The following is a 72089-nucleotide window of genomic DNA, read 5'->3' on the forward strand; positions in this document are numbered from 1 at the left end:
AGCCTTGAAATTTGTAAAATATGGTAGCATCTGCAATTATCTTACACTACCGCAGTAAATCAGTCCAATTGGCATACATGTATCCCATTTAGGTTCAAATACAGAGAGTTAGGTTCATTTGATAGCCAGCACTCCATGGTATTGTAGAACTGCGTAATTTTGGTCTTGTAATCTGATGCTTTGTAACATTTATCACTTTAAAAAAATGTCAAGCATCTGTAAATCTATATATTTAGAAATAGCTCTAGCCAAGGCCTTCAGGATGCAGTAGAAATTTTCTGGAAAAAAATTACCCACAGCATATTGGGTTACCATAGAAACCATGCAAAATATGCAAAAATTTGCAAAAAAGTTCAAAAATCAGGTTTAAAAATATCAAATTTCCCGCAAAATATCTGCAATTTTTATTTCATCCCCTGAAACTGTTCAAACTTTTTCCTTCGAAAACCCCTTCCTCATATGGGCATCGCCGGTTAGATTTTGAGCTATTTCACTTTGTAGTCCACTTATTAAATTTAGCATGGTGAAAAATTGACTTACTTTCACTTTCACAATGAAGTCAAATTGTCATTGAAAAACAGCCCCTTCAACATTGAAAATATATAAAACATTGCAAAATACTTTTAAAAGTCCCTTTTTTTTTCAGAAAATGTTTTATCAATAATAGACTCTTCATTTTTAATCACTATAGCAACCACCGGTTTCCATTTATGTCATTTTTCATTCCTAGCCAAAAGTGGGAAACTAAACTAAACTGTGGAGTGCTGGCATAGGCATTTTGATATACCAAACTCAATTCTGTGTTATTTACGACAAACAAACCGAATAAACATTTTTTACTATTAACTGAATATGCTGATCAATTACACTACTAAGTTATATGTAGCAAAAACATTGTCTACTATACATGACAAGTATGTTGTCGTACCAGCAGACAAAGCCCAAAATAACATTGTTTTTGTCTGCAAAACGTTTTATATCCAATGTTTATTATCAGAGTTAGACGTAGAAAACAATAGCAGTGATAGGACCTACACTGCTACCACTCTCTCCAAAGAAGAGATTGTGGAAAACCATAAACCTGTGCTATCCTCTTTTGGTCTCTCTACCAAGGACGATGATTGTGATTTACCGTCTATGTACTGGATTCCTAAACTTCACAAGAATCCATACAAACGACGTTTCATAGCTAGATCTGCAAAATGTACCACCAAACCTCTTTCAAAACGTTTAACTTCTATACTCACAACTGTCAAAGAGGGTCTACAGTCCTAACACAACACTTATTACTCGCGTAGTGGTATCAATTCAATGTGGATCCTGAAAAATTCGAAAGATCTTTTGGAGACAATCAGCTCAAGTCTAGTATCTGAATATAATAGCATTAAAACCTATGATTTGTCAACACTGTATACTTCTATTCCCCATACTCAGTTAAAATCCCGACTTAAAAACATTATTCACCGTTGTTTTTTTTTCCAAAAAAGATGGTACACCTAGATACAAATATATAGTTCTTGGTAGAGGTTCCTCATACTTTGTAAGAAATAATTTCAAATCATCTTCCAAATATACAGAGGAAGATGTTTACAAAATGCTGGAATTTTTAATGACAACATATTTGTCCAGTGTGGTGGACGTTTTTTTCAACAAACGGTCGGCATTCCAATGGGAACAAATTGTGCTCCTTTACATGCTGACCTATTCCTTCACTCTTATGAGGCTGACTTTATAGCTGATCTGATCAGAAAGAAAGAATATCGTTTGGCTAGATTCTTCAATCTCCCTTTCCGCTATAAAGATGACGTATTATCTTTAAACAATCCTAATTTCGGGGATTTGATACATCGCATGTACCCAAAAGAATTTGAGATAAAGAATACCACAGACACTGTGAAGTCAGCATCATATCTTGACCTACACTTAAGGAAAACTATTGACCACACTTTACGACAAACGTGATGATTTTTCATTCAGAATTATTAACTTTCCTTTCATCTGTTGCAACATCCCTTCGGCTCCTGCGTATGGAGTGTTCATATCAAAACACATACGTTATGCCAGAGCTTGCCGAAACTTCGCAGACTTTTTGTATCGCGCTAGAACTCTAACAAATAGGCTTCTGGAGCAGAGTTTTGTTGCTACAAGATTGAAGTCATCACTACAGATTTTTTATGGTCGTCATCATGAACTCTTATATCGTTATGGTGTATCCATCAGCACCATGAAAACTGATGTATTCAACGGGTCATAGTTTTCCTTTCCTCGTTTCTCTACCCCGGACTTGACTTTTTAGGAGCAACTCGACGGGTGTTTCTAGAAAAGCAGAGGACGCTTACCCTACCGGTGCATCTGGTCCATGCTTCCAGTTTTTAGTGGAGTCCGAGTTGCTCATTTACTTTTGTTACTTTGTACGTATGATTTTAGTTACTTTATGTTCTTTGTTGTATATGTCTGTTTTCCATGTTTGGTCTTTGTCCCTGGATTACGTTCTTTTGATTACCGCTATAACCTTGGTTCCCTTGATTACTCTTATACAAGTCTGAATAGGGTACTTTTTGTTTTAACTTGTGCTAACTCTGTCTTAACTTTTCTAAATATGTCTGAAAAATACTTGGATTGTCTCGACTGAGTCTCACCATGACCAATCAAGTCTCAAATAGTCATGACTGAGTCTCGACTTGTCTTGACCAGTCTCGACTTGTCTTGACCAGTCTCGACTTGTCTTATCTTGTCTTGACCAGTCTCGACCAAGTTTTCACAAGTCTCAACCTGTCTCGAAGAGTCTTGAACAGTCTTACCAGTCTTGAATAGTCGTCTTGAATAGTCTTAAAGTAATCTCGACTAGTCTCAAATGAATTTCAAACTGTCTCGATAACGTATATTTAACAATTTAGGACTGAAAACATTTCGAATTTAGGAATTCAAAGATAAAACCACTGTATCTCTTTTATGCATGAATTGCCTTTGCATAATGTTAATGGAGACTACTCCTTAATTATTCAGGTTATAGGAAAGAAGAAAGTCAAATACAATTAATTTAATTGAAAAAAATGATGTTTCAGCGCTGCCTGTGAAATAAAAAAATAATTAAATACAATTTACTCTGCCGAATTTAAATAAATGCTGCATACAAACATTTTCAAGTAGATAACAGATTCTACATACTCTTAGATTTAAACAGCAATATTGTGCTGAGAAATTGTGCAGATTATAGCTTGAAAACCCGTTCGTGGTAACCTTTGAAGCCCGTCTTTTTTTAAAATACTCCTGTTCAGCTCCGAAGTTATTTTTAAAAAGAATCTGAATCAATCGATTTTCGGTGCATCTTAATACCGCGCAGATGTTCTGGATACACACAGGACCGGATAAAAATTCTAAGTACCTGTAAGTGACGTTCATCATTATGCTAGAGAAAATTGTATACTAATATTTAGCCATTATACAATATACCATGCAACCGGTCCTGGCGCGTGGCATTTATTACGATCCTCGAAATCACAATACACATATTACTTTCATAAATTTTGAACAAAATTGTGCAGATTATAGCTTGAAAACCCGTTCATAATAACCTCAGAAGCCAGTTTTTTAAACACTCCTGTTCAGCCTCGAAGTTATTTTTAAAAAGAATCTGAATCGCTATTCGGTGCATCTTAACACCGACCATTAGTCCTGGGTACACACAGGACCAGATGAAAACACTAGATACCTGTATGGGACATTCATCATTATAACAGAGAAAATTGTATACTAGTATTTACACTATTCAGGCAATATATGACATACCGTACAATCGGCCCGGCACGTGGCATTTATTACGATCCTCGAAATCACAATACCTACATGATCTACTTGAATCACATAAGCGATAAACATGGTACCGTATAAAATGATAATATTGTATCATTATTATACAGATTTATGTTGATATATAATGTTCGTATGGTAGATTAATTAGTGTATTTCAATGAAATCATAACCCAATTTACCCGAAGTATATGGAAGACTAATCAAGGGAACTAATAATGAAGCGGAAATCAAAAGAATGTAATTCAGGGACAAAGACCAGACATGGAAAACATATGAACACAATAAAGAACATCTAGTAACTAAAACAATACACACAAAGTAACTAAAGTAAGTGAGCAACTCGGACTCCACTTACAACTGGGAGCATGGATCAGGTACACTGGTAGAATAACCATCCTCAGCTTTTCTAGAAACACCCGCCGAGTTGTTCATGCATAGTTAAGTCCGGGGTAGACGAAAGAGGAAAGGAAAACTATGACACGTTGAACAAATCAGTTTTCATGGTACAGATCGAGTTTATGACTGTAGTGATGACTTCAAACGTACATTTGTATGAGTTGTGATATGAAATTTAAATACGCAAGTTCTTTGGGGTAGATGCGATGTATCAAATTTGCGAAACTTGAATTGTTTAACTATTATACGTCATCTACATAGCGGCAACTGAGATTAAAGGATCTAGCGAAACGATGTTCTTTCTGTCGCATCAGATCAGCTACAAAGTCGGCCTATTATAAAAAAGAATGACGGAATAAGTTAGCAAGTAGACGGGCACAATTTGTTCCCATTTGAAGCCGACTGGTTTGTTGAGAAAAAATGACACGCCCACCACGCTGGGCAAATATGTTGTCGATAAAACATTACAACATTTTAAAAATAATCTTATTCTGTATATTTGGAAGATGATTTGGAATTATGTTTTACATAGTACGAGGAATCTCTACGGAGAGCTATATATCTGTATCTAGGTGTACCATCTTTTCTGGAGCAGCAACAATATATAATGTTTTTTTAGTCGGGAGTTTACTGCTTATATGTAATAGACGTATACAGTGTTGAAAAGTCATTGGTTTTAATGCTATTATGTTGTTTGATATATAGATTAATGACGGTATAAATGCAGAAATACGTTTCATGTCAACACTATTTTACTTAAAAAAGGTCTGAAATACTTCATATCAAAATGCTTTATTTCAAAAGTTAGATTTTGAACTGATTACAAATTTACTCAATTGCATACATAAATAAATGAAACATACACAGTTAACACATAAGGGAATGTCACAATCATGTTATAAGAAAGATATGTTTTAAACACACGAACTCAACAGCCATAAACAAAACTTAATATTTAGCAAACAAAACGAAGACGTTTATAGACTGTAAACGGTAAACGAAGACAGCTGAAAAACAGACATACACAACAAAGAACACAAAGTAACTAAAATCATACACACAAAGCAACAAAAGCAAATGAGAAACTCGGACTCCACTAAAAACTGAAATCGTGGAAAACAATTACGTTATTGTCAACCTTATTATGTATGTAGTAATTAAGAAATAAATCAAGGAAACTGCATTTTATCATTATTTTACCACAAGCTGGCACGTTATGTCGCATTGTTTTACAACAAATGACAGCGAGGGATACCATAACGACATAAATGCCCAGCCAGAGGTAGAACAATGCCAAAATTTAGTTCCCGTTAATAATGTCGATTCTAATCGTTTCTTCATGCAGCTTATGATTGCAAGAAACGTTGGTCGTGTGTTTACACTTTTTTACCATGATTGTGGTCTAAAGAGCTTTGTAGCACGTCATACATTGTATTAGAATAGGTATTTCTACCTGTGCACTTGTAAACGGGGTTTTGAATATCCATCAAATTGACAATAGTAAGTGTAAAGAGACTAAATCCATACATTGTCATGTTATTTTCCAATCGACCGATTGTTTTAAATCATGCAATATATCAACATTTATTATCTAATGCTTTTTTGCGGAATGAAGCGCTCGTTAATCCGCCAGCAATGTTTTCTCTTCCATTTATCTAATTGAAAATCTTACATTGGTAAAGCCTTAAATAGTTAAATATTAAATGTAGTGACCAAAAGATACGATTCAATAAAATACTTTATTGTCTTGTAGAAAATAATATTTAAGAGATAAAAACTCACTTTTTGGCGTTTATCGTGACATGGTATTAAAAATACGTCTCAGTCAATTCTGGGGAAAATATGGATATATAAAAGAAATCTCTGGACTTTTAATTTACATATTCAAATAACGAGATAACCGCACCTTGCACCTGAATCGATTTCTTTTTGATATTCCTCTGACCTTCTTTTCAATTTGCCGTTCCTGCATGCATGAAGGATATACTGCGTGGTAGTCAAATAACGATGCATAATGACATATTTCATTCATTTGTTGTGGCAATTTTCATAATATGAGTCAATGGTCTCTATATTTTTATTCTCACCACCTGCATATTATTCGCGACGTACGCGCTTCTTTCGGACTCTTCGTGCTCATTTTGGTGGCATCAAGTCTCAGTTTTTTAGTCATCGTTTCAATCGTTCACCCTATTACAATAGCCTAAAACTGACAACGTTTAATTTGAATTATTTTTCCTTATAATTCACGGTCGACTCGACAATTGGGTAGAGAGGTCATACTCTGGATTGTCATTGGGTCTGTTCCAGAATATTTTGGGAAAATTAATAACATGTGCGCTTTGGTGTCGTCAGTTACGCAGACATGTGCCTGACTAAGATGCTAACTTGATGTAAATTGAAAATATATTAAAATTGAAAATCTGTCAATGGATCAGAATACTGTTTTGATGAATAGTATATTGAATCCATCCAAACTTTCAAACAAATGAAATCTTCATATTCTTTCTATTATTCCGTTCAAGTTATTAAAATGAAAATCGAATGTCCAAAAACTATATATTATTCCATCGTGTGTCATTCCCATCCTCGCTGGCTGAGAAATGAAGGCGCAGTAATTATCCAATACATTTTTTTTCGCATTATCGATACAGTATGTCAGATACATTAATGTAGGGAAATATCTATGGACTGGAAGATACAAGGTGACCTTTCAAGTAAATTCAGTTTGTTAACGTCGGCAAACAAAATGAGACAATGCAAATACAGCAACAGCCAAGATGCTGGATACACACAAACATACACACACACATACTGGTTTTTATTACAAAGAGAGGTATAAGTTTCAGCACCAACGTAAGGATGTCTATGCTTTCTGGTGGAGATAATGATACATTAAATTGAAATTGTACTAATATGTAGGATTGGGATGTTAGAAAACGATCAATAAAACCTGTATATCGTTTATTTAAATGCTAGCACCTTACATACAACCAGAGGTACATCCATATAAGGACATTACATCTCGAGGTACTTCCTTATAAGGATATTACCTCGTCTTGCATGCAAAACATATTATATACACTTATGTATCCACTAGAAGAACGCCCTATGGGATACAAAAGCAAAGTGCATGTTTCGCTATGAAATTTAATCTAAATCCAAAATAGGTGCTCTATGGCGTTGTGTTATTAAGATTCTGTGAATGTTTAATTAAATTTAATTCATCTCATTAAAGAAGTACATTTGTGGCAAACAAAAATAGGAAAGGACACCGTGATCACTTTATACTTCTACTTCTCTTCAAATTCCTAAAATGAGGAACAATGTCATCTTGATGAGAGAAATATATACTGGGTCCGATTTAGGAAAGCACATTGAGTTGACATTTAATTTTTACTCACTTTGAAGCTAGTGAACAAACTTTTTTTGTATATCTTTATTATGGTTAAACCATGTTGTCAATAAAACTGAAACAAGAGAACATTTTCCTACAATGCACAATAATGTTAAATGTCCAAAAATGAAGACTCCAAGCCATATACAATCAACTGAAATATAGCAGCTTTATATTAAGATATTACAATATTGCAATACAAGTAAAATGATATATCATTAAAGGGTTTTCGTGGATTTTGTAAACCAAGGTATACACACATTTTGAACATTTTCAATTTAGGCGGATGTATAATAGTTGCCAGAAATTAAAGAATTGGAAAAAGATTATGTAGGGGCTGTGAAAAGGTAGAATGTCTCGAAATGCAAGATTATGCGAAAACTAATGTTATAATTGCAATATAGATCATTATTTTAAACATTATCACAAGCTTATTCAAATACCTAGTAAGAATGTGTTAAGATATCATATAAATCTGATAAGCTTTACTGAAGTTATCGTTATTAAACGAAAGATAAGGGACACCACACCAGAATGATACCATTACACCTCTTCAAATTTGTTTTGTAGTCCTATAAAAAACCATTTACCTAATAGTGCATCACCAATTGATCAAATAATCAATAGGAAATAATAAGTGTATCAAGAAAAAAAAATACTTGTACATGTAGACATATAAAACTAACGGGCTTTAACTACATGTATTAGCTTTTAAAAAGTCATTGATTTGCATTTTAGCAAAAAATTAATTTTGATCATTTCCACTTAACTGCTTTAATACACAGAAGTTTCAACCAATAACCAGCTAAACATTTAGTGCTAATAAGCACTAGGAGTAACTGAATATACATCAAATGAAAACGATGCAAATACAAAACAACATTTTTGAAAATCTTAATTAGACACCCCACATAGTGAAGTTATTACTGCAGAATAATGACTATATTTTGTACAAATGCAATTGGTTTTATCTAAACAGCTTACTTGTTTGGAAGAGGTTTATTTCTATCGATTATAGAATAATAGAATATTAAAACTAATTTAAATCTAATTATAAAAAAATATCTTTTTTTATAATCCGAGATGACTTATAATTTAATATAAAATTATATCTACATAAAAGAACGAGTTAAACAGACAAGTTTAAAAGTATGTATTTTAAACAGAGAAATGAGCTCCTTTTATTGTACATTGGATAAGAAAACTCCACTTACAAAAAAAGTAAAACAAAAATGGTTTATTTCGTAACCCAGTCATTATCTACTGTAAAATGAGTCTATGAAACAATGTATGTCAACAACACCATCAATCTCAACACATAGATCCAAACGTACAAACACAGATTATATTGACACCATACAGAGGTACAAACACAGATTATATTGACATCATCAAGAGGTACAAACACAGATTGCACATCCTATTCGCTAAATGAAATTAGACTGAGCAAATTTAAATTCGTTATTGTTAAGAGCTAATTCTAATATTAGAAGTAAATTTTCTTTGATCGAAAGTGGTATAGCATAGTCTTATCTTTCATTTAAAGGTAGACGTTTTCAGTCCCCTTGCATTGTAATTAGTTCATGAAATGAAATGAAAGTGTCTTGTTATATCAAAAGAAATTTGTAGTCATTAAGAAACTGTAAATGTTCCGAGCTTTTGCGTATTTAGTCCATTGGATGTTTACATGTAGGTAGCATAAAATATTCATGAAGTCTACCGAAGTACTTTTTTGGAGAACCACAATGAGAAATTATCGGACGGCCTGGTAATCTTATCTCTTCTCTGTTTGTGTTAAAATCTAAATTGGTTATAATGTATAGTGGTGGAGTAATCAAGATTCTGGAAATCCAGAAGCCTAATTGTAAGAGGTCTAGCGCGATACAAAAAATTCTGCGTAGCTACGACACGCTCTGGCATAACGCATAAGTTTGGTCAATAGTTTTCCTTTACCATCGATCTCTAAGTGTAGGTCAAGATATGGGGCTGATTTTATAGTTTATGTAGTATCCTTTATCGCAAGTTCTTTGGGGGTAGATATGATGTTTAACTTCCCTAATCTAAGATTGTTAAATGGTATTAATACGTCATCTCTATAGCTGAAAATGAGATCGTAGGATCTAGCTAACTGATGTTTTTTTTTCCTTTGGATCAGATCACCTATAAAATCGACCTCGTAAGAGTGCAAGAACTAGGTCAGTGATTAGAGGAGCACAATTAGTTCATGCATTTTTGGTAGAAATACAGTCTGTCTCATTTCATATTCGTACATCCTTGTTAAAACCCTGTTGAAACTTTGTCCTTTTCTTTATTATTCTAACCTTTTATCTACACGCCATTCCCCTCTTCTCCTTTTCGTTTTTCTCTTCTTATATTATTGTCTACCTTAATTGTTTTAAAGAAAAACAGATTACAAGATTATTATTTGTTTCTACCATTGTCGATTTCTTTTCTAAAAAAATACCATAGACCCACCCCCTCCCCCCACCCCCAATATGAAAATGGTGGGTGCCTAAGTACTACCAATAAGAATCTGGCAAAATGTTATTCATGGTTGAATACCGCCTACATATTTTTATTTTTGATATTTTGTTTAAAATGTTATAGAAAACAGTATTTAACATTCGGCTTTTCATATAACCTTTGCTCTTATAAGTTTACAATTATACAGAATGCATAGTAGAATTAAAAATTTAGGGAGATAACTCTGTAAATGACACTAAAATACAATAGAAACTGTTTGTGATTATAAATATGAATTATCTTCTAATAGCAGGCAGCTTGGAATGTATAAGCATCATTTCACCGGATTAACCAATAAACTACTTAATGTCAAACGAAAAAAAAATGTAGCCTTTATTAAATGCATCACATATTTCAGAATTTGCATGATTCTTACAAAGACTGCGGCTTAATAAACAAATATTAAACATAATAAGACATGTTTATCATAGATCAGTGTGCGGGATTCGCATGTATATGTTTCAAAACACGTCACATTACCGACAACAGCGACTTCTCATTTGCCATTCAAAAACTTTCTAATATGCTGAAAAAAATAATATAAAATTAAAGGGTTGTACCAGAAAAATATTGAGTAAAACGTTTATTATCCGATAGATTCATTAACTATCACATTTATGTAATATCAATGATCTATTTATTTGTTATGAAACACTACAAAATTTGATAAAGAAAATGAACTAAAAACCAAAACATAACAAAGAAACAAAAACAAAACGTAACTTTTCATGAGATTGAAACTGATTGAACTACATGGTTTACAAGCATAAATTCTATAAAGACATTGATAGATTTAGCTGTGTAAAAGCCTCAGTATCTCAATTGATTGTATATGTTTTTGTCATACCAAAAATGGGTGGGGGGAGTGCTTGCTATAGTTGAGGATATTGTTTCATAATATATATATATTCAAAATGTAAATTACATTTGTCTTCTGCCCAGAAATATTAAATAATTTAATAGGTTAGTATATAAGCCTGTTTTATAGCATCCGACTAAACTACTCGGAGCTCCCCATATTAACATGTAAGATCGTCCTTTTAGTAATAACGTATGTGACTTTTGACAAAAACCCTTACTGGCTCGTTATTATTAAGGGTGTCACTTTATGATATGTCGAGTGCATCAGTGACATCGGTGTTTTATAGAATAATGTACAATAATGAAGGTTAACAACAGCATAAAGAAGCCGAACAAAATCAAGAAGAATAACAAAAATCAGTGTTCATATAACAAATGGGAATATCAATGAAACGACTGTAATGGTCCTGACTTTGCATAGGCTTTTCTGATTGAAATAGTCAGTTGAACGGTCTTGTAGCGCGCTAACCTATCTCCACTTCCAGTGCATTAAATTGTTTCCCGAATGTTCAAAAAAAAAAAAAAAAAAAAGAAATCATGTTTGACTTACATTTCTTAGTGTGAGCAAAGAACGGAAATTGTTCATTTTATTGCTGTATTGGAGTCAACTTTCATTATGCCGTAGTCTAAAATGTATTTCTACCACATCAGGCCTAACCTTTTTTGTGATATTGAAGAACATTTATTATATAGGGTTTAGATATCATAAGAATTTAAATACAGTGTTTTCAAATACAGCATTCTCAAAATTTCAAAATGTGCAGTATTAATTTACCTTGATTTTTAAATCCATAACCGCCATAACCGTATCCACCACCAATAAGGGCACTACCGCCATAACCCCCGATAGCTCCACCATAGCCTCCTCCAATATCTCCACGGTATCCCCCGGCCAATAGACCTAAGGCACCCGATAAACTATGTGTGAGACCAGGAGCGGCAACCCCGTAACCCCTTGAACCATATCCCCCGAATCCATAGCTAGCACCTGTAAAACCACCAACTCCTGAATAACCACCAGCTCCGTAACCATATACGTAAGGTTGAGTGTATCCCTTTTCGTCATATTCGGCGGCAACAAAACCAAAAACAACGACAAGGGACACAAGTGCGGTCTTCATACTACAATAGAAACGTTCTTTATTATCATATTCTGGTAATTTCTTTTTAAAGACGAATTTGATTTTTCATTCATTCCTTAAAATGAGTTTAAAAGCAATCTCGCTAACGTGATTTTGTGGGGCTTTTTGCTCAAGTGTACAGGCGTATGGCACTTTTTAAATAAGTTCAGATACAAAACGTATTCATTGTCTTCTTGTGATGATACATATTCCAATTTTACTTGAAGTGTTCAAAGTTAAAATAAAGGGACAATGAAAAGAATGATTAATGGTATACTTATGTTAGACAGCTAAATTATGAAAACTGAAAAATCACAATAAACAGCACATATTAATTAAATATTAGTTCTGAAACTAAAGTATAAACTAGAACACGTACTAAACTTAAAATGGAATACAAATTAGTGGTCGTTTTCCGACGAAATTTTTAAGAGTAAAAGAAGTCGTAAATTGTGACGTGACAGCATACAATTAATTTTTACACTTACGACTTCTTGTGAAATTTACTGCAGTTGTAAAGGTGAGGTAGAGTACTTCTGATTTTCTAGAAACGCCAACATGAATGTCGATATACTATACTTTGTTAAACATAAATTTCTGCGGCAAACATTGCATAAATTCATGTTTTTCTTCATAACAGTTATTTTGTTAAATTACCTTTGTTTGAGCACGGTCGGTTGTCTGATTCTTGTCACAACTATGTCTGTATTTATATTAAATTTAAAGTAAAATGATTGATCCAGTTAACAAAAAAAAGTTGTTTATCAATCCACGACACTTTAAAAATGACCGGCCTACTTTATTATCTTTAACATTCATCCATTACAAAGATTACTTAATTTCAGGAAATGACAAATTCGGAATTATAGGGTCGGTCAAAGCCTTAAATCATGACAGAGAAATATGGTTTTGATTGATTGCTTAATTTAACTTCAGCGTCAACTGAGGGAATGTAAATATGAAACTTCTGAGCGAGAAAAATGCTTGTGTTTAGATTTCTTGCAATAAAATATACCCGTGAATTTTGTAAAATCGCATTGCAATCAAGCAACTTCTTGTATACATTATAGTATAAACAAAGAAACTATAAAAACACATCGAAGGAAACTGCAGGTATCACATATATCATAAATATCAAACAGCATTAAATATTACGTTGAAATATATAGACGGCGCACATCCTTTATGTATCTTTTCGAAAGTTGTCAGAGCTCTCTGCCAAAGGGAACCCAGATAGAAACGATAATAAAAATAATTTAAACTAAAAACAAACAAACAAAACAAAATAGAAAATAATTAAAAAGAAATAAAACATAACAAACTAAAGGAAACAACAAAAGAAATATACCATAACATAAAAACAAAACATGAGAAAATAGCTTTGCTGCATATCATTTTCTTTAAACGCTTCCGTATACCAAAACATAGAAGAAATATATGTTTACTTTGTTACCTCTGTTATCAAATAGTTGTGAATTATTTATAGGAGTTTTCAGATTTGAATTATTTTTTTAGCAACCCGTAACATACTGTTTGAAGACTGTTATTGTGTAGGTTAGTTATATATTCTTCTTCAGTAATTGGTGGTTTAAATCATTTCCCAACTCAAGATGATTGTATCTAAATATCACCAATGACAGTAGAGATAAATTCAGGACTAGATTAAAGAAGAATGGCGGGAAAACACTCGCTGAAATTGAATTACCCTACGTTGTTAAAAAATAGCAGATAAGTATGTAATCATATTTTTTTGAAAAGCTTGAAAAAATTTGAATGATACAAGCATATCATTTATTTCAAGAGTTATATCCCTTTTCCTGGGTCTACCTCCTTAAATTGGCCAGGGATTCCGATTTTATCGGTGGTAAACGTATTTTAATGAATTGAATATACATATATTTTAAGTATGTATATCAAAACAATTCAGAAGTTCTACTGATAATAAACAACTTTTTTTTATCATCTATGACGAATATATCTTAATGATAATATTTACGCTAGAATAGAGATAAAAATTGATTTTTGAGTTTAACACAAACGACGGTCACCAAAGAAATGAAAACTCCAAAAAAATGCCAAACAGTATGTCTTAGAACAAATGGTTTTAAAAAGGCTATGAAAACAAAAACAATATTTGTATTACATTAAACCACTTAAAGTTATGTATTAAAGAATCAGGCGTAATTTTTGCTAATTATATTTATAAACTACAATGATAGCCATTGAAAATAAAACATAAAGCAGTAATGTAATTGGAATATGCCAAATATATGACAGTATAGCAGACTTAGTATTTATCTAGTAAAGTCAATTTTCCCTTTCAAATCTGAATACCACTTAATTGTTTAGTAAGCTGGGATGGTGCTATATGTGGTAGTTCATAAATTTGGATCATATTTATACCATGTTTCGATAGTTTTGATAGATCAAATATTTTTTATACATGTACATCGTCAATTCAATTATGTAACTTTTACGTATAACGATGGATTAAATCAGTTTGTGGGTTTGTTTGTTTGTTTTTTGTTTTTGCTTTATTTTTTCTCCATATTTATTCTTAATTTCATGTAATTAATGATGGTTTGAATATGAAATTTGAAAATAAAGTTTACACCCACAATTTTCATGGCCAACAATATATCATGCTTATAATCAGAATTATAAAACATTTATAGACGATGAAGGACGTAAACAGGATCGTAGGCAGGAGTTTGTAGATGAGGTTATGTGGACCCGCGAAGCGAGTCCTGCGCCTATTAGCATTGAACATAATGTAATATTACTCAGTCTCCGATTCAGAAACACGGACTCGTTACAATTGACTCGTTACAACACGGACTTAACGAGTCCACATAATCCCCTCTACAAAGAGTAATCAACGAAACCAAGGTTATAGCGGTAATCAAAAGAACGTAATCCAGGGACAAAGTAACAAAAGTAAATGAGCAACTCGGACTCCACTAAAACCTGGGAGCATCGACCAGGTGCACCGGTAGGGTAAGCGTTCTCTGCTTTTCTAGAAACACCCGTCGAGTTGCTCATAAAAAGTCAAGTCCGGGGTAGACCAACGAGGAAAGAAAAACTATGACACGTTGAATAAATCAGTTTTTATGGTAGAATAATAGAATATTTTCATAATAGAAGTATACAGTGTTGAAAAATCATAGGTTATAATGCTATTATATTCAGTTAATAGTCTTGAACTGATTGTCTCCAAAAGATCTTTTGAATTTTTCAGGATCCACATTGAATTAATACCACTACGGGAGTAACAAGTGTTGTGGTAGGACTGCAGACCGTCTTTGCCAGTTGTTAGTATAGAAGTTAAAAGTTTTGAAAGAGGTTTGGTGGTACATTTTGCAGATCCAGCTATAAAACTTTGTTTGTATGGATTCTTGTGAAGTTTATGAATCTAATTAGTTGGGTAAATACCTTATTTTCAGATTTTATATTCAAACCATCATTAAATACATGAAAGGGTAATCAAGGGAACCCAGGTTATAGCGGTAATCAAAGGAATGTAATCCAGGGACAAAGACAAAACAGACATACACAACAAAGAACATAAAGTAACTAAAATCATACATACAAAATAACAAATGAAAATGAGCAACTCGGATTCCACTAAAAACTGGGAGGATGGACCAGGTGCATGATGGCGATCATAACATTTCTGTAATGATGACTTTAACCTTCTAGCACCAAAAACCCTGTTCCAGAAGCATATTTGTTAGAAGAATAAAAACGGGAAAAAAAGAAAAAAAAATCTAAACACGCAAACCGCTTTAATCCATCATTATACGTAAAAAGTTTATAAGTGAATTGATTGACGATGTACATGTATAAAAATATTTGATCCATCAAAACAATCGAAACATGGTATAAATATGATCCAAATTTATAAATTACCAGAGATAGCACCATCCAAGCTTACAAAACAGGTAAGTGGTATTCAGATTTCAAAGGGAAAATTGACTTTACTAGATAAATACTAAGTCTGCTATTCTGTCATATATTTGGCATTTTCCTATTACTTTGCTGCTTCATGTTTTATGGCAAATACTTATTTTTCAATGGCTGTCATTGTCGTTTATAAATATAACGGGCAAAAATTACGCCTGTTTCTTGAATGCATAACTTTAATGGTTTTATGTAATACAACTACTGTTTTTGTTTTGATCGCCTTTTTTAAAACTGTACTATTTGGCATTTTCTTGCAGTTTTCATCTCCCGGGTGACTTTGGTTTGTGTTAGACTTTATACTGTATATTCAATTAATTAAAATACGATTACCACCAATACAATCGGAATCCCTGGTCAATTTAAGAAGGTAGACCTAGGCAAGGGGACATAACTCTTGAAATAAATGATATGCTTGTAACATTTTAAATTTCACGAAAACATTTCAAATTTTTCTTCGAAAAAGAATAAAATCATTCAGTTACTTTGATGTTTACATGAAATTGTATAAAATTTGTAAGATTTACATCCCTTACCCTAGGTTTACCTCGTTAAGTTACTGTCTATACTACAGTTAAAAAAGATGTTGATTCTTCTGAAACTAATGCTGAAACCCAAAGAAGAAGATTTGGAGAATATTAAAAAAAGGGTAATAGATAAATCACCAAAGTGACAAACTTTGATTGCAACTCCAAGCACAAACAGTTATTATTGGAAACCATATATTATTTTTTTTACAGAATGAAGACAACTCTAGTTTTCCTCACCGCTTTGCTCAGCTTCGCTGCCGCCGAATATGGCCGACAAGGGTACACTCCAGGATATATCCTTCGTAACTACTTCGAAAGGCAACAATTTTCTAAGGGTCTTGAAAATCAAGCTTTCGGGGGATATGGTTACGGTCTTGGAGGAGGACTCGGCGGAGGATACGGACTAGTTGGAGGTCTTGGATATGGTTATGGTGGTGCCGTTGGTGGACTTGGAGGATATGGTGGATACGGATATGGAGCCAGTGGTTACGGTGGATATGGATATAAAAAACCATGTGAGTAAACAAGAATAAACGAAATATACACTACTTTAGAAATTAAGTAACACTCCAGCTAAGAATGATGCAAAATATCATTCATGAGCAAAAAAGTCTACACATTTTCATTTTTGATGTTTAGCTTGAATTACCAAAGTAAAGAGAAATTAAAATTCAGTTTTTCATATAACCCGTGTTTAGGAGATAAAACATATTTAGAATTCACTGTAGATTTTAGAAGTAAGGGAGATAACTCTGTGAATGACACTCAAATACGATAAAATCTATTTGATTTTCAATGTTGATTATCCCCTAAGGGCAGGCACATTTTAAGGAATAATTACACATTTTAAAGTGTAGATCCACAAAAAAGCTTAATTACAAAAATTGAAATATGTTGTTTGTTGGGGCTGTATCACATCTTTCAGATTTTGCATCATTCTTACAAGGACAGTTACTCAAGTTGATGTGAATTTTCTTGAAATATTTATTATATACTGAGTATTTTGAACAACAAAATATCAGTCAAATATGACGGTGAGATACTGAGATACTCTTTCTTTTGCAGTGTTACTCTCTTGTAATGCATTACCGTACCTACAGACATTCAATTATTTGCGTGTTGTCTTTCATTTTTTTTTTGACTCAAATATGTTATATTAACAAATTTAAAAAAAAAACAACTCTATTCCTGAATTAATACAGACATTTTGCATTGATCTATGTGCCTTTTCTTTTCAGTTTATTAATGGTGGAGAGAATCTTAATTACTAAATACATCTTAAGATTGAAAAAATGATTTTAGTTAATTTATGTTCTTTGTTGTGTATGTCTGTTTTCCATGTCTGGTCTTTTTTCCTGGATTACATTCTTTTGAATACCGCCCTAACCTTGGTTCCCTTGATTACTCTTTGAATTAAGGGTTTCGAAAAGATCTTTCAAGTCGTTTAGGATCCACATTGAATTAGTACCACTACGGGAGTAACAAGTGTTGTGGTAAGGCTTGGGACCCTCGTTGACAACGGTGAGTCTAGAAGTTAAAAGGTTTAAAAGAGGTTTGGTGATACATTTGTAGATCTAGCTATGCAACGTTTTTGTATGGATTCTTGGGAAAGTTAGGAATCCAGGACAAAGACGGTAAATCACAATCATCGTCTTGGGTAGAGCGACCAAAAGAGGATACAGAGATTTATGGTTATCCACTATTACTTCTTTGGAGAGTGTAGTGGTAGTATAGGTCTTATCAATCCTGTTATTGCCTACGTCTACCTCTAATAATAAACAATGGATGTAATATGTTTTGCAGACAGAGGCAATGTTGTTTTGGGCTCTGCCTGCTGGTACGACAACATATTTGTCATATATAGTAGACAATGTTTGTGCTACATCGGGGTATTTGATAATGATGTAGCATTGACAATCAATGATCTATTATATTTCTGTTTTGCATTTTTTTATTTGTTTTTGGTTTTGTTGATCTTTTCATACCACGTTTCATGCATTCCCATATTTTAGTAGATGTACAATTAGTATTTCGAAAGTTTACAGGACAATATAGTATGCAAAGTCCACGAGACACGCAATTATAAACACAGGATAAACGCAAACATATTGTATCGTTTGGCATCATAACAGCATTACTGCTGACATTTATATGTACATACACATGACCATTTTTACGATTGAATTGTCTCCAATAGATCGCTTTATACATAAATGAATATTGCAACTTTCGTTTCATGTAAATAACATGCCTTCATTTAACACGTTGTTAAGTTTAAATAGAAAATTAAAAACTGCAGAAACTTAAGAAACTCTAACATTTCATGTGTTAGTCAAAGTTACAATATTTGTTTTTGGGCTGCACTTTTCAAAATGTATGAAGCTGTGCTGTCTTTGTATATCATTAAAGCCTTTTTGCAAGTGCAAATAAAGGAAGTTGCCACAAATCCAGAATAGTGTGGTGTATTGACAAAGATACGTCAAAGCTGAATCAAGCTGGTCTGATCCGACAAGAAGAATATCGTTTGGCTAGATCCTTCAATCTCAGTTGCCGCTATATAGATGACGTATAATAGTTAAACAATCCAAGTTTCGGAGATTTGATACATTGCATCTATCCCAAAGAACTTGCTTATTGAATTTTCATATTACAACTCATAAAAATGTACGTTATGCAAAATCTTGCCGTCAATATGCAGGCTTTTTGTATCGCGCTATCATTCTTCTGGAACAGAGTTAATTTGCTTCAAAATTGAAGTAATCACTACAGACGTTTTATGGTCGTCATCGTGAACTCCTTGATCGTTATGGTGTATCCATATTTACCATGAAAACTGATTTGTTCAACGTTTCATTGCTTTCCTTTCCTCTTTTGTCTACCCCGGACTTGAGTATGGATGAACAACTCGGTGGGTGTTTCTACAAAAGCAGAGGACGCTTACTCTACCGGTGCGTCTGGTCCATGCTCACAGTTTTATGTGGAGTCCGAGTTGCTCACTCACTTTTGTTACTTTGTATGTATTGTTTTAGTTACTTTATGTTCTTTATTGTGTTCGTCTGCTTTCCATGTCTGGTCTTTGTCCCTGGATTACATTCTTTTGATTTCCGCTGTATTCTTAGTTCCCCAGATTACTATTCCATATACTTCGGATATATTGGGTTATAATGTCATTGAAATACACCAGAAATGAATACTTCAAGAGCACATAACTCTTTAAAGAATAAATGACGCTTGGATTGAAAGCATGTCAACATCGTTTAGATGTTTCAAATATGCTTCTTACCTGAATTTTAATATTACATATAGGGTATTACTTGCATTATTGTTTTTTTTTTAATATAATTCCCTTGTCTTCTTAGAGCAAAGTGTACTCTCTCTATGGTACTACCCGTGTTTGGCATAGGTATATCCATTTATCCATTCTTTTTTTCCGATATATATACCTACATAAGTGAGCGTTCCCTTCGTCACATAAAATATGTTTGAATGAATTAAAAAAGTATATTTAAAGGTTTCAAGCAGACTTTTTTAATGACACAACACTTTGTCAATGATTTAACGAATAATAACAAAACCTCTACACAAACGCACATGATTAATGAACATTGTTGTATTCTCGATTCAAATCACAAGTCTAAATCGTGCTTAATTCGTCAATTTCGTTAACCCGGCCAAGGCACGTTACATGCCTCAGTCATATTTCTTGTGTCAATTTAATTAACTGACATACCATAGAGAAGAGTCTTCCCGTAAATAGATATCGCGTTTTGCAACTGTTCAGGAAACGATGCATACATGACATTCGATAACATTGATGAACGTTTGATAAAATCTGCTTATTCCAGAGCATCACGAAAGTTCATAGAACCAGCTGGTGAAAAGAAAATTCAATGCAATAACGACCAACATGGCCAGTAAAAGGGTCTTCCTTATAAAATTGCGTTGTAAACTCCTAGTGTGTGGTATTATTTTAATCATATTTTTTTTTCAGAAATTGGTTTAGACGTCTTTGTCATTTTTTCATGAATAGTTAAGAGGTGTATATAACGTTCATAAGGCTTTCATCAACCCAAATAAAACAAAAAAATCTAGGTGTTATGTCATGTCTTTATTAAGGCATTTAAGACATTTACTTAAATTTAAGTTCCTAAAGATATCAGCCCAATATTTTTTGGAAAGTTAAACAGTTTTGGAGTGGCTTAAACAATCTCTTAATGTCATATAATAAAAACTGCAAGAAAATGCCAAATAGTTTTAGAACAAACGTTTTTAAAAAGGCAATAAAAAACAAAAACAGTACTAGTATTACATTAAACCACCTAAAGTTATGCATTAAAGAATCAGGCGTAATTTTTGCACGTTGTATTTATAAACTACAATTACAACCATTGAAAATAAAACATGAAGCACTAAAGTAATAGGAAAATGCCAAATATATGACAGTACAGGAGACTTAGTATTTATCTAGTAAAGTCAATTATCCCTTTCAAATCTGAATACCACTTAATTGTTTGGTAAGCTGGGATGGTGCTATCTGTGGTAGTTCATAAATTTGGATCATATTTATACCATGTTTCGATAGTTCTGACAGATCAAATATTTGTATACATGTACATCGTCAATCAATTCACTTATGTAACGTTTACATATAAAGATGGATTAAGGCAGTTTGTGGGTTTGTTTGTTTGTTTGTTTGTTTTTTTTTTTTCATTTTTATTCTTATTTTCATATAATTAATGATGGTTTGAATATGAAATTTGAAAATAAAGTTTGCACCCATTATTTTCATGGCCAACAATACATCATGCTAATAATCAGAATTATAAAACATTTATAGACGATGACGGACATAAATAGGATCGTAGACAGGAGTTTGTAGATGAGGTTATGTGGACACGCGAAGCGAATTGAAAATAATGTAATATTACTCAGTCTCCGATTCAGAAACGCGGACTCGTTTCAATTGACTATATAGGTCATCAGTAATTTATGCATAAGGCTACAGCTGAGAGGTGCTTTTGGCGCAGATAGGTCTCCCTTTTGAGAACATTGAACAACATCACAGCAGTAGATGTTGCAGCACATATTGTCAACAGGAACAAAATTAGTAATTTAAGCAAAATACATAACTTTACAACACCCGTAGCGAAGGGGGTTCATAAGTTTGGTAAGATTCCCCTCCCTTTAAAACATAATTAAACTCTCTTCCTGAACTTATACATATATCTAACATTTATTTGGTATCTATATAATAGATTGTGGTGATTAAAGATTAGCTAATTGTCGATTTTGTGTTTTTTTTTCTTTGTCAGAAACGCTCAACAGCAATGATGCAGAAAATAATTGTTCTTGATCTTTGTTCGTAAAAGAAACAATTTTGATTTTTATTATACAAGTACACTAAAAACAAATAAAACTACAAATTTTACACAGCACAAGTATTGTATTATATGAGATGCAGCTGATGAGCTTATTACCCCCCCCCCCGCCCCGAAAAAAAAAATAAAAAAAAATAAGAAAGATGGTAGAGAGGCAGACTTGTACATATGCATGTAGTCGGTATTTTATGCCTTGCATATTTTTCATATGTGTGAAAATTGTATACCCGCTCCATCGATCGACAATAATAACAAATGCCAAAATCAAGTTTTAAGATTGATATTTGAAATAGTTATTTGTCATAACTATTTAATAGATATATCTTGCTATAAACGTAATCATTCATGTATTAGTAAAAACAAGTTGAAAATGAATATATTAATATTTTGCCTCTCGATGCAGCTATTTGCTTATTCAATTTCAAAATGTGTTGGTCATTGTTGTAAACATCAGATTATTATTTGGTCTATAACATTAACATATTTTTTCAGGTATTCGCTCTGTTTATTGTTTTAAAGTACACGTTATGAAAATTCCCGAAAATTCGTATCATATTTTTCGTATAAAACAAAAGAACTGTTTTCGCCAGCTGTTTCAAACGTTAATATCCGGAAAATAACGAAGTAAACTAACAATGTTCGATAAAATGGCCATCCAGCAAAAAAGCCTCTCCTTTTTTTTCTGTGAATGGTAATTAATACTGTAATGAGTTACCTAACATATTCGAAAATATTTACCGGAAAGGGTCAATCTTATATGATTACTCTGGAAATAGTATATATATATATATATATATATATATATATATATATATATATATATATATATATATATATATGAGAATTACAATGACTCCTTTATAAAATAGTTACTTGATTCAAATGTAGGTTCTGTCCGTCGATCTGTCTGCTTTATTACGGTGCTTTGTAAACGGTAGCTCATATTTTATCACCAAAAACATTTAAATTCTTAGGGTGCTGATTGTAAAACAATAATTCCCAACGGATACAAAAAGACAATACTGAGACATGATAAACACGTATCCATGGTTACTTCAGTTATGTTTAACTGAAATGTCATTAGAAAAAATATCTATTATCATTGAAATCTGGAAATATTGTTTATATCCTTGCGAGCCTGACGCCACTAGATTTTGAAAATACACAATTAGTGTTTTCAAAAAGATTTCATAGAAAATTGGTATATGTGTTTCTATAATAAGTAAAGGTAGTAACATACTGAACAATTAATTACAGCTTTGTTACATATAACTCTATTTTCATAATTGATACAATGCATTCTTAGACTATGACAAAAAACTTATTTTTAAATAAATAATGTCGTAGATTGTGAGTAGGATTATAGTTTCGATCTTTGTAATATGTTATCGAATTTTACTTCAAGCCAGAGAATTGAGGTGCAACGACAAACATAATTATCACATTCAATCACAAATCTCGCAATACGGCGTATGATATAACATGTAGTAAAATAAGTTCAAACCGTTTATTTTCAAAAATATGATCTTCTACATATTTTTTTTTACTGATAGGGTCCGATTTAAATAATTTCTTCAAGGAGTTATAGAAAATATTTACAAATCCTTGAATTCTTTCAAGAAAATAACACATGTCACTCAATTTCAAATTTTCGATACAGTTTTCGAACGCAATTTTAAATTGTCTATACATATTTATGAACGCCACCTAGTTATCAGTATTTGACCAATCGGAAACAGAATTGCTATCAGGTGACTTGCATTTCCACAGAAGAGCGCCCTTAAGGTCAATGGGTAAAAAGCTAAACTATACAGACTACGTCGGAAAAACAGACCTAAAATTTACAAAATGAAAGTATTCCCCTTATCCGTCACGTTATCATTTGCAGATATTTGTGAACTCAACAATAAAATACATTTCCATTTTCAACTAGTATGTTTTGATGCCAGAGTTATAAATGTACAGAAGGTTATGATGTTTTAATTATGTTGACCTTGAATTTAATCACTTTCGGAAGATACGTTTAGGACGGGAAAAAAATTGAGTAATATCATATATCTACGTGATCAACCTGATATGAAGGTTCACCACCTAAAACATGACCCCTGACTGTATGGGGTGGTAATGCTTTTACAGTTATATAGGTTTTATTATTTTATTTATTTATTTATTTATTTATTTTGTGTGATATAAACCCTGCAACTGTGTACTATCTGGAGAAGTACTAGAGTTTGGGTGGTTTAATTTTGACCATACTCATATTTTAGTAACATGCATTCGTCAACTGAGATAATTAAACAAACATAAACATGTTCTGTATTTGAATTACATTGACACGGATTTGTCCATGCATTTACATTTTTCTTCTATTTCCCCCCTTTCTATCCCTTCTTTGACGATTTAGAACAAGAATGTCTCTCTTTATTATCTCTGCGACTTCCTTTTTTCTATTTTGCTGTGGCCCCTGGTCGAATGACCTCTTATAGCCTACCAATTGATTTAAACTTTTAATAGTATTTCTCTCATGCATAAAAAAATTATCTGCACAAAACACGATAAAGTTAATGCACACTGTGAAAGAGTTGAACCTTTTGTATATATGTTTAACATTTATTTTCGTTATTCATTCATGTTAGAAACGGAGTTATTTCTTTAGTCGATAATAATGTAAATTTGACAAAAATGAAGTAAATAAATAAATGTGTGTATAAATGTTAAGTGAACAAAATTTATATCTACACTAGTGTAAGTTAATTCAATGACGCGTAACTGTCGTTTTCAATAAAATATCATACTATTCGAGCAGTCCGCAAATAATTAATCTTTGCTATCGCATGTAATGGATTTGTACAAGTCGAGTACACGGATGGAGGCAAAGTTTATTCGATTAGGTTTCTATTAATGATTGAACAAAAAGTATTTATTTGAAAATATATATATATATTGTTTTCTCCACTAAATCTCTGATTCAGCTTACAATTTCTTTTCATTTTCTGATTAATGATAACAGCTTCTTTTTTGTGTAATCTGTCTTGTTTGTTCCTTCATTCTGCGCTAAAGACGTGGATAGTCTCTTGTCTTGTACATTTGTTGTGCAGGAACCAGTAAATCATTCACATTATTTTTCACCTCTTCTTGATTTAGCGGTCAGTTGCATCGATCCTTCTCAAATGCTCTTGCAATGAGCATTTTTTCAATCAAAAGAAACTCTATGTGTGGTCTGGAAGCCACGGTTAAGAATGATGACCGCGTGGTTGGCTTTGCAAGAACGTATTGGTACCAGGACAACACTTTTCCATTGGTTCAAAATCATCAAACAACATGATGAAAAAATAACAACTTGAAACCATACTCTATGAATATACTTAACAGAAAAAGTAAGGCAACATCAGTACATATACGTGAAATTGTAATTTATTGATCTTTTGATAGAAAAGATGTAGCAAATAAAAGATATATATTTTGATATACAATCTCCATAGTTACATGTAGTTTTAAATATATAAAACATATGCGTACATGTACATATCTTGTTATTACAGCTATCCCTTTATACATGTTTCTCATGTAATTATATATTGATACCGTAGGTAGTTTAGTATATAAATAATTTAGCCACTCATTTTTTTAAATGCTCAAAATGGATAGAGAACAGTTGTTTGCAATGGTCCTTATCATGTATATGCAATACAGAAGACAGAAGTTTATATATTTACCATTTAACAAAGAGGAAGATTTCTTGTTTATTTTGATGATGAGGTTTTTCAACGAGTACAGAAGGAATAGTGCAGTTGCTCTGCCTTTTAACAACCCAACCATACGTAACAGGATACATGAAACGCATGATGTACCAGAAATTATGGAGACCAACAATTTATATGAATTACTGTTTACAAGACCGTACGAGCTTTGGATGTTATCTGGAAAGACAGTGTACTCGTTCAGGGATATGCTACTACAAATATAGCGGCGAACAGCCAAATTCAGATTTGAAGGAAGATGTATGACACTGGAGAATATACTTTTAATGACTTTAATGTGGCTACGTCAATATCCAACTGACATAGTAATTTCAATTTACTTTGGTGTTGGTATTGCGCCACAGTAAGTGCAGTACTAAACAGGATTTTGGTACTTCTTTGGGCAGAATATGCTGGATTTATAGCGTGGCTAGATGTCAACACATGGCAGCAAAGATCAGGATCCTGGCCAGAAATAGACGGACGATCTCATGAAATTATTGTATCATCAACAGAGCCACAGGAGGAGTTCTGCTGTGGCCAAAGAAAACAAAATGCCAACAAGTCCATTTAACTACTTTCTACAACTATTTTAACTACATTCTATTTGACTAACGAAGCAATAATTACCCGGTAAAATCCGTTGTTTCCAATGCGGTGGTTATGGAAAATAGGCTCGGCGAGTGATAGTTGTGCTGTAATATTTAAACTTGAAGAGCATTAAACAAATCAACATGTGTATGAAACATACAAATACACGAGCAACGTTGTGACTCCTTTTGCTGGGAATATTTCAATTATAATGTGTACAATTCTGGCATAGCCGAGCTACCGATGTCCTGATAACCGCTTTTGTTTTGAAAAATGATTTATCCTGAAAGTTAAACCCATATTTACTCTAAATGCAATGCAAATGCTACCTCAATTCATATCAAGCGTGTCAGAAACATTGGTTTTCCCAATACATGTAATATTTTTTTCGAGACTGTAGTTATGTTATTTATACAGAAAATAAGGGACAGATAATTTAAATACTATGACATCAATTTTGAATTGCATTTTACAGGTGACAACCAAATAAACATATGTTTCGTTCAGTCAGGATTTCTTGGCCATGATAATGACGCATTCGCGTACCAGCAGCTGGCATCAATCGGACCTGAGCTGAACTTGGACTTTCCGGCAAATTTGTTTTTGTTAGCAGACAGCATATACCCTAACACAGGGCCACTTCTTACACCTTACAAGGCCAATGAGATAGCTGGACAGACATAACTTGAGAAGAGGCATAGGCGTAGATTCAATATGGTTCATGGAAAGAGACGTGTGAATGTTGAGCACGTAATGAAGGAATTGAAGACTTTTAGGATAGTAGGATTTAGACATCCTAGATGGTAGCTATCTTGTATTATGGAGTTATGTGCAGGACTATCAAAGAAAATGGCAGATTTTATTCAAACTATGCTTTGTTAAGTACAATTTGCATTTTTCTTATATTTATCAGCACCCACCTTTAATGACGCTAAACAATCCCATTAAATAATTACATTAAACAATAAGCATTTAAATGTTGAAAACTTGAGGTAGTACAGTCATATTATATTTAAGAATAACGACTTTTTGAACTATAGCCACGTTGAAAAGGTATAAATGGAACTAAAAACAAATAAAATATGAATGAAAGGTAAGAGGAAATTAATAAATGTGAGCCTAAATTTGTGGCCTTACGGCCTTCGCCAGGGGCAAAGAGTATTGAAAATAAAATAAATTATATCAACGTAATTTCTAGTCGAAGCCTAAACTTAATACATTCATTTTCATTGACAGGCTACAGTGCAAATTTTGTCTGTATCTCACAAAACTAAAAATAAATCATACTCATGTACTGAATAAATTTTTATTGATCGTTTGTATTTTTTCGCCTTGAAGCACCCGACGCTCTATCATCTTTACACGTGACACGTACAAAAAGCCTATGAGATTGATTATTACAAAAAGCAATGTCACCAAATCTACACAACAAATTAACATCATTCCCGAGATATGCATTATCGAAATTCCTTTGTTATCATCTAAACATAGTTTCATTTTTATTCGTCATCCATTTCCGGGTTTCCGATGTCACAAGGCGGTAACCATACTAAAATATACGATACAGTGAGTGATACATCGAGATGTTTCGGGGGATATATGCTTCCTTCCTGTACAACGTTTGGCCAAAAATAGGTGTAGCAAATGATAGCTTGGAACCCTTTTCTCTGTATAAGTTTCTTGATCGGATGCACTGCTGTTTTGTATATACTTGGATCTGCTGGGGCTTGCATAAAATATCTAAAAACAGCTTCAACATTCCCCTTTATATTTCATTTCTGTAATCGATGAATATGTATAGCCTCGCAGGTTTTTCATTTTTAGCTAAACATTAAATGGTGTATTATGCGTCAAAAAATAAACAGACAACTTGAATATATCGACAGTAAACGACTAAACAGGAACTGATAAATTGTTAGATGTCAACTATGTTCAATCGTATCGTTGTTAATATAAATCTACAGTCACTTGTTTGTACATACCTAACACTACTAAGTTATACAAGTCTGAATAGGGTAAATTTTGTTCTAACTTGTGCTAACTCTCTCTTAACTTTTCTCAATATGTTTGAAAAACACTTGTATTATCTTGACAGAGTGTCACCTTGTCCAAACTAATCTCAACTAGTCTCGGCCATGTCTCGACTTGTCTTGACACAGTCTTGGCCTGTCTCGACCAAGTTTTCACAAGTCGACCAGTATGAAACAGTCTTACCAGTCTCTAATAGTCTCGACTTAGTCTCAACCAGTTTAACTTAGTCTTAAACTGTCTCAACAAATAAATTCAAAACTCTCAACAACCTTATTAGTCTCGACATGAGTTATCCATCCATTATATCATTAGAATGCTTGGAAATTGTCTTAATTTATTTAAAAGTGGGGATATTGTATTTGAAGTATATTTTTTCTGAATAAAGACACTTTTTATTCTAATATCTAAATATTAGATAAACCTTTACTTTAACATTTCACAACATATTGTCATTTTGTCAATTGTGTACCTTTAACTTATATTTTTGTTATGTAGTTCCTTTAAAATTAAATCGATCTAAGTATTACACCGAAAGTACCGTCTAAAAAAAAAAAGACTACATCTCAGATGATTAAGATGATTGTGTTTTGTTGTTAACAAATTCAAACATTCGATTTTATATTGCATAGTCAAACTAAAAGGAGTCAATAATTGCATGTTTTTATAACATAAAAAGTCAGATAGTTCATAAATCTTTTGTATATTATGTCAAACATGTACATGTAATCACAGAGGCTTATTAGCGTCAAATAAACTGTTTATTATATTTTTTGCGTTATCATACGAAATTATGCATGTACAACATTAAAGCGGAACATCCGCTACAGATTTTGAATACATATCTCGCAATACTTATACAAGTTACATCTTAACAAAAAGGATAGCCAGACACATTGTTTCCGGTGCAAGCGAGATTGTGAACTTTTATTTGGCTGTACTAGTTTAAAGGAGGGTCTGTTCGATTGGTAAAGTCGTTCTCGTCCTTTCTTCCAAAAGACGTTAACCCATATCATTAAATGGTCAGGTATTTGGATTCCCTATATACATCTTTTATAAACTATAATTTTTAGTTCATAAAAAAACCGCACACACAAGATAAAAAAAAATAAAAGAAGAGAAAAGAATTCTATTATTTTTTTTTGTAATTAATCTACCATACGAACATTATATATCAACATAAATATGTATAATAATGATACAATATTATCATTTTATACGGTACCATGTTTATCGCTTATGTGATTCAAGTAGATCATGTAGGTATTGTGATTTCGAGGATCGTAATAAATGCCACGTGCCGGGCCGGTACGGTATGTTATATATTGCCTGCATAGTGTAAATACTAGTAAACAATTTTCTCTGTTATAATGATGAACGTCCCATACAGGTATCTATTGTTTTCATCTGGTCCTGTGTGTACCCAGGACTAATGATTGGTGTTAAGATGCACCGAATAGCGATTCAGATTCTTTTTAAAATACTTTCGGGGCTGAACAGGAGTGTTTAAAACTGGCTTCGGAGGTTATTATGAACGGGTTTTCAAGCTATAATCTGCACAATTTTGTTCACAATTTATGAAAGTAATATGTGTATTGTGATTTCGAGGATCGTAATAAATGCCACGCGCCAGGACCGGTTGCATGGTATATTGTATATTGGCTAAATACTAGTATAAAATTTTCTCTAGCATAATGATGAACGTCACTTATAGGTACTTAGAATTTTTATCTGGTCCTGTGTGTATCCAGAACACCTGAGCAGTATTAAGATGCACCGAAAAGCGATTGATTCAGATTCTTTTTAAAAATACTTTCGGAGCTGAACAGGAGTATTTAAAAAAAAATGACGGGCTCCAAAGGTTACCACGAACGGGTTTTCAAGCTATAATCTGCACAATTTTGGCCAAAATTTTACATTTTTGTTATTGATTCAATTTCTCAGCACAATATTGCTGTTTAAATCTAAGAGTATGTAGAATCTGTTATCTACTTGAAAATTTTTGTATGCATGCAGAGTAAATTGTATTTAATTATTTTTTTTTTATTTCACAGGGAGCGCTGAAACATCAATTTTTTTCAATTAAATTATTTTTATTTGACTTTCCTCTTTCCTATAACCTAAATAATTAAGGAGTAGTCTCCATTAAAATTATGCAAAGGCAATTCTTGTATAAAAGAGATACAGTGGTTTTATCTCTGAATTCCTGAATTCGAAATGTTTTCAGTCCTAAATTGATAAATATACGTTATCGAGACAGTTTGAAATTCATTTGAGACTAGTCGAGATTACTTTAAGACGACTATTCAAGACTTGTAAGACTGTTCAAGACTCTTCGAGGCAGGTTGAGACTTGAAACTTAATCGAGACTGGTCAAGACAAGTTAAGACAAGTCGCGACTGGTCAAGACAAGATAAGACAAGTCGAGACTGGTCAAGACAAGATAAGACAAGTCGAGACTGGTCAAGACAAGTCGAGACTGGTCAAGACAAGTCGAGAAACAGTCATGACTATTTTAGACTTGATCTGTCATGGTGAGACTCAGTCGAGACAATCCAAGTATTTTTCAGACACATTTAGAAAAGTTAAGACAGAGTTAGCACAAGTTAAAACAAAAAGTACCCTATTCAGACTTGTATAAGAGTAATCAAGGGAACCAAGGTTATAGCGGTAATCAAAAGAACGTAATCCAGGGACAAAGACCAGACATGGAAAACAGACATATACAACAAAGAACATAAAGTAACTAAAATCATACATACAAAGTAACAAAAGTAAATGAGCAACTCGGACTCCACGGTAGAGAAACACCCGTCGAGTTGCGCCTAAAATGTCAAGTCCGGGGTAGACAAACGAGGAAAGGAAAACTATGACACGTTGAATACATCAGTTTTCATGGTGCTGATGGATACACCATAACGATCCAAGAGTTCATGATGACGACCATAAAACTTCTGTAGTGATGACTTCAATCTTGTAGCAACAAAACTCTGTTCCAGAAGCCTATTTGTTAGAGTTCTAGCGCGATACAAAAAGTCTGCGTAGTTTCGGCTAGCTCTAGCATAACGTATGTGTTTTGATATGAACACTACATACGCAGGAGCCGAAGGGATGTTGCCACAGATGAAAGGAAAGTTAACAATTCTGAATGAAAAATCCTCACGTTTGTCGTAAAGTTTGGTTAATAGTTTTCCTTTACCATCGATTTCTAAGTGTAGGTTAAGATATGAGGCTGACTTTACAGTGTCTGTAGTATCCTTTATCTCAAGTTCTTTTGGGTACATGCGATGTATCAAATCCCCGAAATTAGGATTGTTTAAAGATAATACGTCATCTATATAGTGGAAACTGAGATTGAAGGATCTAGCTAAACGATATTCTTTCTTTCTGATCAGATCAGCTATAAAGTCAGCCTCATAAGAGTGAAGGAATAGGTCAGCAAGTAAAGGAGCACAATTTGTTCCCATTGGAATGCCGACCGTTTGTTAAAAAAACCGTCCACCACACTGGACAAATATGTTGTCGATTAAAAATTCCAGAATTTTGCAAACATCTTCCTCTGTATATTTGGAAGATTATTTGGAATTATTTCTTACAAAGTATGAGGAATCTCTACCAAGAACTATATATCTGTATCTAGGTGTACCATCATTTTTGGAAAAAAAAACTACGATGTATAATGTTTTTAAGTCGGGATTGTAACTGAGTATATGGGGAATAGAAGTATACAGTGTTGAAAAGTCATAGGTTTTAATGCTATTATATTCAGATAATAGTCTTGAACTGATTGTCTCCAAAAGATCTTTCGAATTTTTCAGGATCCACATTGAATTAATACTACTACGGGAGTAATATGTGTTGTGGTAGGACTGTAGACCCTCTTTGAGAGTTGTGAGTTTAGAAGTTAAAAGTTTTGAAAGAGGTTTGGTGGTACATTTTGCAGATCTAGCTATGAAACATTGTTTGTATGGATTCTTGTGAAGTTTAGGAATCCAGTACATAGACGGTAAATCACAATCATCGTCCTTGGTAGAGAGACCAAAAGAGGATAGCACAGATTTATGGTTTTCCACAATCTCGTCTCTGGAGGAAGTGGTATTAGTGTAGGTCTTATCACTGCTATTATTTTCTACGTCTAACTCTGATAATAAACATTCGATATAAAACATTTTGCAGACAAAAACAATGTTGTTTTGGGCTTTGTCTGCTGGTACGACAACAAACTTGTCATGTATAGTAGACAATGTTTTTGCTACATATAACTTAGTAGTGTAATTGATCAGCATATTTAGTTCATAGTAAAAAAATGTTTATTCGGTTTGTTTGTCGTAAATAACACAGAATTGAGTTTGGTATATCAAAATACCTATAAAATGGACCTAAGTCTCTGTATTTGAACCTAAATGGGGTACATGTATGCCGATTGGACTAATTTATTGCGGTAGTGTAAGATAATTGCAGATGCTATCATATTTTACAAATTTCAAGGCTCTGGCCACTGCTACATGTATTTGCATTCTGATCTTCGATCTTAATTGATAAAAATACCGTAAGTAGAATTAACTTGTAACAAGAAACTATAAAGAATGCACGAACTGAATATAATTGGCGAAGTGAATGATACAAGACGGTTATCTTATTATAATTTTTTTTTAATTTTACAACGGTAATTTCGTTGATTTCATGACCATTGTAAAAAGGGAAAAACACGTTCTTTCCATAATGTGGGAAAACATTTGACTTTGAAAGATGGAACTTTTTGAAATTTGACAAAAGGTGCCATATCGTAAAAAGAAGTCCAATTTGTGGTTATGCCTTGAAGCTTCTATGAGTAGGACTGCAAAAGTGTATATCGACTGAATTTCCAAAATTTGTAAATGACATATCAGTCATATATTTTGCATGATACTCGGAATTAACGCAATGTGCAATCTACATCGTAACTTATTTGAAGAAAGTAACGAAAGGGGAATAAATCGAATGTAAATTTGCGACTTGTAGCGTCAAGAAGGTTTGTATCCAGATCTAGAACTTGTGTATTTCTATACATTTGTATAAAAAGAAAGATTACTGGAATGTATTTTTGTTACTATTCACGTTATGTCCGTACGTTAGGCTTGTTATCCGATTATCTCTATTAGAACGTATGACGTGGCTTACCTGACGCTTACTCGGACGGGTACATTTGTAGGTTCGGTAAAGTTATTAATGAAATAGCGGGCGATACTCGTAACAAGGACTTTCCTGTATAGTCTCGCATGACTATGAACATTAATTATATCCCCGTGATAGTTCATACAAATATTCTGAAAAAGGAAGTTAAGTTTTAAATACATTATTAGGAAGTTGTATGTTCTTAAACCTCTTGCGACGTGTTGTTTAGGATTGTGTATAATAACTTATTTAATACCATGTTACCCTTCTGGAAAGAATGCCGAAGCGATGGGTGATAGCTGCATTTGTTTTGGTACGTACTTGTATTTGTACAGCACCTCACTCTAAACAAAATCATATGCACCAAATCGGAATATTGTAAGCACTCAATCCATCGACCCTTAAAAAAAAAACTCTCCCCAACGCCCACAAACACACGTACAACTGAATACCACACAACATTTATCAGTATTTTGCAAAACATTTTCTCGGAAATGGTAGGCGACACCAATCCCAAAAACCACCACCGACGCGAGAATTAACTTGTAGATGTTTTTTGCAATTTTTTATGTGTATAAGATCTAAAAACACTTCAACTCTACGAAAAAGAATCAAGATGGACCTTTCTTGCATTCTACTGACTGTCAATATCGGATTTATACATTTATAAACACGTTCCATAATTATTCCATATTTATCTAATACAAATTCAAAAAAAAAAAAATATGCGATTCATGTTTTTCTCTCTCTCCGTTTTACTTCACACAGCTTTGTCCAGCAAAATAGAAATATAGATCTGAATTAGGTACACACATATACCTTTACATTGATTTTTAGTTGAAATAAAAGCAATACTGAAAATGGCGGGAAAGTTTCCTCGCACTTTTGTCAATATAAGCAGTCAACAGATATTAATGTAGATCACAGACGTTTCAGGATAAATTTTAAAATATTGGCTCATGTTTTCTATATGTATTGAATATATTTCTGTAAAAATGACCAAATTGAGAAAAAAAATATTCCACCAATTACCTACCAAAAATGGTGATTTAATCCTGAACAATGCCTTTAAGTTATATCATTTTTCAGACAAAATAAAATTGAAGACATTGATAATGGTTGGTATTACTAATATATACATATTCGAATCTGAGAGAAACAAGTGCAGGATGTGTGATCGTTATTCGATTTCTAGTTGTTTCTGTAATTTTCGATGTTTTTTAGTGTTTAAATCAATTTCGCGGTAATAATTTTGCGCAGTTTTCCTGTCAACCACGAAAATACAGAACTCTGTGAAAAATGGTAGGTTAACAGTATTTATCAAGAAAACTAATTAGGAAGGGATAGAAATTAAAACTAAAACGGAAAAAGATCTAATTATTTATACTTCAAAAGCAAAAACATATTTCGCCAATTGAAAGCAAAAATGTAGAAGCATATTATTCCATTTATTCAGCATATTTTCATCAATGAAGAAATTGTTAACGATCTAGTAGCATTATTAAGCACAATTAAATGCATGTAAAACAAATCAATTACAATGTGATTTTAGTACTTACCGTTTTTACAAGCAACCATCAGTTTTAGTATAATGCATTTATTAATGAAATAATATTAATGGTCTTCATTATCAATAAATGCTTTCTTTTAGATCATATAGGGCCAATTGAAAATGTTATTTATCACACAGCCGGTGACATTGGACACCAAAACCAAAACGAGGTCGTACAGTCATTACTATTTACATATTACAAGAAAACTTGTATTAAAATTGATAACGAAAAACCCAACTAATTGGGTTATACATAGTATATGTACATGTATCTGCATTGATTTAAATGTGTACGTAGTAAGATGATGGATGACTACATTTTTGTTTCTAAGAAATAATTCCAAATCATCTTACAAATATCCAGAAAAAGATGTTTACAAAATTAGTAAATTTTCGAACAAGCGACACGAATTCATTCATTACATGAGTACTTTGATTTCAGTAAGAATCTAATTATTACCCCTTTCTGCCTTCGTGCTTTAATAAGCTTGTATTAAAAATTAGGTATTTAAAAAAGTGAACATTTATTCCAACATATTGAAGAAATACGCCGGATATGCTACTATGTCATATATCCTAGTTATTCCATATCGAGGACCGATATTAGAAACTGATCACCTGTGCGCTTGGCAAAATATGGAAGGAAGACTTTGGCCACCTTGATGAATAAAAGTAAAAAGTACTGGGTAATAAGACCTACCGCTTAACTTCAAAAATCCTCGATAATATGGCAATTAAAAAAAAACTGTTATGCCTACGGATATTAACCAAGTATAAAGTTTGCAGAGCAAATTAAACAGCGGCAGAGTCAAAATTTTAGATTTTTTCAATGAATTTTATCAAAAATAAGGTATTAAAACTTGTTAATAATCGTAGGCGAAGGACTTTTTCTAAAACTCCTTTTAACGCCGCATTTCTTAAGGTATTGGTTATATAGATCTGTTGGGATTATCATGCAGGACTTTTCAGTTTTATGTGAATTTCGTCCATATGGCTTTAAGTGTCATTTTACATGCTTACTTTCGATTCAAAATATAGAAACAATAAATAGAGTAATTTTTATCGCTTGTTTTTTTTTTTTTTTTAAATCATAACGTTTAATGAAACATATTTATAACATGGAAGAAATAAGAGAGGTTTAAAGTAATCCGTAAATTCCATCAACTTTTTTTTCGGCATTTTTCCCGAAAGTACCTTAACTACCCTGTGCATATATTTAGTTTGGATATTTTGTTTAAAATTTGATAGAAAACAGAAATTAACATGCGGCTTTTCATATAACCCTTATTCTTAGGAGCTAACAATTATATAGAATGCATAGTAGAATTAAAAATTAAGGGAGAACACACTGTAAGTGACACTAGAATACAATAGAAACTGTTTGTAATTATCAATATGAATTATATCCTAATAGCATGCGGATTGGAGTGTATAAGTATCATTTCACCGAATAAACCAATAAATCTACTTAATATCAAACATAAAAATGAGTAGCCTTTTTTAGTGTATAACATATTTCAGAATTTGCATGATTCTTACAAAGACTGCAACTTAATAAACACAAATAAATAAATAAATAAATAAAAACAATAAAAACATTAAAACATGTTTATCATAAATAATCATGCGGAATTCACATGTATATGTTTCAATACACGTGCTTCTCATTACCGGCATCTTATAAACTGATAACATAAATCAAGTATAAAGTCGTAATGATTTATTACATACATGTACAAAAAAAATAAAAATGGCCACTTACGTGATTTGCCGTATCCACGGTATCCATAACCAGCCCCGCCATCGAGAGCACCGCCACCATATCCTCCAAGACCACCGGCAGCAACGCCATAACCATATCCGAGACCTCCAGCTAGTCCATATTCCTCACCTAGTCCATACCTGCCACTCAATCAATATCCTCCACCAAGCCCGTATTTACCGCCTAGTCCAAGACCTCCTCCAAGACCATATCCTCCGAATGCTTAGCTCTCTAGCCATTTTGAAAACTGTTGTCTTTGGAAATAGTTACGGAGAACGTAGGCTAGAGTGTATCCCTGCTCTCCATACTCTGCCGCGGTAAAACCGATAACAACGAGGAAAATCAGTGCTGTCTTCATACTTGAAAAATATATACATCAGAATGACGACACAAAATTACGATCAACAAATTATGGGTATACTTCAACAAAATTAAAAACGACATAAATGCTTAAAAATCGATACACTGTAAAATATTAATAATTCATCTATGTCATGTGATTTATGCTTATTTTGTTTAACTTTTCATAATTAAAAAAAAAGATAAACATACTTTATCTAGGGTTGTCGTGCATTGAATTTCCCTTTAATACCCAAAGACCAAATTAAAGACTGAAACCGCTATATAACGCAGACCTACCTATCAATAAATGAGAATATCAGTTTAAATTACGAAAGTCAATCACACTCAAATTTCAAAGAAGAAAAAAAAAACATTTTTCAGCTTGTTTAACGTTAACTGTTTCACCGTTAAACTTACTTGTTATTTTCCTTAATTAAACCTTTTGCTACAATGATTTGACATGGTTATATTTATACCAATGCATAGTATCAACATGATGGATTGGAAAGGATGCCATCAATCTTATACTCTTATGTAACAAACAAAATGAAGAAAAAAATATGATAATCCATAAAATATGTTCCATTACAAAATATTATGATCAATTAGAACGAATTTTATAGGGCCTTCTTCAAATGAACTGTTGACTTACGAGTTCAGAAATGTTTGCGGATAATTTGGCTTTTGTACTCGCATCATCATTAGAAGGATACAAGTTATACATGAAACTTACATAATATTCTGGTCAACTATACTATGTCGTTTGCAACAATGAAAACTTGGGTACATTTTTACAAAACAATTTTGATTTATATTTCTGTTTGGTTTTGAAATAGTAGAATTTTCATTTATATAAAGGAAGCAATATTTCTATTGTTGTGAGCGTAATTTTAATTTGTTTATGTTTTTTTTTTATTTTATTTTTCTTTATACCACACATTCTAGACATGGGATTTCACTAAGGATCAACATCGATGAATCTCTCTCTCCGTCGAGTGTTCACTCAACAAAGCTTCGACTAGGGAGATCCTGTTTGTTAGTTTTCATAATCATGAGTAAAAAGATTTTTTTTATTAATTACTATGCAATTTTCACATACTTTTCATATTGGATTTAAAGACTAGTTAATCGGTATATTGCGAGGTTATTGTACAGTACATAATTGACATGATGGTGCTGTGGGAGACAGTGCCTTTATCAAAGGCACACATAAGCAAATGATAAGGAATCTGAATGAAAATAAGAAAGGGGGTGTTTTTTTTTTATAAAAAAAAAAAAAAAAAAAAAATTAGAAATGAATTACCCGTGGAAAACAATTAAGAAAAGTCAGAATATAGTAGTACGGCGTATTGATGTAAAGCATGTAGTGCTGTACCAGCCTTAGACCAAGACATAAAAAAGAATTATATTTCTTGTTTATTCCATCTGGAGAAGGTCTTTTACATTTTGACCAGTTTTTATTATGTACTATGATCGTAAGAACAATGTTGTGGAGATCCTCCTGAGTGTGTACGGCAGATCTAAGAGGGAAGTGTGGTTTACATTTGTAGTCACTGAGATGACCATGCATGTGCCTGTTGAAAGTAATCAAAGGAACCAAGGTTATAGCGGTAATCAAAAGAATGTCATCCAAGAACAAAGACCAGACATGGAAAACAGACATACACAACAAAGAACATAAAGTAACTAAAATCATACATACAAAGTAACACAAGCAAATGAGCAACTACTCCACTTAAAACTGGGAGCATGGACCACATGGACCAGGTGCACCCGTAAGGTAAGCGTCTTCATTTTTTTTCTAGAAACACCCGCCGACTTGCTCATAAAAAAGTCAAGTCCGGTGTAGACAAACGAGGAATGGAAAAATATGACCCGTTAAATAAATCAGTTTTCATGGTGCAGATGGATACACTATAACATCATTGAAAGGTTGTTCTGTTTTGCCAACATACTACATACCAAATCAGTACTGGAAAATATATGTGGTTTTTTTTTTTGTTTGTTTTGCAAGTAACATCGGAAAAAAAATTTCTTTCCAGTGCATTAGCTTTTAAACGTTTTGGCATGCAGTGTCTGGGTACAGGTCTCAGATCTTTTATCTCTACATTGTCGACACTGTCCATTGGTATTTTGTTTGGGCTGAAATGAAACCTCTGCTCTTACTAGGGCATCTCTTAGACTCGTAGGTCTACGGAATGCCAAGACCGGGCCCCAGGAAAAACCTTGGAGAGCTTAGGATGTTTTTGAATGGCTTCTCAATTCGAATGTGAACTACATTCAATACTAAAAATATTCTTATGTTTTATTTACCGTCCGGTGGGTGTTTCTAGAAAAGCAGAGGACGCTTACCCTACCAGAATTTCTGGTCCAGGTTTTCGTGGAGTCCTTATAAAATATGATTTATACCACTATATATAGCCTCTTTGCAAACTTTATGTAATATCAAACAAGAGGTAACTTATATGAAATTGAAAAAAGATTATTCTACCATGTTTAAAGATCAGACAAGTAGTGGACAAGAAACTCCCTAAGTGTATTCAGACCTTTCAAACAGTTTTTATATCCAGCTACACAATGTGGAGTTTGCAATCTGAATCTTGTCAGGAGATCTATACAGAGACTTAATACATGTACAAGGGTAATATGCATGTTTACAGGAAATTTCCAATCAATATCTCATTTTCAAATTGAAATCCAATATAAATTTTAAAACATAAAATGATTGAAAAGCGCACTTTTTTCTTCATGTCTTAGTTTGTAACTGTAAAGATGGATTATCTAGCAATAATATGTATTATTAAACAGTAAGGAATATTTCATGTGATAATTTGTATCTAAGTGCTAGTATCATTTCATATAAAATTCACACACTGTTTGTGGTAGAGGTTATTCGTGGTGTAGAAAACCCACAGAACAAACGATGCTTTTTTATTCTACGAATGCTATGTTTGAACGTACTGATAATCCTTTCTGTGTTAAGATCTGTAGTTCTTAAGAAAAACTATACATTTATCTCCCACTAGAATGAACACAATTCAAGAACAGTAACCCTTGCAAATTCAAAATTTTCATTAAAAGGTACTAAAACCGAATGGCATACTAAGACTGGTTATGTGGTCTGTAACTCTGTCAGATGTAGAATTTGAAAACACTGGGTTTTTTTTACACGCATAAGTCGCCTTTTGTCTTCTTTTGATATGGACACGCATTTTTTTGTTTGTCATGTTTTGTGATATGACCTTACTGTTTTAAAGATTTGAGGCCAAAAAGAGAACATAAATAGTTGTTGTACATTCCCTTAACTTTGTATAAATTTGTATTCCTTCCGAACTCTGCCTAATTGCAAACCAAAATTTCTTTGATTACTGTGTCCTGCATAGAAGCATAAACTATATTCAAAGCTACACCAGGCTGTTGTCTCCATACTTGTCCTAGCTATTTCAACCTTTGCATGTTTTGTTAAAGCCATATTGTTGAAGCAGAGAATGTGGGAGGTCATGGGTTTTTTTCTCCGCCAAGTTGTACTAACGACGGTTACTTTTCTTTTACCAAAAACAATGTCCAAGTATGATGTTATAGATTCTTGCCGACTGTTGCTTCAAACTAACACAATAAAGCTCCGAACCACCGTATATGAAAAGCACAAAGCATGGTCGATTATATTGGTCAACCAAGTTCGTCTTATAATACCTGAAATATGAACTTGCAATTGAAAGTTAATATAAAACGATTTTTACACTCATTCATCATAAGCAAAGCCAGGTTTGTTGTATAACATGCATTATGGAGTATTTCAATCTTTTTTCCACCGTTTAAATTATTATGACTGAACATGCCATCTTTAAAAATACATCAATCTCATACTTGTTATAACTTTAAATCTATTCATATTTCATACTTTCATTTAGAAAAAGAAAAAACAGGTCGTCATGAACATTGAATAAGCTATAAAAAAAAAGGTCGTTGGAATCACAATTGCCCGTGTAACCATATTAAAACTGTAACAAAGTTAGTCTTTAGTTTGATTGGAATAGAGATAATGTCCTCATTTTCAAACATTCCTTCCATTCTAAAATACTGTAAACATAACAAATTTGGATCAAACTTTCAAGTGAGTATAATTGCGGGTTACAAATTTTGCGGTATTTAAATTTATCAGCGCTTATATAACGTTAAAATCAATTTCGAATGTTCTACGTTATACGACCACAAAAAAGTTTTTGGTATCACATTGTAGTCCTCGTCGGCGTCGTCGTTTACATTTGTTTCTTTACATTAACTTAAATAAAACTAATCTGACCTTCAAAATATGAATTGACATTTGTTTTTTATTGGATCCGTTGTGAAAATCTTTCCTAGGGACTTCCAATTAGATGTCAGATATATCATACGGTTTTCGAGTTAAATATGTAACTAAGGGTAACAACAAAATGGCTGAACACTAATCAGATTCATTATCAAAGCCAAGTGCAAATTTGATTTGACAGCATAAATATCACACCACTGGAGTAGCTGTTACCTCCATGGTCCTAACTGGGTACAAGCATTTGAAACGAAATGGTGGGTTAAATGTTAGTCTCACTAACCACTTCAAACGTTTACATTACTTTACATGTTGATAAGGTACTTTTAAAAGTATTACTTTGAATTCCCGCGACAAATGTCATCTTAAAAAATACATACCATTTCGAAGCATGCCTTTCCAAATCATTACGCTAATGGTACGATGACCGTAGAAATTCTACACCAAATTTACTTGAATAAATAATACTGAGAATCCACATGTTATCTTTTCTGATCAATGCCAATATGGAGGCACATACTCAAATTACTCACACATGTAAACAATATTCATACACTTTTTTAGTAAATTACAAATTTGATTTTAAAATACACATTTGCAGCTTTAGTTGACTACTTTTGTTCAGAATACACACAAGTAATGCAATTACAATGTATAGATCTATGATCAGTGTGCTTTTGGTACTACATAGGGGATGGCCTTTTGACCTGGAATGGGTTAGTGGGAACCTAGGTTTTACTGTGATGACTAAATAGCATTTGCATGCTGTAGTGTCATAATCGGTAAACCAATGATCACACAAACAAAAGGAATTATTAACAAAAGGCAATCATTACTTATTGTTTCAAAAGATACTGGGTATTTTTCAACCAAACACGGATATCTGAAAGAGAATGTGTTACGAGATCGTTTAAGACGCTTTTCCCTATTACTCCTGATTTATGATTAGTTAGTACTTGCTGTAGCGTAGCGAATCAATAGACACACCATGTACAAGGGATGGAGATATACAGCTGCACAAGTGAGGAACTTGTTTTTTTAATTTTAAGAAAAAAGTCGTATCTTTTACAGTGCATCGCAGTACTCTGATGACCATTGTCGAGATGTAGGACCAAACAATGGACTGTTAATGGGTAATACATCATCACCATATCTGTATCAAAGAGGTCGACCTGAAAATCTTTTTGGGGTGTTTACTGTGTTCCTCAGAAATTAGTATACCGGACAAGTTTAGATATATATAATTCACCATAATTGCTCATTCATATATGACATAGATGTATACACTAAAAAAGACATTGAGTACGCAGTCGTACACAACAATTTCGTTAAGCATGCAGAGAATTCGCACAAATTTCATATATATATATCACGGGAATACCTTGTAATTGAAACTGTGTTTGTGTCAATGTATGATAGGTGTTCCATTCATCATTTTGATTTTGACAACGTTTCCTGTTACGTTCTGAGTAGAGTATTATGCGTCTATCTTTGCAAAATAATACTTTCCTTAGTAACCTTGATCTTAATTTTCGAAAACCTTGCTTTCTAAATGTTGATTTTGAAGACATCCTAAATATTAGGATGACTCAACAAGTCCAATTTAAATGTAGGCCACACCTATGTATACCAAAGCAAGCCAGGGGTTGCGTATAGACATGTTTCATTAAAGTAAATGTATTTCTTCTATAATTTAATTTCAGAAATTATGTTTATTATCTCATGACCAAATGAGTAATCTGTAATGAATATGACATCCTTAAACTCTTTAATTATTTTTTGTTAAATTTTGGTACTTAAATTAAATTATAAAGAATGACCGTTACATTTTAAAGCCTCCTTATCCGAGGTACACACTTTAAAATAACTACTCAACTTATTTGGTGGGCACCAAGTGATTAAGGTTATTTCGTCATAGACCAAAAAAGTATAACAGTCATTTCTTAAGTAATTAAGATGATGATTGTAAATAAAGCTAATAAACTAAAACATACATAAATCAATGAAAACAGATGTCCTTGACTTATTACAGGCATTTAAAAGTGAAATAGTGAGATAAATCAGGTTGTATGGCTAGGAACCATTTCCATGGTGACCATACAAGATCCAATGTAGATTTGTGTTGATTACATCGAAATTAATTCAGTGTTAGTCATCTCAATTTTCGATATACGTGTAAGAACTTGTCTAGAGTTAAACACAATAATATGTTGTATTAAGTAGAAAAGTTAAGAGTTTTGATAGGTATAACTTCATTGACCGAGATTTCATTGAAAAATATGCTTAGAAATTTATTTTAGAATTTACATACAGTATATATCACTGTTCAAGTATAGAATTTCGCAGCCCCTGTTTCACTTTCTTAGTTAAGAGGAGTGACGATTCTTTTGTTGAACACATTGATCATCGGGCAATGTATCTCTGATTGCATAATTACGTCTTACTCATCTGGAAACTGTTCTAAGTTTTTTAAAGGACATATAGCAACCCATTTTCCGAACAAAAATATGCAAGTTAAGCCATATCATTGGGACAAAATGTATTTGTATTTGAATATATTACAAAAGTTCACTCGTGACAAAACAAAAGGTTTCAAATGTTTATCTGGCTGTAAAATTAGAAGTGACGTGTCACAGTGGGATTTTGTTCTTGTTTTTTTTGTTTTGTTATGTTTCTTTTTGTTTTTTGTTTTTTTGTTTTTTTGTTTGTTTGTTTGTTTGTTTTTTTTTTTTTGGTCTAACTTACACCTCTGTACAGTGTTATATAAAACTATACACTGAACCTAGCCATGTGCATTTTATGTTCATTGTATGTGTATATCTTGGTCTATTTAAGTAAGAAAAAAATGTGTTCAAATATCATATATACTACAAAAGTATATGGCTATCGTTTACAAATTGAGGATTTTGCCTACATGCTCTAAGCTTGCAGAAAAGGTTAACATTTTGACAGACACCCTTGTTTGTATGTTAATGTTGTATTTTGTACTTTTATTGTTGACAAACAAAGGACGAACAGTTGCAGCACATCTAATTATTTGTTTAAGATCCTTAACATCCTAATGATCTTGATCAGAATATCTCGATTGGCTGTATGATTGGAGTGTGACTAAATATTTTTCACAGTATATACATATACTTATCAGATATATAAGTGTTTATTTTCCACAATATTTGAAGGTCATACTTATACATGCTGTATTTTTATATCTGGGCCGAATTTGGGTAAGTTATTAATATTAAATCTCATATTAAATGTAAATTGATTTCGAGAAATATTGACAAAGAACACTTCAATGGGGTAAACTGCCTTCTTTCCTAAATTTAAACGCCCAAATCCTTCATTCTCCCATTCCCCTAGCACAATTCCTCATGTGTTCTTCCCGATACATTTTCAACATCAGTCTGTACGTCATTAACATTGATATTGTTTGGTGGAAAGAACAAAAAAATCCTATGATTACTTTTAACTAAGTTAAAAAATAATTTTCTGATTTTGATGAAACTTGTTCATTTTCAGTGTGTGGTAAATTGATTTCAATGTCCAGCTTTTTTTGTTTTTTTTGTTTTTTTGTTTTTGTTTTGTTTTTTTGTGTTTGTTTTTGTTTTGTTTTTGTTTTTGTTTTGTTTTGTTTTGTTTTGTTTTTGTTTTTGTTTTTGTTTTTGTTTTGTTTTGTTTTTGTTTTTTTCTTTTTGTATCATTTCCTGGTTTATGGGATGCCGTAAAAAGATAAACAAAAGGGATGTTGTAACGGAGACTTGGGATTTCGGCCCCTGAATGTGAATCGAGGAATATCTAAGTATTAATATTATATTTCCAAATTTTTATTTTATTTAATATTATTATTATTATCATTTTGTTTGCATTGATTTAAACAAAGTGTGTATTTGAAATGAAGAAAATAAATACGATATTTTGTTGTTGTAAAATGTATTTTATAGGGGATTCTACAGGGAAATAAGAGGATGGTATATATTATATGATATAAACAGATTGTTTTCTGATATCTTTAGGAACTTCAATTTAAGTAAATGTCTCGAGTGTCTTAATGAAGACATGATATAACACCTTAATTGTTGTTTTATTTGAGTTGATGAAAGTCACATGAACGTTATATACACCTCTTTACTATTAATTAAAACATGACAAAGACGTCTAAACCAATTTCTGAAAATAAAATATGATTAAAATAATACCACAAACTATGAGTTTACAGAGCAATTCTATAAGGAAGACCCTTTTACTGGCCATGTTGGTCGTTATTGCATTGAACTTTCTTTTCACCAGCTGGTCTTATGACTTTCGTGATGCTCTGGAATAAGTAGTTTTTATCAAATGTTCATCAATGTTATCGAATGTCATGTATGCATCGTTTCCCGAGCAGTTGCAAAACAGCATCGTTATACGACGCGATATCGATTTACGGGAAGACTATTCTCTATGGTATGTCAGTTAATTAAATTGACACAAGAAATATGACTGAGGCATGTAACGTACCATGGCCGGGTTAAAGACACTGACGACTTAAGCACTTTTGAGACTTATGATTTGAATCGAGAATACCACAATGTTCGTTCGTCATCTTTGTTTATGTAGTTGTTTTGTAATAATTCTTTAATCATTGACAAAGTGGTGTGTCACTAAACAAGTCCGCTTCAAACCCTTAAATATACTTTTTTAATTCATTCAAACACAATTTATGTGAAGAAAGGAACTTTCACACATGTAGGTACATACATGGGAAAAAAAGAAAGAAAAAGCAAAAAAATGTACTTGATCAATCATAGTACTTGGAATACATGTAGCATGAGTGGGTTTCAAACTTGAGATTCATCTCTTGAGTCGAAGTCACGTTTATAGATATCTTTAGAACGATATTTTCACGATATGAAATGTATTGCTTTAGACCACTGTAATAGTAGACTTATTTTAAGACATTCTTGAAACTCGTTCATGTTTTTATTTGTCCACGATAATGTGTTTATAAAACATGAATATGAAAATTTTTCATCCTTCAAATGAATTGATAAAAGTGAATGTAAAAAGTTTCCTTATAAAATCAATGACAAAATATTCTGATTCTACGTTTTGTTATATTTTTGTAATTATTGTACTCATGACTTTTCATTACAAAAGTACACAACTACCGACCTTAAACAGATATTGAAGACTCAAAAACATTGCAGTGGTATTTATTGCAATTAGTGTACTATAATAATACAAGCAATAAACTATATTGTGGGTTATTTATTCATTTTTTTTATTTTTTTCTTAGGCATAAACATAGGAATAAGGAGAAAGATATCGTATAGACTGTTTTTAATTTAATGTCGTGGAATGACAGAATCTGCCAGGAAGTAAGTTTCTATTTCAAATGGTACTTATCTTAATCTAAAACAGTAGTTTTTTTATGTTCATTTGTACATAGATGTATATTTTTGACTAAAATGTAAGTATTCCACTGATGATTGATATTTATTGGAAATGGCTATGCACAATATGTTGTGTAACTTTTTAGTGTTCAAATACTTTTTGTAGGCATGATGTTACCCCTTTTACATTTGGTTTGATTGTCCTTTCATCAACATCGTGCACACCTTTTTACCTTACAGGACAAGTCATCTGTACATCTTAAACATACTTTTTAATTGATTCAAACAAAGATCATTTATAAAAGAAGTACATGGAATGCAAAGAAAAAACGGAACAATAGAAACCAAAACAATAACAATAACAAAAAACAAGAAAAAAAATTGACATGATCAATCATAACAGTTTTCCATTATATAAGCGAGTTGATTTACGTTACACTTTTGAATTTTTGATCCATCAAAACATTTGAAATTTGATATATAAAATATGTAATTTCTTGATTATGTTATTTGATTGAATTTGCCTGAACTGCACACATGTTGAAATTATAACTTCCGACAGCACTAGTAAAAATGATTTTATTTCTGATATATTAATGTGATAATGTCATGGTTTTAGGTTCAGGTGGATATATCTATCCTGGAGAAATGTCTCGACTGAGAGTTCCCGATATGTCAGATGACTACGGATTGAGTAGTAGCGTATCATAACATTGAGTCTTAATTTAATTGAGTAGTGTTTCGTTCATGTCGAAAAGAAGAACGAATGGACTATGCGTGGACCAATCAACTAAAAAGTCACAAAAAGTTACGATCAAATAGATACGATGATACGAAGAATAAGATTAATTTTTTTAATTAAGCTCCGTTCCAGTAACCATGAACACACGTATATGATTTATCCATGGCTCATCAAGAATGCATCGTCACTATAATGGAAGAGTCAAAAGCGTTAATGAAGTCGAAGGCTTTGATAAATTAGTAAAAAAAAATATTGATACTCTTCATAAGGTAATAGGAATTATAAAACATTAGTCAATTTTTGACGATATACACATTGTTTGTTCAATAAAAAGGACAATATTACAGTTGTCTTACAGTTATTTAAATTATATAAAATTAAAAAATCCTCATTAATACACACACCATCGAATGAGATTTGTTATACCCATTTTAGATTCGAGCTTTGACCTGGATTCACCATTTTACCCGACACCAAATTCATTGGCAAAAGAAGCTTTAGCAGATATCAGAACAGACCAAGTGGAACAAAATGAAATAAATGACCCAATTTACTCGCGTACAAGAGTACCGAGACTATATAAAGATGATCAAAATTCCCAAAAGCACAGGGAATGGGCAATCGCGCTTATTCTGGTGGGAGTTTTCACAAGAATGATCAAGTAATTGTTATCAATAAGGCAGTCAACAAAACATCTGTCATTAAAATAAGTCGATTACCTTCAACAACAAGCAATGGGTCAGTGACCAATCAAGGTATAACTTAATTGAACTCGTAGGTTAAACCAATTGAAAACATCAAAAAAATAAAACAACATTATGATTTTGAAGTTTATAGTAGATTCAATTACAATAAAAGTGATTAAACTTACAACTTAAATACCTCTTTAATGTTCAAATTGTTTAGTGAAGAGATTTTTTTTACGGTATTAACTGAAGTCGAATAGAATACTCTATTAATGACACCGGTCACCGACAACAAAAGGAAGGAAACTTAAAGCGGTTGTAGTAAATAAATTTCTTAAAAAATCTTCAGACTTACCGTATCTATTATTTTTACAATAGCAACTAAATCTAATGAGCTATATGTATCAGGGTTTTATTTTTGCACGCATTATATAACGAAACCTTCTCTTACATCTGTATTTCAAATTGCAGATTCGAAAGATTACCAAAAACAATAAGAAAGCGAGACGTCTGACAAGAAGAAAGTTAATCAGCAAAATTAGATTAAAAAAAAAAACAAACAAACAAACAAACAAACAAAAAACAAAGAAAAAACGAACAAAAACAAACCAAAACCAAAAACAAAAAAACATGAGTTTATTGTTTGTACATTAAAATATTAAATGTGAATTTTTCTGAATATCATGTTATATTTCCGATAAACAAGCACATACCAAAAATATAGATACTACCTAAAAGGAACTAACTCTTGATCGAATACAAGTTTATACAGTCCATTAAAAAGTACATATGCGGCATATGCGGGTCTTGTAAGAGAGTGGATAATTGAAAGAGGGGGGTTGAATAGTCCGTATTAACAAAGTCATTTTTTTTTATCTTCAAACAACTAAAGTATAAATTCAAAGAATATTTATTCAAACGTTGTAACAGGCTTTTTGATTATGGTTGGTTCAGACGGGAGGGGAGGTAAATCACACACATTTGGTATGTACAGGTTGTAGTTTTGTTCAAATTATAATTTGTATAAATATTTGTACAAACAATGGTTCGTATTTTCAGTCTGTATAAATTATATATTTATAAGTTTAGTGAACAAATATTATGATTTGTACAAAATTAACCGAACAAAAATCACTTCTGATATGTGTAAACTTATCCAAAATAAAGAGATTAAAAAAATATGCCAATACAAATGATTAACACAAACTTAATAACAGAAAAGATTATGTTCACACTATTCATCTTTGGCTTGATTTGTTTTCATTACTGGAACATGTCAAAGAAGCAAGCCAATGATAATTTCACCTAAAATTTCGCTTTGTTTATTTTTTAGCATTTTGAAGTTTGACAACCAGTTTTACACTCACAAAGTAAGTAACCCTATAACAAGTAGTTTGGAAATAATTTCAGGTAAAGACATATGTCCAGGTGGAATCGGGCCACATTAGGACCACAATATTTACAGTTTCATTTGGGTCCTGCTAAAATGATTAGTTAAAAAAAGATAATGTAGAAGTATTACTTTTAGATAGCTCTAACACTTGGTATGAGTTAGTCTGCTGATCAACTATTCATATTTTACATTAATGCCATAGATAAATCAAACGTTGAATGAAACTCACCAAAATATATTAGGTACAGTACCTGAACCGGTCCGTGCAACTAAAATTGCGATTGGTCAATTTTGCACATATTAACATAATATAAAAATTAAAACATCAATTCATATTTTTGTTTTACATTTGTATTATTTTTAACAGATCATTTGTCATTTTACATAATAAATCTGCGATCAGATCGGTCACCCGTCCTCGGGTATAGATTTGTCAACAATCAGTCAGTCAGAGGTCATCCATTCGTCAAATGGTTGTGCTGATCGGCTCAAGGACTATCAATTTTAGTAGCATCTAAGTTGGATATATATTGATTTATTGAAAACCAAACAATTTACAAGTTATGTTTTTTGCTTATTTTGTGCATATTATGATTTGTATTCTCAATAATGGTTCTTGCGATTGAATGGATGTATCTATGCCAAACAAGAGCAGTATCATAGAAAATGTACAGTTTGCTCTAATAAGACAAGGGTATTATATTCAAAAATACACTAAAAATACTAATACCCAATATGTAATATAAATTCAGATAAGAAGCATATTTCAAGCATCTAAACGACGTTGAATTGCTTTCAATCCATAGCGTCATTGAGTTTTTAAAGAGTTATCTGCTCTCGAAGTATTTATTTCCAGTGTATTTCAATGAAATCATAACCAAATTTACCCGAAGCATATGTAAGACTAATCAAGGGAACTAATAATGTAACGGAAATCAAAACAATGTAATTCAGGGACAAAGACCAGACATGGAAAACATATAACACAATAAAGAACATCTAGTAACTAAAACAATACACACAAAGTAACTAAAGTAAGTGAGCAACTCGGACCTCACTTACAACTGGGAGCATGGATCAGGTGCACTGGTAGAATAAGCATCCTCAGCTTTTCTAGAAACACCCGCCGAGTTGTTCATGCATAGTTAAGGTCGGGAAAGACGAAAGAGAAAAGGAAAACTATGACACGTTGAACAAATCAGTTTTCATGGTACAGATCGAGTTTATGACTGTAGTGAAGACTTCAAACGTACATTTGTATGAGTTGTGATATGAAATTTCAATACGCAAGTTCTTTGGGGTAGATGCGATGTATCAAATTTCCAAAACTTGAATTGTTTACTATTATACGTCATCTACATAGCGGCAACTGAGATTAAAGGATCTAGCGAAACGATGCTCTTTCTGTCGCATCATATCAGCTACAAAGTCGGCCTATTAAGAATGACGGAATAAGTTAGCAAATAGACGGGCACATTTTGTTCCCTTTTGAAGCCGACTGGTTTGTTGAAAAAAATGACACGCCCACCACGCTAGGCAAATATGTTGTCGATAAAACATTACAACATTTTAAGAAAATAAAACATCTTATTATGTGTATTTGGAAGATGATTAGAAATTATGTTTTACATAGTACGAGGAATCTCTGCGGAGATCTATATATTTGTATCTAGGTGTACCATCTTTTCTGGAGCAGCAACAATATATAATTTTTTTTTTTAGTCGGGAGTTAACTGCTTATATGTAATAGACGTATACAGTGTTGAAAAGTCATGGGTTTTAATGCTATTATGTTGTGTGATATATAGATTAATGAATGTATAAATGCAGAAATACTTTTCATGTCAACACTATTTTACTTAAAAAAGGTCGGAAGTACTTAATGTCAAAATGCTTTATTTCAAAAGTTAGATTTTGAACTGATTACAAATTTACTCAATTGCATACATAAATAAATGAAAGATACACAGTTAACACATAAGGGAATGTCACAATCATGTTATACGAAAGATATGTTTTAAACACACGAACTCAACAGCCATAAACAAAACTTAATATTTAGCAAACAAAACAAAGACGTTTATAGACTATAAACGGTAAACGAAGACAGCTGAAAAACAGACATACACAACAAAGAACACAAAGTAACTAAAATCACACACATAGCAACAAAAACATAGCATAAAAACTGAAATCGTGGAAAACAATTACGTTATTGTCAACCTTATTATGTATGAAGTAATTAAGAAATAAATCAAGGAAACTGCATTTTATCATTATTTTACCACAAGCTGGCACGTTATGTCGCATTGTTTTACAACAAATGACAGCGAAGGATAACTTAACGACACAAATGCCCAGCCAGAGGTAGAACAATGCCAAAATTTAGTTCCCGTCGATAATTTTGATTCTAATCGTTTCTTCATGCAGCTTATGATTTCAAGAAACGTTGGTCGTGTGTTTACACTTTTTTTTACCATGATTGTGGTCTAAAGAGCTTTGTAGCACGTCATACATTGTATTAGAGTAGGTATTTTTACCTGTGCACTTGTAAACGGGGTTTTGAATATCCATCACATTGACAATAGTAAGTGTAAAGAGACTAAATCCATACATTATCATGCTATTTTCCAATCGACCGATTGTTTTAAATCATGCAATATATCAACATTTATTATCTAATGCTTTTTTGCGGAATGAAGCGTTCGTTAATTAGCCAGCATTTTTTTCTCTTCCATTTATCTAATTGAAGATCTTACATTGGTAAAGCCTAAAATAGTTAAATATTAAATGTAGTGAACAAAAGATACGATTCAATAAAATACTTTATTGTCTTGTAGAAAATAATATTATAGAGATAAAAAATCACTTTTTGGCGTTTATCGTGACATGGTATTAAAAATACGTCTCAGTCAGTTCTTGGAAAATATGGATATATCAAAGAAATCTCTGGACTTTTAGTTTACAGATTCAAATGACGAGATAACCGCACCTTGCACCTGAATCGATTTCTTTTAGATATTCCTCTGACCTTCTTTTCAATTTGCCTTCCTGCATGCACTTCAGTAATGTTTAACGTAAATGTCATTAAAAAATATATATTTTCATTAAAATCTGGAAATATTGTTTATATCCTTGCGAGCCTGACGCCACTAGATTTTGAAAATACACAATTAGTGCTTTTAAAAATGATTTCCTAGAAAATCGGTATATGTGTTTCTATAATAAGTAAAAGTAGTAGCATACTGAACAATTAATTGCTGCTTTGTGCATATAACTCTATTTTCATAAAAGATACAATGCATTCTTAAACTATGACAAAAAAATTATGTTTAAATAAATAATGTCGTAGTTTTTGAGTAGGATTATAGTTTTGATCTTTGTAATATGTTATCGAATTTTACTTCGAGCCAGAGAATTGAGGTGTAACGACAGACATAATTATCACATTCAATCACAAATCTCGCAATACGGCGTATGATATAACATGTAGTGAAATAGTTCAAACCGTTTATTTTCCAAAGTATGATCTGCTACATATTTAAAATTAATTCACTGATATAGTCCGATTTAGATAATCGGAAATTTCAGACTTGTTGTCATCCAGCTTAAAATTGCTAACGTAGATATATGTACTTATCTGTCGCATTGCCTCCATGTTCTTTGTAAAGTGTGACGATTTTGACACCTTTGTTTTGTATGTTAATGTTGTATTTTGTATTTTTATTGTTGACAAAATGAAAACAAACAAAAGATGAACAATTGAAGCACATCTAATTATTTGTTTAAGATTCTCAACATCCTTATGATGATGATCAGAATTTATCTTTGGCTGTGTGATTCGAGTGTGACTAAATATTTTCACAGTATGTATATATATATACTTATCAGATTCTTCATTGTAATGTATAAATGCTACATTATTTGTTATTCACAATATTTGAAGGTCAAACTTATACATGCTGTATTTTTATATCTGGGCCGAATTTGGGTAAGTTATTAATATGAAATCTCAGATTAAATGTAAATTGATTTAGAACAAAAAATATTGACAAAGAGCGCCTCAATGGGGTAAACTTCCTTTTTTTCCTAAATTTAAAAGCGTCATTCTCCCATTCCCCCTGCACAATTCCTCATGTGTTCTTCTCCACATGTTCTTTTCAACATCGCTCTGTGCGTCATAAACATTGATATTGTTTGCTGAAAAAAAGTACTATGATTACTTTTAACTTAGTTAAAATAATCATTTTATGGTTTTAATGAAACTTGTTTAATTTCAGTGTGTGGTAAGTTGATATCAATGTCCATTTTAAAAGACCATATTTTTGACTATATTAACGCAACTTGTCCATTCCTTGTGAGGTATAAACGTCTCATTTTCCGGTTTATGGGATGCGGCAAAAGATAAACAAAAGGTATATTGTATCACAGGCTTGGGATTCCAATCCCTGAATGTGAATCGGGGAATATTTAAGTGTTAATATTATATTTCGAAATTATATTTTTTTTGTATTGATTTGAACAAAATGTGTTAATATTTGATAAGAAAATAAATACGATGTTTTAAAAAATGTATTTTATAGGGTTTCTACAAAGGATGGTATACATTATATGACGTAAAGAGATTGTTTAAGCCACTCCAAAGCTGTTTAAATGTATACTTTCTAAAAAATATTGGGCTGATATCTTTAGGAACTTGAATTTAAGTAAGTGTTTCGAGTGCCTTAATAAAGACATGACATAACTCCTAGATTTCTTGTTTTATTTGAGTTGATGAAAGCCTCATGAACGTTATATACACCTATTAACTATTCATGAAAAAATGACAAAGACGTCTAAACCAATTTCTGAAAAAAATATGATTAAAATAATACCACACAGTTGGAGTTTACAACGCAATCTTATAAGGAAGACCCTTTTACTGGCCATGTTGGTCGTTATTGTATTGAATTTTCTTTTCACCAGCTGGTTCTATGAACTTTCGTGATGCTCTGAATTAAGCAGATTTTACCAAACGTTCATCAATGTTATCAAATGTTATGTATGCATCGTTTCCCGAACAGTTGCAAAACGCGATATCTATTTACGGGAAGACTCTTCTCTATGGTATGTCAGTGAATTAAATTGACACAAGAAATATGACCGAGGCATGTAACGTACCTTGGTCGGGTTAACAAAATTGACGAATTAAGCACGATTTACACTTGTGATTTGAATCGAGAATACAACAATGTTCATTAATCATGTGCGTTTGTGTAGAGGTTTTGTTATTATTCGTTAAATCATTGACATTGTCATTAAATATACTTTTTTAATTCATTCAAACATATTTTATGTGACGAAGGGAACGTTCACTTATGTAGGTATATAAATCGGAAAAAAAGAATGGATAAATGGATATACCTATGCCAAACACGGGTAGTACCATAGAAAGAGTACACTTTGCTCTAAAAGACAAGGGTATTATATTAAAAAAAACAATTATGCAAGTAATACCCTATATGTAGTATTTAAATTCAGGTAAGAAGCATATTTGAAACATCTAAACGACGTTGACTTGCTTTCAATCCAAGCGTCATTTATTCTTTAAAGAGTTATCTGCTGTTGAAGTATTCATTTCTGGTGTATTTCAATGACATTTTAACCCAATGTACCCGAAGTATATGGAAGAGTGATCAAGGGAAATAAGAATACAGCGGAAATCAAAAGAACGTTATCCAGGGACAAAGACCAGACATGGAAAACAGACGAACACAATAAAGAACATAAAGTAACTAAAACAATACATACAAAGTAACAAAAGTTAGTGACCAACTCGGACTCCACATAAAACTGTGAGCATGGACCAGACGCACCGGTAGAGTAAGCGTCCTCTGCTTTTGTAAAAACACCCACCGAGTTGTTCATGCATACTCAAGTCCGGGGTAGAAAAAAGAGGAAAGGAAAGCAGTGAAACGTTGAACAAATCAGTTTTCATGGTAAATATGGATACACCATAACGATCAAGGAGTTCACGATGACGACCATAAAACGTCTGTAGTGATAATTTCAATTTTGAAGCAAATTAACCCTGTTCCAGAAGCCTGATAGCGTGATACAAAAAGCCTACATATTGACGGCAAGATCTTGCATAACGTACATTTGTATGAGTTGTAATATGAAAATTCAATAAGCAAGTTCTTTGGGGTAGATGCAATGTATTAAGGCTAAAAACCACTAATTCCACTTCCCATAGGCTTCTATGCTAATTTCACAATATTCAATGGCTTCTCTGGACTTTACCTTAACTTTAACCTGCAGAGGCTATATATCAGCATGATTCTACATATGTCAGCTCACAATCCTCAGAATGGCATGTGGGGTTAGCAGACTTGCAGTGCAGTACTGGTCACCGGAAGTGAAGTGTCTATAAATAGCATAGGAAATCCCAGTGTTTTCACAAGGTAGGGATATATTTAGTAATCATTATGGAAATTAGGCTTCAGATCACAAGAAGCAAAATGCACCTATAAAATGTACAGAAATGTTTTTCCTTTCAGAAACTGTTTAAATTTTGTAAATGAGATGAGAACTTTTTTCACAGCACTATGAGGAACAGGGGTAATTTCTGCGCAGGACTATTTTTGCGTACGTTCCAAATGCTCATTGGTTGAATTGGTGGTCTGTAACCTCAAATCTCCGAAACTTGGATGGATTGTTTAACTATTATACGTCATCTATATAGCGGCAACTGAGATTGAAGGATCTAGCCAAACGATATTATTCTTGTCGGATCAGACCAGCTTGATTAAGCTCTGATGTATCTTTGTCAATACACTACACTATTCTAGATCTGTGGCAACTTCCTTTATTTGCACTTGCAAAAAAAGGCTTTAATGATGTACACAGACAGCGCAGCTTCATACAATTTGAAAAGTGAAGCCCAAAAACAAATATTATAATTTTGACTAACACATGAAATGTTAGAGATTCTTAAGTTTCTACAGTTTTTATTTTTGCCGTTGTATACATTCTTTATTGAAACTTAACAACGTGTTAGATGAAGGCAAGTTACTTACATGAAACGAAAATTGCAATATTCATTTATGTATGAAGCGATCTATTGGAGACAATTCAATCGTAAAAATGGTCATGTGTTTGTACATATAAATATTAACAGTAATGTTGTTATGATGCCAAACGATACAATATGTTTGCGTTTATCCTGTGTTTATAATTGCGTGTCTCGTGGACTTTACGTACTATACTGTCCTGTAAACTTTCGAAATACTAATTATACATCTACTTAAATATGGGAATGCATGAAACGTGGTATGAAAAGATCAACAAAACCAGAAACAAATAAAAAAATGCAAAACAGAAATATAATAGATCATTGATTGTCAATGCGACATCATTATCAAATACCCCGATGTAGCACAAACATTGTCTACTATACATGACAAACATGTTGTCGTACCAGCAGGCAAAGCCCAAAACAACATTGTCTCTGTCTGAAAAACATATTACATCAATTGTTTATTATTAGAGGTAGACGTAGACAATAACAAGATTGATAAGACCTATACTACCACTACGCTCTCCAAAGAAGTAATAGTGGATAACCATAAATCTCTGTATCCTCTTTTGGTCGCTCTACCCAAGACGATGATTGTGATTTACCGTCTTTGTCCTGGATTCCTAACCTTCCCAAAAATCCATACAAAAACGTTGCATAGCTAGATCTGCAAATGTATCAACAAACCTCATTCAAAACTTTTAACTTCTAGACTCACCGTTGTCAACGAGGGTTCCAAGCCTTACCACAACACTTGTTACTCCCGTAGTGGTACTAATTCAATGTGGATCCTAAACGATTTGAAAGATCTTTTAGAAACCCTTAATTCAAAGAGTAATCAAGGGAACCAAGGTTATAGCGGTAATCAAAAGAATGTAATCCAGGGACAAAGACAAGACATGGAAAACAGACATACACAAAAAAGAACATAAATTAACTAAAATCATTTTTTTCAACATTAAGATGTATTTAGTAATTAAGATGTTCTCCACCATTAATAAACTGAAAGAAAAAGGCACATAGATCAATGCAAAATGTCTGTATTAATTCAGGAAGAGTAGTTTTTATAATTTGTTAATATAACATATTTGAGCCGAAAAAAAAAAAATTGAAAGACAACACGCAAATAGTTGAATGTCTGTAGGTACGGTAATGCATTACAAGAGAGTAACACTGCAAAAGAAAGGGTATCTCAGTATCTCACCGTCATATTTGACTAATATTTTGTTGTTCAAAATACTCAGTATATAATAAATATTTCAAGAAAATTCACATCAACTTGAGTAGCTGTCTTTGTAAGAATGATGCAAAATCTGAAAGATGTGATACAGCCCCCAAAAACAACATATTTCAATTTTTGTAATTAAGCATTTTTTTGTGGATCTACACTTTAAAATGTGTAATTATTCCTTAAAATGTGCCTGCCCTTAGGGGATAATCAACATTGAAAATCAAATAGTTTGTATCATATTTGAGTGGCATTCACAGAGTTATCTCCCTTACTTCTAAAATCTACAGTGAATTCTACATATGTTTTATCTCCTAAACACGGGTTATATGAAAAACTGAATTTTAATTTCTTTACTTTGGTAATTCAAGCTAAACATCAAAAATGAAAATGTGTAGACTTTTTGCCCATGAATGACATTTTGCATCATTCTTAGCTGGAGTGTTACTTAATTTCTAAAGTAGTGTATATTTCGTTTATTCTTGTTTACTCACATGGTTTCTTATATCCATATCCACCGTAACCACTGGCTCCATATCCGTATCCACCATATCCTCCAAGTCCACCAACAGCACCTCCATAGCCATATCCAAGACCTCCAACTAGTCCATATCCTCCGCCGAGTCCTCCTCCAAGACCGTAACCATATCCCCCGAAAGCTTGATTTTCAAGACCCTTAGAAAATTGTTGCCTTTCGAAGTAGTTACGAAGGATATATCCTGGAGTGTATCCTTGTCGGCCATATTCGGCGGCAGCAAAGCTGAGCAAAGCGGTGAGGAAAACTAGAGTTGTCTTCATTCTGTAAAAAATAATATATGGTTTCCAATAATAACTGTTTGTGCTTGGAGTTGCAATCAAAGATACAATTGCCTAGAGTTTGTCACTTTGGTGATTTATCTATTACCCTTTTTTTTAAATATTCTTCAAATCTTCTTCTTTGGGTTTCAGCATTAGTTTCAGAAGAGTCAACATTTTTGTAACTGTAGTATAGACAGTAACTTAAGGAGGTAGACCTAGGATAAGGGTGTAGTATAGACAGTAACTTAAGAAGGTAGACCTAGGGTAAAGGATGTAAATCTTACACATTTTATACAATTTCATGTAAACATCAAAGTAACTGAATGATTTTATTCTTTCTCGAAGGAAAATTTGAAATATTTTGGTGAAATTTAAAATGTTACAAGCATATCATTTATTTCAAGAGTTATGTCCCTTTGCCTAGGTCTACCTCCTTAAATTGACCAGGGATTCCGATTGTATCGGTGGTAAACGGATTTTAATTGATTGAATATACAGTATATATTCTAACACAAACGAAAGTCACCCGAGAGATGAAAACTGCAAGAAAATGCCAAATAGTATGTTTTTGAATAAACATTTTTAAAAAAGGCTATCAAAACAAAAACAGTAGTTGTATTACATTAAACACTTAAAGTTATGCATTCAAAAAACAGGCGTTATGTTTGCCCGTTATATTTATGAACAACAATGACAGCCATAGAAAAATAAGTCTTTGCCATAAAACATGAAGCACCAAAGTAATAGGAAAATGCCAAATATATGACAGTATAGCAGACGTAGTATTTATCTAGTAAAGTCAATTTTTCCTTTGAAATCTGAATACCACTTACCTGTTTTGTAAGCTTGGGTGGTGCTATCTCTTGGTAGTTCATAAATTTGGATCATATTTATACCATGTTTCGATTGTTTTGATGGATCAAATATTTTTATACATGTACATCGTCAATCAATTCACTTATAAACTTTTTACGTATAATGATGGATTAAAGCGGTTTGCGTGTTTAGTTTTTTCTTCTTTTTTTCCCGTTTTTATTTTTCAAACAAATATTCATCTGGAACGGGGTTTTGGTGCTACAAGGTTAAAGTCATCATTACAAAAATTTTATGGTCGCCATCATGCACTTGGTCCATGCTCCCAGTTTTTAGTGGAGTCCGAGTTGCTAATTTTCATTTGTTATTTTGTATGTATGATTTTAGTTACTTTATGTTCTTTGTTGTGTATTTCTGTTTGGTCTTTGTCCCTGGATTACATTCCTTTGATTACCGCTATAACCTGGGTTCCTTTGATTACCTTTTCATGTATTTAATGATGGTTTGAATATAAAATCTGAAAATAAAGTATTAACCCAACTAATTAAATTCCTAAACTTCACAAGAATCCATACAAAGTTCAAAGCTGGATCTGCAAAATGTACCACCAAACCTCTTTCAAAACTGTTAACTTCTATACTCACAACTGGCAAAGACGGTCTGCAGTCCTACCACAACACTTGTTACTCCCGTAGTGGTATTAATTCAATGTGCATCCTGAAAAATTCGAAAGATCTTTTGGAGACAATCAGTTCAAGACTATTAACTAAATATAATAGCATTATAACCTATGATTTTTCAACACTGTATACTTCTATTCCAAATACTCAGTTAAAATCCTGACTTAAAAACATTATACATCGTTGTTTTTCCAAAAAAGATGGTACACGAAGATAAAAATATACAGTTCTTGGTAGAGATTATTATATTGTGTAAGAAATAATTCCAAATCATAGTCCAACTATACAGAGGAAGATGTTTACAAAATGCTGAAATTTCTAATCGACAACATATTTTTCTTGTGTGGTGGACGTTTTTTTCAACAAATGGTCGGCATTCTAATGAGAACAAATTGTGCTCCTTTGCTTTCTGACATATTCCGTCACTCTTATGATGCTGACTTTATAGCTGATGTGATCAGAAAGAAAGAATATCGTTTGGCTAGATCCTTCAATCTCAGTTTCCACTATATAGACGACGTATTATCTTTAAACAATCCTAATTTCCGATATTTGATACATCGCATCTACACATAAGAACTTGAGATAAAGGATACTACAGACACTGTGAAGTCAGCCTCATATCTTGACCTACACTTAGAAATCGATGGTAAAGGAAAACTATTGACCAAACATTACGACAAACGTGATGACTTTTCATTCCGAATTGTCAACTTTCCTTTCATCTGTGGCAACATCCCTTTGGCCCCTGCGAACGGAATGTTCATATCACAACTCATACGTTCGCCCAGAGCTTGCCGAAAGTACACACACTTTTTGTATCGCGTTAGAACTCTAACAAATAGGCTTCTGGAACAGGGTTATGTTGCTACAAGATTTATGTCATCACTACAGAAGTTTTATGGTCGTCATTATAAACTCGTTGATCGTTATGCTGTATCCATCAGCACCATGAAAACTGATCTATTCAACGTGTCATAGTTTTCCTTTCCTCGTTTGTCTACCCCGGACTCGACTTTTTATGAGCAACTCGGCGGGTGTTTCTAGAAAAGCAGAGAACGCTTACCCTACCGGTGCACCTGGTCGATGCTCCCAGGTTTTAGTGGAGTCCGAGTTGCTCATTTACTTTTGTTACTTTGTATGTATGATTTTCGTTACTTTATGTTCTTTGTTGTGTATGTCTGTTTTCCATGTCTGGTGTTTGTCCCTGGATAACACTATTTTGATTACCGCTATAACCTTGGTTCCGTACTCTTTGTAGAGGGGATTGTGTGGACTCGTGAAGCGAGTCCTGCGTCTCGCACCGCGAAGTGCTATCGACTTTTATAGTCAGTAATCAAATAAAAAAAAACTTTGACTTAAACAGTGCTTATTTGTTTTAAAGGGAGATAATTCATACCAAACTTATGTACACCCCCTGGCTACGGGTGTTGTAAAGATATGTATTTCGCTTAAATTACTAATTTTGGTCCTATTGACAATGTGTGCTACAACATCTATTGCTGTGAGGTTGTTCAATGTTCTCAAAAGGGAGACCTATCTGCGGACGACAATGCACCAATAGCACCTCTCAGCTGTAGCCTTATGCACAGATTTTATAGTCAATTGTAACGAGTCCGTGTTTCTGAATCGGAGATTGAGTAATATTACATTATGTCAAATGCTAATAGGCGCAGGACTCGCTTCGCGGGTCCACATAACCTCATCTACATACTCCTGCCTACGATCCTATTTACGTCGTCATCGTCTATAAATGTTTTATAATTCTTATTATAAGCATGATATATTGTTGGCCATTAAAATTATGGGTGTAAACTTTATTTTCAAATTTCATATTCAAACCATCATTAATTACTTAAAATTAAGAATAAATATGGAGAAAAAAAAACAAAACTATCGAAACATGGTATCAATATGATCCAAATTTATGAACTACCACAGATAGCACCATCCCAGCTTACTGAACAATTAAGTGGTATTCAGATTTGAAAGGGAAAATTGACTTTACTAGATAAATAAGAAGTCTGCTATACTGTCATATATTTGGCATATTCCAATTAGATTGCTGCTTTATGTTTTATTTTCAATGGCTATCATTGTAGTTTATAAATATAATTAGCAAAAATTACGCCTGATTCTTTAATACATACCTTTAAGTGGTTTAATGTAATACAAGTATTGTTTTCGTTTTCATAGCCTTTTTAAAACCAATTGTTCTAAGACATACTATTCGGCATTTTCTTGGAGTTTTCATTTCTTTGGTGATCGTCGTTTGTGTTAAACTCAAAAATCAATATTTAACTCCAATTCTAGCGTTACTATTATCATTAAGTTATATTAGTCATAGATGATAAAAAAAGTTTTTTTTTATTATCAGTAGAACTTCTGAATTGTTTTGATATACATACTTAAATTATATGTATATTAAATTCATTAAAATACGTTTACCACCGATAAAATCGGAATCCCTGGCCAATTTAAGGAGGTAGACCCAGGAAAAGGGATATAACTCTTGAAATCAATGACATGTTGGTATCATTTAAATTATTTCAAGCTTTCCTTTGAAACAGAATAAAATTATTCAGTTACTTTGGTGTTTACATGAAATTGTACAATATTATTAGATTTACGTCCCTTACCCTAGTTCTTCCTCCTTAAAACCAATGCTGAAACCTAAAAAAAAGGTTTTAAGAATATTGAAAAAAAAAAGGTAATAAATAAATTACCAAAGTGATAAACTTTAGGCAATTGTATCTTTGATTGTCACTCCAAGCACAAACAGTTATTATTGAAAACCATAGATGGATGTTATTTTTTACAGAATGAAGTCAACTCTAGTTTTCCTCACCGCTTTGCTCAGCTTCGCTGCCGCCGAATTTGGAGGAAAAGGATGCACTCCAGGATGTCCTTCGTAATTACTTCGAAAGGCAACAATTTTCTAAGGGTCTTGAAAATCAAGCTTTCGGGGGATATGGTTACGGTCTTGGAAGAGGACTCAAACTTGGCGGAGGATAAGGACTTGTTGGAGGTCTTGGATATGGTTATGGTGGTGCTGTTGGTGGACTTGGTTATGGTGGATAGGGATATGGAGCCAGAGGTTACGGTGGATATGGATATAGGAAACCATGTGAGTAAACAAGAATAAACGAAATATGCACAACTTCGGAAATTAAGTAACACTCCAGCTAAGAATCATAAAAAATGTGATTCATGGGCAAAAAGCCTATTTCTATTTTTTCAATTTTGATGTTTTGCTTGACTTGTCACAGTGAACAGAAATTAACATTCAGATTTTCAAATAACCCGTGTTTCTATGAGATAAAAATATATAGAATGCAGTGTAGATTTTATAAGTAATGGAGATAAAATCTATTGGATTTTCAATGTTGATTATCCCCTAAGAGCAGACGAATTTTAAGGAATAATTACACATTTTAAAGTATACATCCATAAAACAACTTAAATACAAAAAATGAAATTTGCAGTTATTATCAGTTTATTATATACTGAATAATTTGAGGAACAAAATATCAGTCACATATGACGGTGAGATACATTTTCTTTTGCATTGTTATTCTTTGGTAATACATTAACGTACCGACATTCAATTATTTGCGTATTGTCTTTCAAATGTTTTATTGGCTCAAATATGGGGTAGATCAAGTAAAATATGTTATAATTACCATTAAATTGAAGAACTGTATTCCTTAACTTATACATCTATTTAGCATTTATTTGGTATCTATTTAAGAAATTTTAGTGATTAAAGATTAGCTATTAGTCGATTTTGTTTTTTTTTTTTTTTACTTTGTCAGAACAAAGAGCAGGACATATTTGTCATTTGTGAATGGCAACGAAAATAAAAGACAAGCTCATTATTTTGAATATATAATATTGAAAAAAAAAAAGTTACTTCAGCGAGAAACGCTCAACAGCAATGATGCAGAAAATTGTTGTTCTTGATCTTTGTTCGTAAAAGAAACAATTTAGATTTTTATTATACAAGTACACTAAAAACAAATGAAACTACAGATTTTACACAGCACAAGTATAATATTATATGTGATGTAGCAGATGAGCCTACCTCTTCCCCTAAAACATTGAGAAAAAAAATAAGAAAGATTGTAGAGAGACAAACTTGTACATATACATGTAGTCGGTATATTATGCCTTACATTTTTTTCATAGGTGTTATTCAAGTTACGGAAAATTGTAAACCCGCTCAATCGATCATTTGAAAAATAGACAGTAATAATAGATGCCTAAATCAAGTTTTAAGATTGATATCATAAATAGTTATTTGTCATAACTTTTTTGTTAATTGATATATCTTGCTATAAACGTAATCATACATGTATTAGTAAACACAAGTTGAAAATACATATATCAACATGTTTCCTCTCGATGCAGCTATTTGCTTATTCAATTTCGAAATGTGTTGGTCATTGTTGTAAACACATAATGAAAATTCCCGTAAATTCGTATCATATTTTTCGTATAAAACAAAAGAAATGTTTTTGCCAGCTGTTTCAATCGCTCATATCCGGAAAATAACGAAGTAAACTAAGAATGTTCGATAAAACAGCCCTCCAGCAAAAAAGCCTCTCCTTTTTTCTGTCAATGGTAATTAATACTGTAATGAGTTACCTAACATATTTGAAAATATTTACGGGGGAAGGGTCGATCCCATATGATTACTCTGGAAATAGGATTTAAACATATCTATATATTTATGAGAATTACAATGACTCCTTTATAAAATAGTTACTTGACTCAAATTTAGATTCTGTCCGTCGATCTGTCTGCTTTATTAAGGTGTTTGGTAAACGGTAGCTCATATTTTGTCACCAAAAAGACTCAAATTCTGAGGATGCTTATTGCAAATCAATAATTGCAACGGATACAAAAAGACAATAATGAGACATGATAAACACATATCCATGGTTACTTCAGTAATGTTTAACGTAAATGCATTAAAATTATCTATTTCCATTAAAATCTGGAAATAGTGTTTATATCCTTGCGAGCCTGACGCCACTAGATTTTGAAAATACACAATTAGTGCTTTTCAAAATGATTTCCTAGAAAATCGGTATATGTGTTTCTATAGGTAAAAATAGTAACATACTGAACAATTAATTACTGCTTTGTTACATATAACTCTATGTTCATAAATCGTACAATGCATTCTTAAACTATGCCAAAAAGTATTTTTAAATAAGTGATATCGTAGATTTTGAGTAGGATTCTAGTTTTGATCTTTGTAATATGTTATCGAATTTTACTTCAAGCCAGAGAATTGAGGTGTAACAACAGACATAATTATCACATCAAATCACAAAATATGGCGTATGATATAACATGAAGTGAAATAAGTTCAATCCGTTTATTTTCGAAAATATGATCGGCTACATATATAAGTTGTTTTGCTGATACAGTAAATAATCGGCAATTTCAGACTTGTTGTCATCCATCTTAAAATTGAAATCGTAGATATATGTACTTATCTGTGGCATTGCCTCCATGTTCTTTATAAAGTGTGGTGATTTTGACAGACACCCTTGCTTTGTATGTTAATGTTGTGTTTTGTACATTTATTGTTGACAAACAAAGGACGAACAGTTGCAGCACATCTAATTATTTGTTTAAGATCCTTAACATCCTAATGATCATGATCAGAATATCTCGTTTGGCTGTATGATTGGAGTGTGACTAAATATTTTTCACAGTATATACATATACCTATCAGATTCTTCATTGTAATGTATAAATGCTACAGTGTTTGTTTTCCACAATATTTGAAGGTCAAACTTATACATGCTGTATTTTATATCTGGGCCGAATTTGGGTAAGTTATTAATATTTAATCTCAGATGAAATGTAAATTGTTTTCGAGAAATATTGACTAAGAACGCTTCAATGGGGTAAACTGCCTTCTTTCCTAAATTTAAACGCCCAAATCCTTCATTCTCCCATTCCCCTAGCATAATTCCTCATGTGTTCTTCCCGATACATTTTCTACATCTGTCTGTACGTCAGAAACATTGATATTGTTTGGTGGAAAGAAACAAAAAAATCCTATGATTACTTTTAACTAAGTTAAAAAATAATTTTCTGATTTTGATGAAACTTGTTCATTTTCAGTGTGTGGTAAATTGATTTCAATGTCCAGTTTTTTTTTTTTTTGTTTTTTTTTTTGTGTTTTTTTTTTTTTTGTGTTTGTGTTTGTTTTTGTTTTTTATTTTTTTTTCTCATTTCCTGGTTTATGAGATGCCATAAAAAGATAAACAAAAGGGATATTGTAACGGAGACTTGGGATTTCAGCTCCTGAATGTGAATCGAGGAATATCTTAGTGTTAATATTGTATTTCCAAATTTTTATTTTATTTAATATTATTATTATTATTATTTTGTTTGCATTCATTTAAACAAAGTGTATATTTGAAATGAAGAAAATAAATACGATGTTTTGTTGTTGTAAAATGTATTTTGTAGGGGATTCTACAGGGAAATAAGAGGATGTTATATATTAAATGATATAAAAAGATTGTTTTCTGATATCTTTAGGAACTTCAATTTAAGTAAATGTCTCGAGTGTCTTAATGAAGACATGATATAACACCTTAATTGTTGTTTTATTTGAGTTGATGAAAGTCTCATGAACGTTATATACACCTCTTTACTATTAATTAAAACATGACAAAGACGTCTAAACCAATTTCTGAAAAAAAATACGATTAAAATAATACCACAAACTATGAGTTTACAGAGCAATTCTATAAGGAAGACCCTTTTGCTGGCCATGGTGGTCGTTATTGCATTGAACTTTCTTTTCACCAGCTGGTCTTATGACTTTGGTGATCCTCTGGAATAAGTAGTTTTTATCAAATGTTCATCAATGTTATCGAATATCATGTATGCATCGTTTCCTGAGCAGTTGCAAAACAGTATCGTTATGCGACGCGATATCTATTTACGGGAAAACTCTTCTTTATGGTATGTCAGTTAATTAAAATGACACAAGAAATATGACTGAGGCATGTAACGTACCATGACCGGGACATTGACGACTTAAGCACGTTTGAGACTTATGATTTGAATCGAGAATACCACAATGTTCGTTCATCATCTTTGTTTATGTAGTTGTTTTGTAATCATTCTTTACTCATTGACAAAGTGGTGTGTCACTAAACAAGTCCGCTTCAAACCCTTAAATATACTTTTTTAATTCATTCAAACACAATTTATGTGAAGAAAGGAACTTTAACATATGTAGGTACATAAATGGGAAAAAAAGAAAGAAAAAACAAAACAAATATACTTGATCAATCATAGTACTTTGAATACATGTAGCATGAGTCGGTTTCAAACTTGAGATTCATCTCTTGAGTCGAAGTCACGTTGTTGTCGGTGACCGGTGTCATTAATAGAGTATTCTATTCGACTTCAGTTAATACCGAAAAAAAATCTCTTCACTAAACAATTTGAACATTAATGTGGTATTTAAGTTGTAAGTTTAATCACTTTTATTGTAATTGAATCTACTATAAACTTCAAAATCAAAATGTTGTTTTATTTTTTTGATGTTTTCAATTGGTTTAACCTACGATTTCAATTAAGTTATACCTTGATTGGTCACTGACCCATTGCTTGTTGTTGAAGGTAATCACCTTGTTTCAATGACAGATGTTTTGTTGACTGCCTTATTGATAACAATTACTTGATCATTCTTGTGAAAACTCCCACCAGAATAAGCGCGATTGCCCATTCCCTGTGCTTTTGGGAATTTTGATCATCTCTATATAGTCTCGGTACTCTTGTACGCGAGTAAATTGGGTCATTTATTTCATTTTGTTCCACTTGGTCTGTTCTGATATCTGCTAAAGCTTCTTTTGCCAATGAATTTGGTGTCGGGTAAAATGGTGAATCCAGGTCAAAGCTCGTATCTAAAATGAGTATAACAATTCTCATTCGATGGTGTGTGTATTAATGAGGATTTTTTAATTTTATATAATTTAACTGACTGTAAGACAAATGTAATATTGTCCTTTCCAATATTTATTGAACAAACAATATGCATGTCGTCAAAAATTGACTAATGTTTTATAATTCAAGAGTATCAATATTTTTGTTTACTAATTTATCAAAGCTTTCGACTTCATTAACGCTTTAGACTGTTCAATTATAGTGACGATGCATTCTTGATGAGCCATGGATAAATCATATGCGTTTGTTCATGGTTACTGGAAAGGAGCTTAAATAATAAAATTAATCTTATTCTTCGTATCATCGTATCTATTTGATCGTAACTTTTTGTGACTTTTAGTTGATTGGTCCACTTATAGTCCATTCGTTCTTCTTTTCGACATGAACGAAACACTACTCAATTAAATTAAGACTCAATGTTATGATTCGCTACCACTCAATCTGTAGTCATCTGACATATCGGGAACTGTCAGTCGAGACATTTCTCCAGGATTGATATATCCACCTGAACCTAAAACCATGACATTATCACATTAATATATCAGAAATAAAATCATTTTTACTAATGCTGTCGGGGAAGTTAAAAGTTCAACATGTGTGCAGTTCAGGCAAATTCAATCAAATAACATAATCAAGAAATTACTGCTGTGGTCATATTTCATATATCAAGTTTCAAATGTTTTGATGGATCAAAAATTCAAAAGTGTAACGTAAATCAACTCGCTTATATAATGATAATGGAAGAATGTTATGATTGATCATGTCAATTTTTTTTCTTGTTTTTTGTTATTGTTATTGTTTTGGTTTCTTTTGTTCCGTTTTTTCTTTGCATTCCATGTACTTCTTTTATGAATGATCTTTGTTTGAATCAATTAAAAAGTATGTTTAAGATGTACAGATGACTTGTCCTGTAAGGTAAAAAGGTGTGCACGATGTTAATGAAAGGACAATCAAACCAAATGTAAAAGGGGTAACATCATGCCTACAAAAAGTATTTGAACACTAAAAAGTTACACAACATATTGTGCATAGCCATTTCCAATAAATATCAATCATCAGTGGAATACTTACATTTTAGTCAAAAATATACATCTATGTACAAATGAACATAAAAAACTACTGGTTTAGATTAAGATAAGTACCATTTGAAATAGAAACTTACTTCCTGGCAGATTCTGTCATTCCACGACATTAAATTAAAGACAGCCTATACGATATCTTTCTCCTTATTCCTATGTTCATGCCTAAGAAAAAAAAACTGCAATGTTTTTGAGTCTTCAACATATGTTTAAGGTCGGTAGTTGTGTACTTTGTAATTAAAAGTCATGAGTACAATAATTGCAAAAATATAACAAAACGTAGAATCAGAATATTTTGTCATTGATTTTATAAGGAAACTTTTTACATTCACTTTTATCAATTCATTTGATGGATGAAAAATGTTCATATTCATTGTTTATCAACACATTATCGTGGGCAAATAAAAACATGAAAGAGTTTCAAGAATGTCTTAAAACAAATCTACTATTACAGTGGTTTAAAGCAATACATTTCATATCGTGGAAATATCGTTCCAAAGACGATAGAACCATAGGAACAGGATTTTGTTTGTGATATCTATAAACGTGACTTCGACTCAAGAGATGAATCTCAAGTTTGAAACCCACTCATGCTACATGTATTCAAAGTGCTATGATTGGTCAAGTACATTTTTTTTTGCTTTTTCTTTCTTTTTCCCATTTATGTACCTACATGTGTGAAAGTTCCTTTCTTCACATAAATTGTGTTTGAATGAATTAAAAAGTATATTTAGGGTTTGAGGCGGACTTGTTTAGTGACACACCAATTTGTCAATGATTAAAAAATGATTACAAAACAACTACATAAACAAAGATGATGAACGAACATTGTGGTATTCTCGATTCAAATCATAAGTCTTAAACGTGCTTAAGTCGTCAATGTCTTTAACCCGACCATGGTACGTTACATGCCTCAGTCATATTTCTTTTGTCATTTTAATTAACTGACATACCATAAAGAAGAGTTTTCCCGTAAATAGATATCGCGTCGCATAACGATACTGTTTTGCAACTGCTCAGGAAACGATGCATACATGATATTCGATAACATTGATGAACATTTGATAAAAACTACTTATACCATAGCATCACGAAAGTCATAAGACCAGATGGTGAAAAGAAAGTTCAATGCAATAACGACCAACACGGCCAGTAAAAGGGTCTTCCTTACAGAATTGCTCTGTAAACTCATAGTTTGTGGTATTATTTTAATCATATTTTTTTTCAGAAATGTGTTTAGACGTCTTTGTCATGTTTTAATTAATAGTAAAGAGGTGTATATAACGTTCATGAGACTTTCATCAACTCAAATAAAACAACAATTAAGGTGTTATATCATGTCTTCATTAAGACACTCAAGACATTTACTTAAATTGAAGTTCCTAAATATATCAGAAAACAATATGTTTATATCATATAATGTATACCATCCTCTTATTTCCCTGTAGAATCCCCTATAAAATACATTTTACAAAAAACGAAATATCGTATTTATTTTCTTCATTCCAAATACACACTTTGCTAAATCATTGCAAACAAAATAATAATATTAATATTAAATAAAATAAAAGTTTGGAAATATAATATTAACACTTAGATATTCCTCGATTTACATTCAGGGGCTGAAATCCAAGTCTCCGTTACAATATCCCTTTTGTTTATCTTTTTACGGCATCCCATAAACCAGGAAATGAGACAAAAACAAAAAAAAACAAAAACAAAAACAAAAACAAAAACAAAACAAAACAAAACAAAACGAAACAAAACAAAAACAAAAAACAAAAAAAAACTGGACATTGAAATCAATTTACCACACACTGAAAATGAACAAGTTTCATCAAAATCAGAAAATTATTTTTTAACTTAGTTAAAAGTAATCAGTTTTTTTTTTCTTTCCACCAAACAATATCAATGTTAATAACGTACAGACCGATGTTGAAAATGTATCGGGAAGAACACATGAGTAATTGTGCTAGGTGAATGGGAGAATGAAGGATTTGGGCGTTTAAATTTAGGAAAGAAGGCAGTTTACCCCATTTAAGTGTTCTTTGTCAATATTTCTCGAAATAAATTTACATTTAATCTGAGATTTAATATTAATAACTTACCCAAATTCGGCCCAGATATAAAAATACAGCATGTATAAGTTTGACCTTCAAATATTGTGGAAAACAAACTTTGTAGCATTTATACATTACAATGAAGAATCTGATAAGTATATGTATATACTGTGAAACATATTTAGTCACACTCCAATCATACAGCCAAACGAGATATTCTGATCATGATCATTAGGATGTTAAGGATCTTAAACAAATAATTAGATGTGTTGCAACTGTTCGTCCTTTGTTGGTCAACAATAAATGTACAAAACAGAACATTAACATACAAAGCAAGGGTGTCTGTCAAAATCACCACACTTTACAAAGAACATGGATGCAATGCGACAGATAAGTACATATATCTACGATTTCAATTTTAAGATAGATGACAACAAGTCTGAAATTGCCGATTATTTACTATATCAGTAAAATAATTTAAATATGTAGCAGATCATATTTTCGAAAATAAACGGTTTGAACTTATTTCACTTCATGTTATATCATACGCCATATTTTGTGATTTGATGTGATAATTATGTCTGTTGTTACACCTCAATTCTCTGGCTTGAAGTAAAATTCGATAACATATTACAAAGATCAAAACTAGAATCCTACTCAAAATCCACGACATTACTTATTTAAAAATATTTTTTGTCATAGTTTAAGAATACATTGTACGATTTATGAACATAGAGTTAT

General features: G+C 32.3%; 3 protein-coding genes across 3 annotated transcripts; 1 reads left to right on the forward strand and 2 right to left on the reverse strand.

Moving 5' to 3' along the window:
• Window positions 1-10449: 10449 nt before the first annotated feature.
• LOC148599700 (uncharacterized) lies at window positions 10450-12788 on the reverse strand. Its single transcript, XM_088559297.1, has 3 exons — window positions 12769-12788; window positions 11766-12112; window positions 10450-10655 (listed from the first exon to the last, which is right to left on the reverse strand). The coding sequence occupies exons 2-3, from the start codon at window positions 12109-12111 to the stop codon at window positions 10648-10650; spliced, it is 354 nt and encodes a 117-aa protein (XP_088415423.1). The 5' UTR covers window position 12112; window positions 12769-12788; the 3' UTR covers window positions 10450-10647.
• A 3203-nt stretch (window positions 12789-15991) lies between these two features.
• On the forward strand, window positions 15992-17897 carry LOC148599701 (uncharacterized). Its single transcript, XM_088558420.1, has 3 exons — window positions 15992-16052; window positions 16812-17116; window positions 17840-17897. Exons 2-3 carry the CDS (start codon window positions 16813-16815, stop codon window positions 17845-17847), a joined length of 312 nt encoding a protein of 103 aa, XP_088414546.1. The 5' UTR covers window positions 15992-16052; window position 16812; the 3' UTR covers window positions 17848-17897.
• Window positions 17898-57637: 39740 nt separating this feature from the next.
• LOC148599702 (uncharacterized) lies at window positions 57638-59646 on the reverse strand. The gene is made up of 3 exons (XM_088558454.1): window positions 59564-59646; window positions 58427-58731; window positions 57638-57706 (listed from the first exon to the last, which is right to left on the reverse strand). The coding sequence occupies exons 2-3, from the start codon at window positions 58728-58730 to the stop codon at window positions 57699-57701; spliced, it is 312 nt and encodes a 103-aa protein (XP_088414580.1). The 5' UTR covers window position 58731; window positions 59564-59646; the 3' UTR covers window positions 57638-57698.
• Between the last annotated feature and the right edge of the window lie 12443 nt (window positions 59647-72089).

The sequence above is a fragment of the Perna viridis genome, chromosome 13 (genome assembly GCF_037379345.1).
Source record: "Perna viridis isolate PV_CMFRI_1.1 ecotype Kerala chromosome 13, ASM3737934v1, whole genome shotgun sequence".
Classification (NCBI taxonomy): domain Eukaryota; kingdom Metazoa; phylum Mollusca; class Bivalvia; order Mytilida; family Mytilidae; genus Perna; species Perna viridis.

What these genes read in the sequence shown, in the direction of transcription:
- LOC148599700 (XM_088559297.1), bottom strand. Translation starts at nt 12,111, where the DNA reads ATGAAGACCGCACTTGTGTCCCTTGTCGTTGTTTTTGGTTTTGTTGCC.
- LOC148599701 (XM_088558420.1), top strand. Translation starts at nt 16,813, where the DNA reads ATGAAGACAACTCTAGTTTTCCTCACCGCTTTGCTCAGCTTCGCTGCC.
- LOC148599702 (XM_088558454.1), bottom strand. Translation starts at nt 58,730, where the DNA reads ATGAAGACAACTCTAGTTTTCCTCACCGCTTTGCTCAGCTTTGCTGCC.